General features: G+C 46.0%; 7 protein-coding genes across 8 annotated transcripts in view; 1 reads left to right on the top strand and 6 right to left on the bottom strand.

Annotated features, from left to right (window-relative positions):
* Window positions 1-538: 538 nt before the first annotated feature.
* LOC124697141 (agamous-like MADS-box protein AGL62) lies at window positions 539-2,254 on the bottom strand. The gene is made up of 2 exons (XM_047229773.1): window positions 2,250-2,254; window positions 539-1,193 (listed from the first exon to the last, which is right to left on the bottom strand). The coding sequence occupies exons 1-2, from the start codon at window positions 2,252-2,254 to the stop codon at window positions 539-541; spliced, it is 660 nt and encodes a 219-aa protein (XP_047085729.1).
* A 1,403-nt stretch (window positions 2,255-3,657) lies between these two features.
* LOC124697144 (NAC domain-containing protein 46-like) lies at window positions 3,658-6,000 on the top strand. The gene is made up of 3 exons (XM_047229776.1): window positions 3,658-3,926; window positions 4,007-4,284; window positions 5,215-6,000. Exons 1-3 carry the CDS (start codon window positions 3,740-3,742, stop codon window positions 5,998-6,000), a joined length of 1,251 nt encoding a protein of 416 aa, XP_047085732.1. The 5' UTR covers window positions 3,658-3,739.
* A 7,056-nt stretch (window positions 6,001-13,056) lies between these two features.
* On the bottom strand, window positions 13,057-14,472 carry LOC124697145 (anthocyanin 5-aromatic acyltransferase-like). The gene has a single exon (XM_047229777.1). It carries the CDS (start codon window positions 14,470-14,472, stop codon window positions 13,057-13,059), a length of 1,416 nt encoding a protein of 471 aa, XP_047085733.1.
* A 10,995-nt stretch (window positions 14,473-25,467) lies between these two features.
* On the bottom strand, window positions 25,468-31,974 carry LOC124697146 (probable cytokinin riboside 5'-monophosphate phosphoribohydrolase LOG4). Its single transcript, XM_047229778.1, has 7 exons — window positions 31,965-31,974; window positions 26,774-26,910; window positions 26,541-26,638; window positions 26,373-26,403; window positions 26,105-26,204; window positions 25,893-25,963; window positions 25,468-25,695 (listed from the first exon to the last, which is right to left on the bottom strand). The coding sequence occupies exons 1-7, from the start codon at window positions 31,972-31,974 to the stop codon at window positions 25,468-25,470; spliced, it is 675 nt and encodes a 224-aa protein (XP_047085734.1).
* Window positions 31,975-60,205: 28,231 nt separating this feature from the next.
* Window positions 60,206-65,305, bottom strand: LOC124703953 (O-fucosyltransferase 1-like). 2 transcript variants are annotated; one of them, XM_047236187.1, is made up of 10 exons: window positions 65,053-65,305; window positions 64,209-64,421; window positions 63,981-64,101; window positions 63,619-63,700; window positions 63,434-63,510; window positions 63,231-63,319; window positions 62,476-62,599; window positions 62,066-62,349; window positions 61,558-61,687; window positions 60,206-61,066 (listed from the first exon to the last, which is right to left on the bottom strand). In XM_047236187.1, the coding sequence occupies exons 2-10, from the start codon at window positions 64,214-64,216 to the stop codon at window positions 60,485-60,487; spliced, it is 1,497 nt and encodes a 498-aa protein (XP_047092143.1). In that variant the 5' UTR covers window positions 64,217-64,421; window positions 65,053-65,305; the 3' UTR covers window positions 60,206-60,484. The 2 variants fall into 2 exon arrangements, with proteins under 2 accessions (XP_047092143.1, XP_047092142.1); XM_047236186.1 differs by having other exon boundaries at window positions 64,209-64,446.
* A 2,274-nt stretch (window positions 65,306-67,579) lies between these two features.
* On the bottom strand, window positions 67,580-68,307 carry LOC124700164. The gene is made up of 2 exons (XM_047232331.1): window positions 68,140-68,307; window positions 67,580-67,994 (listed from the first exon to the last, which is right to left on the bottom strand). The coding sequence occupies exons 1-2, from the start codon at window positions 68,305-68,307 to the stop codon at window positions 67,803-67,805; spliced, it is 360 nt and encodes a 119-aa protein (XP_047088287.1). The 3' UTR covers window positions 67,580-67,802.
* A 2,152-nt stretch (window positions 68,308-70,459) lies between these two features.
* LOC124703954 (nuclear transcription factor Y subunit A-7-like) overlaps window positions 70,460-70,722 on the bottom strand; it is a 2,834-nt gene continuing 2,571 nt past the window's right edge. The window contains exons 5-6 of the mRNA XM_047236188.1: window positions 70,699-70,722; window positions 70,460-70,607 (exon numbers count right to left, since the gene is read on the bottom strand). The exon at window positions 70,699-70,722 is cut by the window's right edge and continues 103 nt beyond it. Of these exons, the coding sequence (XP_047092144.1) occupies window positions 70,549-70,607; window positions 70,699-70,722 (83 nt within the window). The 3' untranslated portion in view covers window positions 70,460-70,548. The remainder of the gene's footprint in view (window positions 70,608-70,698) is intronic.

A 70,722-nucleotide genomic window follows, 5' to 3' on the forward strand; every position in this document is an offset into this window, starting at 1 on the left:
ATATATGATATTCATGGAACATGCAGGTGGGCTTCATGCTTTCATAGTTATATTATGTTTCTGGTTTAATAGCAAGACCTGTTGGTATCTACTGACAAAAAGTCAACTTATTTCGATTAATGTCTTAGTCGATTGTTATTGTTGTTGGTAGTCTTGTTCCATTATTGTAACAAGAAAAAAACTGATCATCTGTAGAGAGAAATTTTGGACTATGACTCTCTGTTATATGAACAAGCAATACATATGCCTTTTCTTTAGTTAATAATGTTTGGCTCAAAATATCACAAGAGAGGTATCAAATCCTCTTGTTTAACCTCCGCCATCCTACGTCTAAGCACTACTTTTTTTTTACTATTTTGTTATATAGCACACACATCATACAGAGATGTAATTGTCATACACATGACATAATCTTCATGGAACAAGACCTAAAACATTCAACATGAATTATTGTTTCCTCAAAAATGCTGAATTACATAATGGAAATATAAATAGATTTTCACTCCCTAGAGCACTTAATGGAAACACAAATTAGCATCTAGCGAAGTCCTCCATATAGTGCATGAATATCCACATCTTGCCCGCTAGAAGAATAGTGTTGCGAGAAAATTGTAGTCTGCTGGTGATCATATGAGAGGCCTTCTGGTGGTAGCATGCTACTTTTCATACTGTTGCAGCCAATCTTAGCTTCGTGGCCATGGTGCAATAGAGGTAACCGACTTCGAATGTCCTCCTGGACCCGCGAGAGGTCATTAAAGAGTTTATGGAGATCTTCCAGACTGAGATCTTCTTCCTTTGAGAAGATAAGGTTTCCTGCCATACCTGGGTTTTCATCTTGGATCTTCTTTATATGCTGGATGGATATTTCTTTTCTCTTATCCTCTATTGGGTTTTCCATGTCCAGCCGAGCCACTTCACTTTGCAGCCATGAAATCTTGGCATCTTTCACCTTGTCGACGTATGGAGTTGTTCCTGATAAGAAAGCATCAACAATGGGCTTGGCTGATGGCGTGCCAAATGAGTGGATCTTTCCATTTTTCGCCTCTAGAACGACAGCAACCCTAGCACCGGTGAGTGCAGAGAGGTCAGCAGCACCTTTAAACAAACCAAAACATCTCTTGTAGAACGTGACGTCACGCTCTTTGTCGTTTTCGATGTAAACGATACCCAAGCGCCTCTCCCGCCTCGGCATACTTACCCGGATAACTTGAAAGAAACTTATTACTACAAGTATGTAGCACAAGGATCTAGAAAAAGCTAAAGTTTACAGGTACCGTTGGCTAACGACTTGCTAGTGTGAGATATGAGGAGAGATCTACTTCCCTTATATAGAAGGGAAGTTGTTTTGAATAGAAATATCATAGGTACAAATTGATTAGAAAAATATATAGGACCGTTACCATCCTAGTAGACACATATCCTATAAATCTTTAGTAAGTATTAACACATACCATTTATAAACAACCCGGTTCATAAATACTTTAACTATTAGCTAATTATCCTATGTGAGTATATTCACACACTTTTGTTGGAACTGATAATCTATTTATTTATATGTATATCTATTCACATGCTTATTTAGAACCAATAAAACACTGCTATGTTATCACGTCCACATCCTTATCTAGAAACATCAAGCTTTAACAAGGTATCAAGCTTTAACAAGGTGTTAAATCCAAGAAACTACTATTTAATTCCATAGCACAATCGTGGTTAAACTATTTTGGTATTAATTGGATATCCAAAAATTTGAATCATCACATTGATTGCATTCAAATCCTCTACTAGGAGCCATGCATGGCATCTGCAAGTAGTCATCCTAATCATAATATGGTAGTGAAAGTATGGAATTTGTTTTTGTCCTTTTGAGCTTATATTATAAAAATGGGCTACCAACTCACTAGTAGGAAAAATGCTATATGGACACACTCACTGGTAGCGAAGCTATCTAAATGTACGTGACAACTTTAGTTTGTTGCGGGCCAAAAAACACACATGCGGCTGGTGTGCTCGTACTGGTACCGGAGAGGAGAGTAGGGCACACGAGTACTAGATGGGCCCTGGCTGCACTCGGGTTCAGAAACTTCCCGCAGCACGCGCCAATGAATGCACGCGACGTTCATACCAGTCGGGCGTCCCTTTTCCTGCCCGCTCCCAAAATATTTGGTTGGTGGGTCGCGAGTGAGGCACAAATACTAGCAACATGCCATACCAGCGGACACGGAAAGTACACCTTATTGGTAGCGTACCTCATTTCGGCCCGCGACTACTATTGATAATATGTATTTTATATATTCATAATGAATTAATGTTAAATATATATTCTATTTAATTAAATAAGGATCAGCCCACCTTAATGGGCCCCTCCGAGAGAGGATCCCATTAAGGGCCGGTGCCTCCCCTCTAAGGCTTTGTCTGGTACTAGAGTGTTTGTGGGGATTAGCGGAGATAATACTCTACAATATTGGATGAACCTCTAGTGTCAACCAATCCCCATAAAACCCCATCCCCAATCCACTAGGTAGGGGTAAAGTATTGGAGATTAAAAAAATACACTAAGATTTGGGGAAAAGTGGGGATAAGTGAGGATTAAACCCGCAAATACTCTAGCACCAAACATGTATTTAAAATAAGTGGGGATTTGAAATTTGGTGGGGATTATCCCTGCTAATCCCACTAAAACTCTAGAACCAAACAAGGCCTAATGGATAAGGATGGGAAGTGGTGCGATAAGGGTTTGGGTTTGGGGCCAGGCCCACCTTGGCTGGCGCCCACCCTCCCTTGGCCGACAGGTAGGTGTGTGTGTTTGGGGGGGGGGGGGGGGACAAGGGTCGGAGGCATCCCAAGGCATCTGGAGAGGAGACCACTTCTCCCGTTCCCATGCGCCTCCACCCCTCTCTCTCTCACGTTTTCTCTCCCGTGCGTGGTTCCTAGAAGATCTGCGCACGTGAGAGTTGACTGCACCCTAGCACATCGTCGTGCTGGTAGTGTTCTGATCCAGGAGATCTAATTCCACACTCTTGGTTAGATCAAAGAACCAGGAGTCATCATCGAGCACCGTGCGCGTGCGAGACCACTGAGGTGCTGCCAGTTGTGGCTCCTGTTGTTGTACAAGGATCATCTCGACCATATGGTCGGCGATATTGTTTTCTGCTGCGAACCCCTTTAACATTAACACTGGGTGCAATTGTGATCTTAATCAGATTATAATAAAAAAAAATTAGAGGCATGAAGTAGTTGTATTTGTAAACACAAATAAAATTTAGGGAGATGATTTACTCCTTCTGCTAGAGATGGGTTCAAATTTGCAACTATTTTGATGAAGTTCGGTCATTTTGGTGGCTACCAAAATAGTTTTTACCTCAAAATACTTCGAACAGAAATAAAAATAGATTTGATTTTGGTAAATATTTTCCGAATTTAATTAAATTTAGTTTTTTTTGCGAATTGTTTTTTTGTCCCGATCCATTGCTTTCCCAACTAGGTCGGTTTCCTTGTCAGACCCGTCAGATCGATGTCTCAATGTTTGTCCGCCTTTAGAGAGTCGAACTGATTCCGGTTGCAAATCAAATCAAACACGCACGCAGCTTTCCCCGCCCAAATATCCCACCGGGGTCTGCAAGCACGCCCAGGCACATCCTTGTCAGGCACGTACGTCGACGGTCGACCACGATCCGTCCCGGAGTTCGACTCAATCTGCATCACCCCGTCGAGCTCCAGCCGCCCAGCCGTGTCTGCCATGGAGATCGTCGACGACGACCCTGGGATGAACCGGCACGGGTACCCGCGGGGCTACCACTTCGTTCCCCGGAACAAAGAGCTCATCGGCGTCCTGGAAGACAAGCTCGCCGGCCGCCCACTCCCTTACCCTCCCAATATCTTCCATGACATCCAGATCCTCGACTACCACCCCGCCAACCTCTACGGTACGCACCTCCACCTCCTCTACTTCTTCTTTTCCTCTAACATTGACGCGATGAGGATTTAAACTGAATCGGTGGAGCAGAGGCGTACAAGGAGCACGAGGAGGCCGGGTGCGTCTACTTCTTCAGCCTCAGGAAGTTCCCAGGTGCCAAAAGGACGCGGCCGGTGCGCGCCACCAAGGACGGCAACTGGACGGCCTCCGGGCATGGCAAGCCCGTGACGCGCGGTGGCGTGGACGTCGGCTATAAGCACACCATGGTGTTCTACGAGAAGAAGAAGAACAAGGCCAACAAGTCCGAGGGTAAGACCGACTGGGCCATGCACGAGTACACCAGCATCATTGGACCCGAGGACAAGCAGGTACGTAATCATCCTTCCTGTATTTGTGGTGATTCTTTGCAAGAAAACATTGCCCAAATCAATGATTCTTTGCTACGTTATTTAGTAAGCTTATTCTAGTTTTCATTGCTCTTGATCAAAATTCTGTACGTACTAGTACCTGGGACTATCAACTCGTATCAATGCATATTATACATGGGTTGGGTTGAGTGGTTCTAGTTTCTTATGGTAAGCAACAATTAGTATGCGTCCGTAGCGTCTGGGGATCTCATATTGTGAGAAGTGCAAATGAAAACTAATTGTTACGCAATCTTTTTGATAAGTCCGAATTTGCCGCTGCTAAAACTGCATGCACCAGAGTTGCTCATTCAGTAAGGAGTTTCAGGTGTTTGATTTCCTGTGGGAACAACATATAGGGGCATGGTATGGATGCTTCAATCATCAAATATGTAAGAACCTTGATTGAATTGCGCATGTTCGTTGTTTATACCTAAAGAATACATGTAAAATTATGGGCCAAAAGAGGGATCATGCTGAGCAGGTTAAGCAAAATCTTTTCGAGTTTTGATGCACAACACGAATTACAGGAGTGTCTCTATAACATATATTCTTCCATAATGAAACTAATAGCCTGTGAGTTCTGTCATTACAAGTTTCATTACCGCTGAGCCGCTCCACCTCAGGAAACCAAAGAGGCAAACAATACCAGCCACATTACAGCTTCTTCTTTTTTGCTTTATACATCACCACATCTTCTTGGATCACCTTCCATTAACGAAGGATGTGTTTAGAGATGCAAGCAGGATAACCGCCAAAATCTTACTTATAGTTTATTTGGAGATTTCTAGTTCAAATTTTAGTCTAAAGTTTAAACTAGAAATCTCCAAATGAACTATAAGTGTGAATTTTCTGACATCTTAGTTGTGTTTCCGCCGCCTTTGTATCTTGCAGGTCGCAGATTTGGCTTTGTACCGTCTCTACAATAAGGAGGAGAAGGAGGCAGGCAAGCACTTTCGTATCTTATCCAACGATTCACCGAAGAAGAAGAAGAAGAGGATGAAGAAGAATGAAGCAGGCCAGCACGTTATTACCTTAGCCAACGGTTCACCGAAGTTGGAGGAGCTGCCATCACCGTGTCCGACGGACGGAGGGATGCCCGTGCACTCGACATCACAGGCAAATGACTATTACCATGTATTTGCCGACGCGCCACATATGGTACCCTCGCTGCAGCCAACCGCCGTGAATTACTGCCCGCAGCAGCAGGCAACCGGCACGCCTATGTGGCCGCAGCAGCAGGCTGGCAACGACTTCGAGCTTGCAGATTGGGACAGTAAGCCGCCATCTCTGCCTCCCCTGCTAGCACCGTCGACGGCGTCAGGGTCAGAAGCCATTGGGCACAGCCTGCCAACGTCGCAGCAACAGGATGCCGAGTATCCTGGACCTGCAGTCTCGAATGAGCAGCCGCTGACGACGCTCCCACCTTCAGTCGTAACAGTGCTAGGGACGGCTGCCGAGGGGGACTACCTGGATAATGAGTTCAAGGTGTTATGCGAGATGCAGCAAGAGCAGCCGGCCGCGAGCCCCTGCTGGTTACCCATGCTCGACGATGACGACGACTTGCCGATGCTTATGGACGAAGAGAACTATACATGCACAATAGACGAGCTATTGGGCCACATGGACGACAAGGCGGCGATGTCGACAGAGGAAGCAGATCCTGACGATCAGGTTTAGAGTAGCAAGAGCAGTCAGTAGCGGTTAAATTTTTTTCTAGACTAAAATGAGCATCAGCTAATTAAGTCATCAAATTCATATTCCATGGTGTTTGGTCACACTGGGCCTACAGATTAACTAATTAGTTATTGCTATGGTGTCATTCGTGATATTCAGTTTCTTTAGTGAACATGAATTGGTGTTGATTATGATAAATTGATGACTGGTTTTCTAGATCTTCTGAATACTTTCAAGTGAATGTTGTAAGAGTGTAGTTGGCACTTGGCAGCCCCTCAACTTGGAGGTCAAGGTGTTTGGTTCAGACATAGAACTGGAAGCGGTAATGAAATAACGCTGGTATTGGAAATGGGATGAGAAGAAGTGAATTTTATTTGTTTCGTCAGTGTAACAGTGCCTATACAATACAATGTTTGGTTGAATACACTGTTTTGAAGAAAAAGTATCATGAACAACAGAAACTCTGCATAAGATTGAACTAATGTGGGTCATTAAAACCGATGACAAGTCAGTTTATTAATATGTATGAAATGCTTCCACAAAAAAACAAATCAGAAACATGGACCTTTTTAGGGGAAATTAACCCAACTCAAGTTAGGACTAGGAATAAATTCTTAGTTAAAAAATATAGGTACATACATGATAAAGAGGGCTGATGTTGCTCTTAAACAATGTATTTTTATCAACATCTCTGTAGATTAAGCGAACATGTATTTGCCTCTCAGCATTCTCTAATTTATCACCATAGGCGGTTCTCAATGTTGCCAGAAATTACATCTTTAAGCATTCTCTGCATAGTTTCCAAAATTGCATCAGACATACATTTGCGATATCATTGGATGGTTTCAACACAAAATTGTCTAAGTCCACATTGAGATGCACAGTAATAGCTGACTACGTGTAGTCACAGGAGAATTTAGAGGTGTTGGAAAGCAAAGATCAATTGTAGTGCACATATTATGTAGATCACCAACTCTTACCTGGGAATGATCCTTCAAACCAATAGAAATCACCAACGGTCGAGCTGAGCCGCTACGACTGAAGAAAGTAAAAGAACAACGTAAATACAAAATGGTAACACAAAGTTACTGAATCCCTCTACATAAGTCCTTTTTGTATGCATAAATAGGCAAGTGGCATGTGGTATATCAGCTGAATGAGTGGCTTATAACTTGGATAGAATATACAAAAACTTCAGTGTAAAATTTGGCACAAAAATTGCAGAGAGAATAATCAAATGTTGACTATTGTAAAAAGACCGTTGCTTTTTTTTCGAAAAGAGGATATGACCCCAGCCTCTGCATTGTGATGATGCACACGGCCTTTATTAAAACTTCAACATCCAGTAGTAAGGTTTAATACAGATTCATGGATCACACAAGATTGAAACATAAATCAGCCAACGAAACATTAACTCTTGGAATCTACACCAACTAAGCATCCTGTAGTCGACTAGTGTGACACCAACCAGCCTGGGATAAGATATCCTAAGCGACCGTCTGGAGATGTGTGCATCCAGTATCCATAAACACTCGCTGGTCCTGGGGAAGTAGTAGCGCCCATTGTTGCACCCAGTGCACAATCATATGAATAACCTGCAAAATATTAAAAGAATTTGATTTATTAAACACAATATTATTTCTACACCTCCATATTGACCAACACAAAGCCGACACACCAATGTGTATACATTCTTTTGCTTTTTTGTCAACACCATTCAACCAATTGCCAAACAAATTGGTAATATTAGTCGGGGGTGGAAGATTAAAGGCGAAATACACCATGCGCCAAACTAGTTTTGCAAAAGGGAAAGCTAGAAAAAGGTGTTCAACGGATTCTTGTGCACCACAAAAACAACACTTAGTACACCCCTTCCACTTCCTTTTCGCTAGATTATCTTTAGTTAATAACACTTTATTATTAAGAAACCACATAAAAATCTTTATGTTGAGGGGTATTTTTAATTTCCATAGATACTTCCGCAAGAAAGGCGTATGACCATTCATCAAGTCCTCATACATAGATTTCACCGTAAATGATCCCGAGGTTGTAAGATTCCAAATAAACTTATCAGCCTCATCATGAAGATGAACATTCATAAGTCTTCTACATAAATACAGCCATGCTGTCCACTTATTTCCAGTCAATGATCGCCTAAACTGTATATTTAGAGGCACCTGAGCTAATGTATCCGCAACCAGCACGTTTCTATGTTGCACAATATGATATAAAGATGGATATTGCTGCGCTGAAGTCCTATCCCCCAACCACACGTCCTCCCAAAATCTAGTACTTGAACCATCACCCACCTTAAAATGGCCTCTTGCAAGGAAAGCATCCTTCACTTGCATAAGTCCTTTCCAAAAAGGTGAATCAGATGGTTTCGCTTGAACTTGGGATAATGTTTTTTGTGATAAGTACTTATTTTGTAATAACTCTTGCCATACCCCTTCCTCATTCAACAATTTGAAAAGCCATTTACTAAGAAGGCTTTTATTTTTTAAATCAAGTACTTCAATACCGAAACCCCCTTGATCTTTTGGCCTACATATTATATTCCAACTAGTCAGTCTGTACTTCCTTTTTTCTTCATATCTTTGCCAAAAAAATCTCGATCTATAAAAATAAGTCTCTTCAAGACCCCTTTCGGAATTTGCAGGAATGATAACATAAACATTGGCAAGCTTGTCAAAAAAGACCGTTGCTGGAGAACGGTTGCATGGAAATACGAGAATATGATTTTGAAGGAGGTGCTTATTAGTGTTTTTAGCTTCCAAATTGTTACCAAATACTTATACTCAACCAAATAACTAAGATAGAGGCATAGGCATAGGATAGAGGCATAGGCATTGTCCCATATGCACCTCCTTATCCCAAATTAAATGCAGATCAATTATCAGTGGCTTGACATGTAAACAAAGAATAACCTAACAAAAATTCAAATACGTGGGAAATAGAAAATGTTTACATAGTGAACAAAGAAAACCCTATATGCTCGATAGGTTGGTGTGCACAAGCTAGAAGAAGCGGCTGCAATTACAACATGCTGCGTATACATGTTCTGCATGTAAGTAGCATGCCTCCTTGGGGTATATGTGTATGATGCTGGCCATAAATTGTTTTCAAAGATGTTACCTTCGAACTTCTTCATAAAGTTAACAGAGAGGTGCTTCATGCATTCTCTATGTTCAACCCCAAGAAAGATAGAATCAACAGCTATTTGTAGTCCCTTGCATGCGTCAGTCTGTATCACCAAGCCTGGAGGGTGACCTATTACTCCACGCAATCTCTTCATGAACCATGTCCATCTTTCATTAGAATCACCCTCAATAATAGCATAAGCTACTGGAAATATCCAATTATTGACATATACAACAGTTGTTGTAGCTAGCTGTCTTTAGAACTTCTTTATCAAAGCAGTCGAGCCTATTGCCAAGTTTGGCCAGCACCCCTCTAAAATACCCTTCCAACATGCCATCAGGTAGACAAAACATCTTCTGAAACATCTCTTATCAGCCATCATATACTTCCCGCCTCTTGGAATTTTTGGTCTTCCTTTTACAAACTCTTAATCAATGTCAACAACACTCCCAGATGATGTTTTCTCCACCTCAGCTTTGAATCTGTACAACATGTGGAAATTGTCATTCCACTTGCACTGCATCAGGTCCAAAGCCATCTCCTTCCCATAAAAAACTCTATGGTAAGGAATTACCACATTGAACTTGTCACTAAGTTTCTTTATCAATTCAGCGGTTCCAACTGTTGGATCCTCCCTCACCCAAAGAATCCACTCTGTTGTAGCAGATCTTATTTTCTCACTTAAAGCAGTACTAGAGCAATTGTGTTGCTGGATGTTCACTTTGATCTGAAATGGATATCCATCCCTCATTGGGATGCATGGAGTCGCCATTTACACATTTTGTCCCTACAATGCACCCTTAGTCTTTTTTGGTCACTCTTTTCTGTGATATAGTCAAACCCAAATTTTATTGCAAAAGTAGCAACTATATATCTGCAATCTTCCACACTCTCAAAAACAACCCCCACTACAATTGTAGGGTTGATCTTGTCAAAGTGTATGACAGGCCTATCCTCATCTACATAATCATTTTTGCGACCCATTCCCTCATCTTCAGCATCCTCGTCCTCATCATTACCATTGTCAGACTCAAAGTTTGGATCAAGATAACATTCCATATTTACAAATCTGGATGCACCATATTTCCTGCGGTAAGAAGCAACGTATAATCAACATGATTAGTGAGGGCATTCAGATGGCTGATAAAATAGTTAAGATGACAACTGAATTATTACCCTTCTTTGATGATGAACGCCGCATCCTTCGGTGTCTTGAGCTGCAAACAATTAGTGTATGCGTCCTCTGCCCCTGTGCCACCCCCGCCCATGATCTCCAACCCTGTCGTTTCCATCTCATCCCCTAGAACTGCTTCACATCCAGCCTCCATAGCACGACAAGCACTGGTAGGTGGCGGTAGTTCCTGAAAAGGGGTGGTGGTGGGGTTGAAGCTTCGCCGAGAGCGTGTTGATGAAGCCAAGGCACAGAACGGTGGGCAAAGGGATAGTGGAAGGTGCACGACGGTGGGCGACGACACGATAGCGAGAGGGAGTGAAAAAATAGGGAGTGTGACGACGATGCTATGGTTGTTCGTGGCCGGTGACCAACTAGAACGACATATATAGTAAATTGCCCAGAAAAATACAGACTCTGATCCAATCCCAACTAACCTCGTACGTGTCGTCTACTATTGACGTGCTGGGTCCCGGATGTTAGGATAACGGATCATAACTGTGTTGTACAAGGAAGGAAGACGAAATAAATCGTGGCATTTTACCAGTACAAGAAAATCTCATGTTTAGAAAAACCTGAGACGGGTCAAAGAGATCAGCATCTAGGATATCATCTTCCTACTGTTTTTTTCCAATTCGGCATCTCAAGAGGTGTTCTCGCACCAATGACCAACATCGATTCTCATCTCGTTATAGCTTGAAGAGAGCAACGATCCTGCCGTTTTTTGTAATTCGACATCTCAGGAAGAGTGTTCTCACACCATGGACCAACATCGATTCTCATCTCCTTCTAGCTTGAAGAGATCGATGACCTGCTGTTTTTTGCAATTCGACATCTCAGGAAGTGTTCTCACAACATGGACCAACATCAATTCTCATCTCGTTCTACCTTGACGAGAGATCGACGATTCCAAGTTCTTTTACCCGGCCGACCCACTCAAAAAACAGTTTTCCATGCTCCAAAATCATCGAATTGCTAGGTATGAAGTGCTCCCGTGTGCGCAGGCGCCGCCAGCCCACACAGAGACTGCCCAGATCGAAGACGCCGTAGTAGTCGAGGTCGTCCGTGGGCAGGAGCATGTCACCAATCTTGTTCATTAGGTCGCTGGGGAGGGCGGTCCTGTCCACCACAGCATCGCCGAGCCATCAATGGAGAATCGAGAGATCGATAATTCTAGATTCTAAATTGATCGAGCGGTTGACTATGGACGCACGTTCCTTCCCGAGGATACAACATACTTGTAATCCTCAATCGATCGAATGGCACCTCCCGTGCGAATCGAAGCGGCAAAAGTGATTCTTCCGCTCCAGCATCCAGATCGGTGGCAATGGCCGGCAACCGTCCTACTCACAGTTGCATAGCCTACCACGACGAAGCAATGCCGTGTTGGAAATGAGAATGTCACAACTATAGCAAAAATCTGTACCAAACGGGGTCGACCATGCAGGTCGATATTTGCCGATGAGTACCACTGACGTTTCATATTTGTGGTTGTCACACAAATACACAAAGTCGATGACAAAGAAAAGAACAAGGACATCACCACTTTTCGGATGCAAACGACGATGTACCCAATTTTGTGGTTGTCAATTTTTTCTGGTTGACCCGGGACGCCCGCAAATAGTGCTATGTCACCGATTTTTTCAGGCCCTCGGGACGGACCCTGAACCAAGAACCAACGACATATTTTTTTACTTTTCGTGTCACCGGTACGCGTCGCGGAGACCAGTTCACGAGCTACCGCTGGCGATCTTTTTTTTTTTTTGCCCGTTAGTGGTTCGGCTTAACACCAGTGGACTTTCACTTTCGCACCATGCGAGCTATAAGCCTTTTCACAATAGTGGTTAGCCATGTGGTTTTGCTAAATGTGTGGCTATGAAACTAATCTAGTAGCTTGATTTATCAGGAGGCATTTACTTCTAGTTATTGCAGAGCCATTCACTAGATTGACCAGAAAAAAGCACACCATCGTTTACTTCTAATTATTGTAAACATTTAATGAGGGTGTATTACTAGATATACATGTTTGAGGCCTATATTATCTGCTCATCTTGAAGCTTTATTAACGGTGCAAATTTCATCCTCCCGCGTCCCTAGGTTCCAAAAATCCGCATCACCAATTATACATAATATTTTATTGTTATATCTGGATTATATTATTACGTTGCAGGGTTAAGATAAGACGGACTTATCAACTGTTGCCCGTGGATGTAAGCTAAAAAAAATGCCTAGGCGTTGCCACCAACCAGGAGGATCTCCTGCCGTCATTGCCACCTACGGGAGATGAGGCACCGTCACCCTTTGTGTTGCGGATCGTGCCCTATTTAACATCATCTTGTTCGGCGGTCAAGCTCTATTTTGAATCATCTTGTAAACCAAAAATGCCACATGTTCGGTCAGATTATTTCCTCAAGACGCTGATTGATGTCATAGCATCTTTAGAAATGTCCCTAAAGATTTAGCTCTTGATAGGACCGCATGAAAATCAGGAAATCATAGTTTACTCCTTCTCCCTCCCTTCGTTCTGTTTTGATTCCATATCTAGCCTACCCTAACTTGTTTGGAAAAAAACTTTGATATTTTAGTTTTTTTTGTATTGTATAATCTATAAGTCACTAGTTTTTAGATACCTTATTATACATCATCTATTATTCATTTGGCCCCCCAAAAAAAATGATATGCAAGATACCGCCATTTATTTTTGGAGGTGTGCCCATCCTCCAGTTTATTCATGGATCCACTACTAATTACTCATGCATGCCTTCGAGACGGCTATATTGTTGTACATGCCCTGAGACATGCGAGAGAAAACTGGCCTCGAAGGTATCTACGTGGTCGCGAGGAAGCGGCACGGACACCTGGACCCCGCCACCCGGCGCTCCTAAAAGCGATATCATCAACACATATTCCACCCGGCTCGGCTGCCCCCACCCGAAGTCCACTTCGTACATCATGTGCCGGTTCGACCCACCCAGCACCGTAAGCCTTTCCCGCGTTAGTCCTCGGATGATCTCCACCCACCGCTCAGCGTCGCCCAACGGGTCCTCCTTCTCCACGTGCTCGCGTATCGCCCGCTGAAACCCTGCCGCAGCACGCGCGAGCCCTTTGTCGTTGTCGCCGTCGCGGCAGAGGAGGTCGCCGGTCGTGGCACGCACGTAGTGGACCTTGACGCAGTTGCCGAAGAAGCTGGGTTCCAGAGGTGGGCGCAGGCGACGGCGGCAATCCGCGGGGAACGACACGTACTCGTCGTCGTCGTCCGCGGCAGCGCTGTTCACGGACCTGGCGCGGACGATGGATGTCCACAACAGCGATGCGATGGCGACGTAGGTTGTTGGCGGCTCCGGCGGGTGGTTCTGTTCGCCGTCGCCGTTCTTGGCCTGAAGGAGTTGGATGCGCCGCTTCAGCGACTGGATCTGGCCAGCGGTGAGAAGGTAGGTTCGTTGGCTCAGCCTCCTCCAGTCAGGATCTGGGAACTTGTTCACCTTGGGCAACTCCGGCCCGCAGAATCGAGCCAAATTTCGCGCCCCAGCCTGTGCTTTTGGGTGCCGCAGGATCCCCGCCCGGTCAAACGGCGCAGCAGCGACAGCCAGCGATCCCTCTTGCGACGTGGTCGACCAAGCCCGCATGAACTGCCACAGGGACCGCCCGTCGGCCACCGAGTGGTGCATGACCACCCCAACCGCTACGGCGCCGCCTCCGTCTGCTGGGCGCGTGACCTGCACCGCGAACGCGGGGGCAGGCAGCCTGCCCACCTCGAGCTTCGGCACGAGCTGCAAGAACGCCTCGATGTCGTGCTCCTTGTCGCGGGCGAGCCGCTGCATGTCGGCGGCGTCGCCGGAGTACTCTGCCTCAACGAACCTCACGCCCGGGTTCGAGGAGCAGTCGATGACGAGGTCGTGGTCATCGGAGCAGGCCGTGATCTTGCCGGCGAAGGGTGCGAAGACAGCGAGCGTGGCGCCAAGGGAGACCCGCAGCGAGCTAACGAGTGACCGGAACGGCGGGAGGCTCGTGCCGTCGTAGAAGAAGAGCATCTGGGGCGGCCATAGCGCGAGGAAAGAAGTGTCGAAGGGCGAGAGCTTGATCATGGCACCATGTCGCGGCTGATCGGTGGTTTGCGCCGGCTGGACATGGGTGACATTCAGAACTCGCACACGGATGTTCATGGCGACACCACACAAACCACTACGTAGCTGCAGCTGGATCAGTGGTTTGTTTTATCAAAATACGAGAGTAGATTTGTTTGATGTGGGGTTGCCTTCTGTTTCCTTTATATAGCCTCTCCTCAAAGCTACGACAACTTTACGGATTAATTTTTTTAACCCTAACTACAATGGGCTTATTCCAGCCTGAACAATTTATATAACAAACCTCTCAAGAGAATACAAGGAGAGGATGTAGATAAGTGGCATGATATAAGAAGATATAGTGGCCGAGTCACCACATTTGGCTTTTGTGTGGCGTTGCTGCATGTTAGACACTCCAGGATTCAAGGATATCGGCAGAAATTATCCGTGCAGCTTAAGTGAAGCGGTGAGCGGCAAGGTGCAGAGTTTTCTCCTGGTAGTCTAGTCGGCCAAGTCTTGCGTGGGCGTGTGCATGCCAAGGGAAAAGAGAGTCATCTCGGTCGTGTCCTTCTGGTAGAGAACATGAAACCGGGCTAGCCTAAGTGCATGTAGAAAACAAGAAGAACATGTGCTCCATATTATTGGGTTTGATTTCCGTGCGAAGAGAGAGAAGCAATTAAAGTGCATTGGAAACATAGGTATACACTCTTTTGTGGATAAAGTTTAGAGCTAGATGTCCACTTATTTATGGACGGAGGGAGTAGGTGAACAATGAGGTGTTCACAAACTATCATCAAGATTTGGTCGAACAAATGCAGAAAACAATTGACATGATGATGAACTAAATTTTATATGATCTATAGACATGAGAGGGGCTAAATAATGGAATACCGAGGTGCGGCGAGATGCGTTTCGGCGCCGTAGCTTCAGGCCTTCAGCTAAGTGCGTGAGCGCTGTTGTGGTTCACCTTCGTCGGCAGGTGTCGAGCGGCACAGAGGAGGCTAGAAGGCAGAAGCCAAGCCGCGGCAGGTGCAGGAACTGATCGATCGATCTGATCTGGATGCTAGCGAACTAGCGAAGGCTGCAAATCAACTAATTCCATTGTCCTAGCTCATAGGCCCAATTAATAACTGGGCAGCCTAGGCTGATTTCTCTATCTTTTTTCTAAGAGCAAGTTTAATAGTATAGCCAGCTGCTGGCTATAAGCCATGTGCCATGTCATTTGTAGCTAACATAGAGCCAACATGTATAATAGTGAGCTATAATCATGTACTACTTTATCAATGGATAGCCCACATTTCACTCTCACAAAGTGCCTAAGAGCACGTGCTAGAGCTGGCTCTTGCATGAGAGCCCACTCATCTTCTCTCTCCTCCTCTCTCTCCTCTAACTAAGCATGAATATATTATTTTAACCCTTATAGCCAGCTGACTAGGACTTATTGTACTTGCTCTAATGGGCTTTGCCGTTTATGCCTTAGTGAATGAGCCTTTGTCTGGCCATAGGGGGGCGAAAAATAGCGAGCAACCTTAAATACAGCTAAATATTTGCGATCCAGTAATCGCTCCTTTTTTTTTAGATCAAACGGCTGCGACTTTATTCAAAACATGGCATCATCGTGTTCACAAGATACCCCGGGTACCCCAACCCACGAATTACATCGCTTATTCCCACAGCCATCTTTTGCTAAACTATGTGCAGCCCCATTACAAGCCCGACGCACATGCAATACCGAGTGATCAGCAAAACCTCGCAAGAGAAGCTTGATCTCCTCGACCAAAGGCCCATGAATTGACATGTCCACCTCTCTTGATTGCAGCTTTATGACCGCCCCCATGCTATCCGTTTCCAGCTCCAGTTTGGCGACTCCCATCTCGCGAACAAGGAGCATTCCTCGACGACACGCTAGGAGCTCAGTCCTCTCAGCATCGCACACAGAGGAGAAAAAATGGCAGGCTCCATCAACAAAGCCTCCATGGTGATCCCGAAGGACCACACGGCCACCTCCATAAGCTCCACTCAGTGGCATAGCACCATCTGTGTTCGCCTTGTGCCAACCTAACGCAGGGACAGACCATTTGCACGGTAACGTCGGTTTAGCTGCTACCTTGGACTGCGCCGTCGCCGCCCATTCTTCAGCCAGAAACATAGTCCTTCTCATCCCCCCTTGAATCCGTCCCTGCTTTCACGGCAATAGGTCATGATGATTACATAGAGAAGATAAACCATCTACCTATTTAACACCCTGCATGAGCATCGCAAAAGTGTTCACTTCCCATAAAGCTGAAATTATAGAGCTCAATTAAGCGCCAATATTGGAATAATCTTGAAATCAGCACTCCAAACCACAAACCAGGTTCCTCATTTTTTTTAACATCATTTTTTTGCCACAGAAACGAAATCCGCATGTCGTGGTTGGTTGGCTTTTACTAGATTCGTGGTATAGTATCTGAACTACTCGGCGGTCATTTATGCTATACCATTGTTGGAAGGTGTTTTGAGCATAGTGTGAAGCGGAAGTTGAGGATCAAGAAACTCCACCAAAGAAATGAACATTTAGATAGTGATGATGCAAAGGGTGAAAAAAAAGAGAGAAAACCCGATGTAAGAGGATGTAGAAGGACAATAAAAAAAAAGTCGAGCGCGTATATATGAACCCTCGACGCCCATGAAGGCATGAAGCTTCGCAGAGCAATGCTATGAATACTCGAAGGACTTTAGAGAAATCCTGATTACGTGCCGACATATGATCTGCCGGCCGTGTGTTCTCCCAATGATCCGTCGGCAGAATATTATCTGCATCCGACGGGTCATGCAAGCTCAGTCCGGCGGCTCCAACATAGCGCCGGCGACGCGAACGTTTCACTGGTAGTACGTACAGCACGTACGTACTTGGCCCAGTACACGCCGTACCAGCAGCACGAACCACTTGTCCTCTTGCCGATCGACTTCTCGGCCGCGCAAATAATCGGACGCCGATACGGGGGAAGAAGACAAGCTAGGTAGGCGCCTGCGTGCCTGCGTGCAGGCTGCGGCCGGCCGGCCTCACCGGTCGCGTCGCGTGGATTGCCTGTTGTCGCCGCAAGCGCATCTCCTCCTAGTGGAGGCATGGTACGTACGGGGAGTCCGGCCGGCGCGTGGTGCAGCGCAAGCATATGCGGCGTGCGTCCGGTCGCCAGCAGAAAAGGGAGCCGCCTCGCCCAGTGGAGGTACGGCGGCCGGCGCGTGCGCACCACGGCCGGCAGACGTAGCAACGCGAGCGCGCGCACCAGGATCGGGCGTCCAATGCGCCGGCGTGTAGCCCAGCCCCAATAATTGATCCGGCCCTCTTTTCTTCCACGCTTGTCTCGGTGCGCGCTGCAGGCGGGCAGGCAGGTAGGCAGCGCCATTGTATGCGTGTGGCAGTGTACGCGCGCGGCTGGCCCCGGCGAGCGGGGCGCAGGCAAGCGGCCAACCGAGGAGACACACACGCAGGCACCGGGCCGGGGGCTGGGGGACGGCAGGCAGCACGTAGCAGCAGAGCCAGGGGCGTGGTCAATTTGTGGCAACAGAAAGGAACCCCACTCACTTGCTGCCTGCCCGGCGCGGCAGCCGGCGGAGCAGCCAGCGTCCAGCCGTCGAAAGATCCAAGGGGCGCTGACGCCGGCCTATGGCTTCTCGTCGGCTGTACCCCCCGTTTTGCTCACCTCCGTTTTACGGGAAACGTTTCAAGCTGCCGGGCGCAACACTTCGGTAGCGCGGCCAACACTTGGCACTTGGGAGGATATTATCAAGCGGGCTGATCTGAATTCGTACAAACGTGTCACTTATTTCGGATATTTAGAAGGGCATATATACTATCGAGATCCACCCAAAAAGAAGTGGTTTGTCTGAATCAATCAAGCCGACAGCCAACAGCCCGATATGTAATTGCCACCGGTTCTTCTGGGAGAAAACAATTGCAAAGTATAATAATTAAAGCTAAACTTAACCTTGTATATAAACCCAAAAAATGGGTCTTAGTTAGCTAAGGCTTCATTTGAAAATGTAGGAGCTTTTCAAAAGACTTATATATTTTTACATATAGATTTTGAAGCTCTTTTTTACCATAAACAATCTTACGAAATTTTGTAATTATATATTAGTTTCATCAAAAATATGAAGATGATTCTAGTCGAAAACACAATAAACTCAGCGCAAAAGTGTGGAGTAGAATGCACCCAAAAATTAGTGAATCCAGTAAACTATTGCAGTTTAGTACAAATAATAAAAACTATATTTAGTTTAAAGTTGCTATAGGCACCAATATAAGCTGGCGGTCGACCGCCAGGGGCTTAGGGAGCGATCTGCTTCCGACAACCCGATTTGGGAGAAAACGCGTTTTCCCTTTCCTGGTAAGTTACGTGCGGGAATTCATTAACACATTGTGGACCACGCGTAGGTTACGTGTCGTACGGTATTTGAGTTGTATCGCACGTGCATTGATACGTCTCCGACGTATCGATAATTTATTATGTTCTATGCCATATTATTGATGATACCTACATGTTTTATGCACACTTTATGTCATATTCGTGCATTTTTTGGAATAAACCTATTAATAAGATGCCGAAGTGCCAGTTGCTGTTTTCTACTGTTTTTGGTTTCAGAAATCCTAGTAACGAAATATTCTCGGAATTGGACGAAATCAAAGCCCAGGGGCCTATTTTCTCACGAAGCTTCCGTAAGTCCGAAGGAGAGACGAAGAGGGGTCACGGAGGGGCCACACTATAGGGCGGCGCGGCCCCCCCTTGGCCGCGCGGCCCCGTGGTGTGGGGCCCCCGTGCCGCCTCTTGACCTCGCCCTTCCGCCTATAAAAAGTCTCCGTGACGAAACCCCCGGCACCGAGAGCCACGATACGGAAAACCTTACCGAGACGCCGCCGCCGCCGATCCCATCTCGGGGGATCCAGGAGATCGCCTCCGGCACCCTCGCCGGAGAGGGGAATCATCTCCCGGAGGACTCTACACCGCCATGGTCGCCTCCGGAGTGATGAGTGAGTAGTTCACCCCTGGACTATGGGTCCATAGCAGTAGCTAGATGGTTGTCTTCTCCTCATTGTGCTTCATTGTTGGATCTTGTGAGCTGCCTAACATGATCAAGATCATCTATCCGTAATTCTATATGTTGTGTTTGTCGGGATCCGATGGATAGAGAATACTATGTCATGTTAATTATCAAGTTATTATACATGTGTTGTTTATGATCTTGCATGCTCTCCGTTTCTAGTAGAGGCTCGGCCAAGTTTTTACTTTTAACTCCAAGAGGGAGTATTTATGCTCGATAGTGGGTTCATGCCCGCATTGACACCTGGGGAGTGACGAAACCCCTAAGGTTGTGTTGTGCTCGTTGCCACTAGGGATAAAACATTGGCGCTATGTCCGAGGATGTAGTTGTTGATTACATTACGCACCATACTTAATGCAATTGTCTCGTTGTTAGCAACTTAATACCGGAGGGGTTCGGACGATAACTCGAAGGTGGACTTTTTAGGCATAGATGCAAGTTGGATGGCGGTCTATGTACTTTGTCGTAATGCCCAATTAAATCTCACTATACTTATCATGTCATGTATGTGCATTGTTATGCCCTCTCTATTTGTCAATTGCCCGACCGTAATTTGTTCACCCAACATGCTTTTATCTTATGGGAGAGACACCTCTAGTGAACTGTGGACCCCGATCTATTCTTTAATACTGAAATACAAATCTGCTCGCAATACTTGTTTTACTCGTTTTCTCTCGCAAACAATCATCTTCCACACAATACGGTTAATCCTTTGTTACAGCAAGCCGGTGAGATTGACAACCTCACCTGTTTTGTTGGGGCAAAGTACTTTGGTTGTGTTGTGCGAGTTCCACGTTGGCGCCGGAATCTCCGGTGTTGCGCCGCACTACATCCCGCCGCCATCAACCTTCAGCGTGCTTCTTGGCTCCTACTGGTTCGATTAAACCTTGGTTTCTTACTGAGGGAAACTTGCCGCTGTGCGCATCACACCTTCCTCTTGGGGTTCCCAACGGACGTGTCAACTACACGCATCATGCATAAACAATTCCCTTTGTTGCACGCGAGGATTTGAGAGATGTACGTTATTTTGCTTCCCGTATGGTCGTGCAATTCCCTTTACTCGTTGTCCAAGCAATTTCTATGTATTGGTTTTTTTTAATTCTCTTTTTGGGCTAGTGAAATTTTAGGGTTAAAAAAAGGGAGGGGGGCAAGAGAATGCACTTGCAATGAAATGAACTACGACTTGCAACATGTAGGAACAAACAATTCCCTTGTTCCACAATTCCCTTATACGAGAAAGGAGGTAGGTAAATTCTGTACGTAGGTGTTGATAAGAAAATACTAACACTATTGTTAAATTTAGGAGGATAAGGTTGCTAAAACATTGAGTTACCTGTTGATGAAAAGTGAATGGGTGGGTTGATAAATATGTTACCTTGTTCCCTTAAAAAAACAAAGGACCAAATTTTCTATAAATAAAAGAAGGAGGTAACAATGAAAAGGGTTGGTAAAACATTGAGTTAGATATTGATGAAAAGTGAATGGGTGGGTTCACAAATAGGTTTCCTTGTTCCCTTAAAAAAATAAAGGACCAAATTTTCTATAATAAAATAAGGAGGCAACAAGAAAAAGGGTTGGTAAAAGATTGAGTTACTTGTTGATGAAAAGTGAATGGGTGGGTTGATAAATATGTTCCCTTGTTCCCTTAAAAAAACAAAGGATCAAATTTTCTATAATAAAAAGAAGGAGGTAACAAGGAAAATGGTTGGTAAAACATTGATTTACCTGTTGATGAAAAGTGAATGAGTGGGTTGATAAATAGGTTCCCTTGTTCCATTAAGAAAACAAAGGACCAAATTTTCTATAATAAAAAGAAGGAGGTAACAAGGAAAAAGGGTTGGTAAAATATTGAGTTACCTGTTGATGAAAAGTGAATGGGTGGGTTGATAAAATAGGTTCCCTTGTTCCCTTAAAAAACAAAGGACCAAATTTTCTATAATAAAAAGAAGGAGGTAACAAGGAAAAGGGTTGGTAAAACATTGAGTTACCTGTTGATGAAAAGTGAATGGGTGGGTTGATAAATAGGTTTCCTTGTTCCCTTAAGAAAACAAAGGACCAAATTTTCTATAATAAAAAGAAGGAGGTAACAAGGAAAAGGGTTGGTAAAACATTGAGTTACCTGTCGATGAAAAGTGGGTGGGTTGATAAATAGGTTCCCTTGTTCCCTTAAAACAATAAAGGACCGGTTTTTTTATAATAAAAAGAAGGAGGTAAAAAGAAAAAGAGTTGGTAAAATATTGAGTTACCTGTTGATGAAAATTGAATGGGTGGGTTGATAAAGAGGTTCCCTTGTTCCCTTATTCCTAGCACGCTCACTAGCATTCGGCAGCGAACAACTAACTGATCACCACCATGTTTCTTGCTGCCCGCCACGGAAACAACAACGCTGCAATGCAACAAAAAACAAATGGTAAAGCATCAAATGCAAGCAAAAAAAAATTGTAGGAAAACTCCATTACACATTCAGCAAAACACAAATGGAGGGATACAGTGTGTTCATCATTACCAGATAACAAAAACACATGATAATGAGAAAAATTCTTAGTGACATCAATGATAACAAGTCGAAAATCAAATAACAACCCAAAAAAGGGGTTGGTTAATATATCAAGCCCACCCAAAATATCCACTGTAAAGAGAAATCAAATCAGCACCAGCAACAACATATGGAGGGGTACAATGTGTTCATCATTACCAGATAACAAAAACACACAATAAATAAGAAAATTCTTAGTGACATAAATGATAACAAGTCGATAATCAAGAACGGCCCAAAAAAGGGGTTGGTTATATATAAATCCCACCCAAATCCCCACTGTCGATAGAAATCAGCACCACCTCTGACTAGTTGCTGCTACAAACCCTAAAAATTATTCACGAACTGTAGTGCAATGGGCTAAGCATATCTACAATGAACATCCCCCAAACAGAGGTTTGAACCGAGCGACGGAGCAGGAACCTAGGCGGAGAAGAAATCCGCCCAACAAAGTGAACAAATAACCATGGATATCTACACAAAAATCCCATCAATTTTCGATATACGGTGGAACAAACCTCGCCGGACAACCAAATCGGCCGGCGACTACTACATCGAACCAAATCTAGCAACTAGATCCCATTCAAATACTAACCTTACAACGGCGGAAACGATTGACCCTTGCTTCTGAACTGAGAGCGGAAGAAATCGAGGTCGCGCGCACTAGCCACAGGGAATCGGCCCCTCGCCGTCACCGTCGCCCTCTCCGTCGGAGTTGAATGGAAGGAGAACAGGGTAGAGAACAGAACGGGCGGAAGGAGGGGAACGCAATTTCCGATTTGAAATATTTTGAAAAAGGCGGGCCGAAAAAGGAAAGTCGAACGGTTACCAGAAAAGGAAAGAGACGCGGCGCGTTGAAAGGGAATTGGAGTCGCGCTATCGCGCGAGCGCTCCGCGCCGACATGAACCAACCGCTCGAGCGGTTGAGTGCCAAGGAGGGGATACCAAAGATATTAGTGTAAATGAAGTCGAGAAAAAGAAACTCAACACAACATAGATCTAGAACTCAATATGCATGGAAATGTAAGTCATAAAAGACAATAACATGTTTTTAATTTAATACGTCATTTTGAGAGCAGGCGACTCTTTAAAGTTTCTAAGTTGGACTTTGAAACTTCAAAAGGTATCGTGATACAAGTAGCAAGCTCACATTGACCGGCTAAAGTTCTGTTATAATAAATGGGTTTGGCCCATGAGTATGCTTATGAAATTCCTAAGTAAGTCTCAAAGGCCCACATGTGTGGCAAGAGGTGGAGCTGAATTTTTTTAGTCCTACATTGATAGTGGAGGAGGAATTAGAATACTTTATCTAGTCGAGTCATCCCACTCCACTTAGCGTTTGACAGGGGAGAAACAGAACACCACATACACGCCGCTCTCCTAGCAAGGATTGGGCACTGGCTGGGAGTGAGCAGGTGTGCAACATGTGCGTGAATGTTCAACCGACATATGGGTTGTTTCCTTGTAGGGGCGCAACCTTATTTTGGTTTTCTAGCCTATAAGTTTTTGAGTTGGAATCCTAATTGGTTTAATTTAGATCCTGATTACGACACAAGATCGTCGACACTTACTCCTATATAAATCTACCATCCACTACTAGAAAGACACACACTAAACCGGGTTAATTAGGGTTTTGCCTCCTCTTGCTCTCGTGCCACCATCATAGTCTACTTCCGCCCGACCACTCGCGTGAACCAGTGAATGGTAGAGGAGGTCTACGGAACCTCTTGCCATTGTGATCATGTATGAATAAAGTTTTTAGGAAGCGCTTTGTGCGACTGCTCACATCATCGTCATGGGTCATGTCCCGACAAGTCTAGTGGTACCGCAAACCACCGTCTCCCTCGCCATCTTCTTGAACCAGTCTTCACCAGCGCTATCATAAAAAAATGTCACCAATGGCTTTTTTCATTTACAACCGAACTGTACGTCTAACATATTCCGATATACTCGTTTGTTATGGTTGTTGTTGTGTATGCATTGTTACTATTCATGTTGATGTTTGCATGTGGTATGTTCGAGTTTCACATAGTACTAGTTGCTATCCTCTTGTTTAATATTCTAAAATTAATCATTAAATTATTGCATAATTTTCCAACAAGCTCGAGGTGTAGGATTGGCTCTTACTCACCTTGTAGTTATCTCGAACCTCCTTCAACCCAGGTAAAAGCATACAAAAATTAACGGGTGATGATAACCCAATTGACTACATTAAGAAATGATGTATACTTTTTCTGTACAACTGTAAGAAATCTCACACATGTTAAAAGCTAACATGGATTTTCATATGGAATTCGGGAAACATAGACGATAACATAGGGTTTTAACTTTCATTGTATGTATCAAAGATAATACTACCTACTACTGTATGTTACTTCGATCAAGATAGGGCGAGCTAACTCTTTGACTCAAGCTCGATTTATTTTCTAACTAGTTACTCTCTTCGCGCGCCCACAAAAGAGTGTATCTCCAAGTTTCTTGGAAAGTTAAGATTTTTTAAGTTTGACCGTGGTTATACAAAAGACACCAATATTTATGCCATAAAATCAAAAACATTAGGTTTATGATAAAATATTTTCATTATCTACTTGATATAATCACTATTGGTATATTTTTGTGTAAAATTGTCAAAGTTGAAATAGTTTTACTCTCAAGATCGAAAGCTGGAAGTACGCTCTTTAGTGTATGGGGGGAGTACAGAAGAAGGCTCTCTCGGCTCATTTCTTTTCGAGTCAATCTCAAGCCTCGAGATCTTCTTGCAGCCCTTGGTGTAGCAGAGGAGAAAATCAAAACAAATATGGAGTTTCAAGACTCAATAAAATGATAACAGCTGAAAGTTTGTATTGTTACTCATATTTTAGAAGTTAACACTCAGTCGTTAGCAAGAAAGTAAGCTTGCCCTTTCCGTTCAGACTCCAAATCGACATGAACACAAATTAGCGGTTGTGGGGGTCAAAGTCTGAGTGTGTGGATCGCTCCTGTGGCGGTGTTGCCAAACAACTCACTGTGGTAGCTAGTAGAAATATCTTAGCACAAGCAGACCATTTATTTCTTCTTGCAAGTTGCAGCATGCACGTACGGCATGTACTGCTTGAAAGAAACAACGCTTTGTGTGCTGCTGCTCACATGACGTGCATATTCAGACGGTAGCTAGAAATCATATACTCCTGCTAATGTAGCGTGGTAGTACGTTGCTACTGCTTGGTACACTGCAAGCTACAAGTACACGGCACCCATGCAATTTAATTGTTCGCCTGTTCTTACGGCGGAGCACAGAGGCATTATTCTTCGTGCTGGCCACGGCATTTTGCTCGATACAGGGGTTAGGGAACGCTTGACATTACATGCATATAACAAGATAAATAACTGAACACGTTACTAGACTACGTACTTAGGCAAGTGAACAATAAGCTAGGTAGTGGATAGAAAATATACAAGCGACCAGGCTAGCTAGACAACGACATGCGGACAAGCTAGCTTCTTTTCCTCTTGACGCCGGCGGCCGCCGCGCCCTTCTGACCGTCGTCGTCGTCAACAGGGGCCGCCGCTGCTGCTTCCGTGAGCTTGGTGAGCAGCTCCCCGGCAGTGTCGGCGACGACAAAGATGTTGCGCGCCGCCTCATCGATGAAGCCCTCCTCGACGCCCTTGTCGAACAGCGAAAGCAGGCTGTTGTAGTAGCCATCCACGTTGAGCAATCCCACCTAATGCAATGGATCACACACCAACCGTACGTTACACATAGCTTTCGTTGGGAAATCCGAGCTATCAAGCTAGCTAGCTAGCGCCCTACAAATCACTGGCTAATGCCGATGCCAACCAATGTCTACACACATAAGACCACTGGCCTCGGCAATACATGAGAATAATGCAAGACGTCAGTTAAATACGACAAGCTTACAGGTTTGTTGTGGATCCCGAGCTGCGCCCACGTTATGATCTCCAACAGCTCTTCGATCGTCCCATAACCGCCTGTTATTTCATTAAGCAAGCTGCGCTTAGTTATCATCTCGATCTTCCTTAAACTTATGTTTAACTCCATACACAGGGGAGTACACTATGCATGACTTGAGTCGTATAGTGGCTAATTAAGAGCAGCAGTGTGTGACGTACCAGGAAGGGCGATGAAGGCGTCGGAGTGTTTCGCCATTTCTGACTTGCGCTCATGCATGTCCCTGACCACTTTCACCTCTCCCAACGTCTCCCCTGATACCTAGGAAGCGGTCCGTACGTACGTACACATAGTACAAATATGCACATTCAAAAACACGTTTCATGTGTGTGGTCGCAGCAACAAAAAAACAAAAAAGTTCGTAACTTTTATCAAGCACGCACATGCATTTCGTTCAGAGATAGCAGGAGAGATTCGCGCACTACATACCTCTTCGGGGAGGAGAGCGCTAGGGATGACCCTGCATAGATATGAGGCTAGATCGGGTTAACCACAAGCTACATTCATGGAGCTATAGGCAGGTTCGATGTGCTCAGAATCAGAGAGAGAGAGGGACAGACAATGTAGGTAGGAGCAGCTGTGTAGTGTTGGATTTACCCGAGGACATGGCGGCCGCCGTCGTGGACGGCCTTGGACACGAGACCCATCAGGCCGCCGCTGCCGCCGCCATAGACAAGGTCGAGCTTCCTCTCCACCTGCAAAGGAGAGGACATGGGGATCGAGTCAGAAACGTTGGCGCCCGAGTGGGAACCTGCAGCGCTAGAGAGACATGTACTATTCTGGGTTCAAGGTGGCTGCGCGCGCGGCTACTGGTCTGCCTACTAACTCACCAGCTGCCTTCCAAGGTCGAGAGCGGCGGCGCTGAAGGACGGCCGGTTTCCCGGCCTGCTGCCGCAGAAGACGCAGACCGCTCGCACTGGGCCCCGGCCACTGCCCCCGCCGCTCTCTGCAGCAGCCTTCTCCTGGTCTTGGTTTTCCTCCATGTGTTGGCCAGGCAACAGAGGGAGGCGGGGAGAGGGATACCCCGGCCAGGAGGATAGATGAGGGTGGGCGGTATCAACTATGGTGGCCGGCTCTCTCTTGAGGTCCCCTCGGTGCCTATTTATGCACAAGCCGTTGTGCATGCTATAATTGAGCTGCTATCGTACTACTTGCCTAATGATTAAAAGAAATTATCCCGACCTTTCCTGACTCCCAACCATGATTCTCTTAGGAAGCGTGACATATATATATACATGAGATTATATGTCGTCTAAATTTCAGGAGTTTGAAAACTGATTTCGCTCCGTTTATAATAAATAAAAGAATCACGTCCAAACAAGATTTAGATTTCTAGAAAATAATTTGTTTTAACACGTATCAGAGACACGGTGTAAGAAGACCTGCTCCATAACCATTTTCTTTCGAATGGTTCATAGGGTTCACGTTAGCCCCGAGCACCATCCCGAAGAAGTGCCTCCTCCTATTGGTAGGTCTCAGGCCTGCCACTCAGCTCCATAGGAAGCGAGGTAGCATGACACGAGAAAGGGATGTGGATCACGTGCTCGGGAACCACACAGAGGGGGCAAATGCCATCACCCAACCTGTACTGCTTCGCCACCTCGACTCTTTAGGGAAGGCAATCTCTAAGAAGCTGCAGACGGATATTTTAACCTTCAAAGGCGGTGGCACTTTCCATAAAGGAAAGTTCAATGCCAGAGTCTGCCAACAGAATAGGGCACGATAGACGACATGGCCAAGAATATATCCTAGGAGGATAAATGCCAAGATATAACATCTAGGTATCCCGATGGTGATTTGGCAGAGACTCTCGCAGCTCTGTCCAAGCTAAGGCTTCCTCCGATCCAAATGTGCTTCGAAACAGGATGCTCCAAGTCAAAATTTAGGTCGCCAACGAAATAATTAGCATCAAATACGACACTACAAGGAAAAAAAGCTAGCCACAATATCGCTAACAATGGCGCACGGTGATAGTGGTGCCCCACTTCTATATAGCAGTGGCGCACCACTATCAAGTTCTCCATTGCTAGCTCAAATACTAATGGCGCACTAGGTCAGGGGTGCGTCATTGGTATGTCTAAGAGGGGGCCCAAAAATGGGACCACATAGCAGTGGCGCACCATGCATTGGTGCGCCATTAGTACCTCACATACTAGTGCGCACTAGGTCAGGGGTGCGCCATTGGTATGTCTGGGAGGGGGGCTGAAAAATGGGACCACATAGCATGGCGCACCATGCCTTGGTGCATCACTGCTATGTGGTACCAAAATCCCCACCCCACCCCATCGCCTTTTCAATTTTGAAAAAAATGATAGAAATTTGAAAAAATAAAATCTTTCGAGATGGTCATGTGTTATGTGGTCTAGTTGTTAGGAAAATTAACAAACATTAATTTCAATATATTATGCAAAATGGTGTTATGCTTCGGTAAAATGGCTTTTCTGGTGCATACGACCTCCGATGAAAAAAAATCTATAAAAATGTATCTACGAAAAAGTTACCAACCGCCGACGGCCATTTACCAACTTTTAGATTCCTCAAAATTAAAAAGTAAATAGGAGTTTTTTCAATGTCAAGAAAAAAAATTAACCTTCCCTCCTCCAGAATTCAAAATGGTCGGCCACCATCTACCCCTACTACCCTCTTGTTCACCTCCCTCCTCCACACATTTCTCTTGTTCTCCTCTCCTCCATCCTCTTATCCACCTTCCCCATACCTCCTCCACGCATTCCTCTCGTTCTCCTCTTCCTCCATCCTCTTCTCCTCTTCATGTCCTACATTCTCTCATTCTCCTTATCTCCTCCATCCTATCCTTCTTCTTCTCCAACCTCCTCTCCTCCTTCCATTCCGGTGTCCCTCCTCTCTGGAGGTCCTCTCTTCCATCCTCTCTTCTCCTCCGTTGTCCATCCTCTCTTCCTCTCCATCATCTCCTCTCCGGCCTAGTCTCCTCCAACCTCTCCCACGGACCATCTAATTCGGAGAACAAAAATGAGCAAAAATGGTGCTAGATGAACAGGACAAATAGTTCTGAAAACAAAAACAAGCAAAAAAAGATCGCAAAAATAGATCCAGATCTAGATCTAGAATTCAAAAATAGCAGTGGCGCATCCTAAGAGCTAGTAGTGACGCCAAGGAGGGCTAGCAGTGGCGCACCATGTGGTGCATCACTGGTATATGGATTACGAGTGGTGCACCGCGCCACTGCTAGCACTTAGCATTGGTGTGGTAGTAGTGGCACACCATGGTGCGCCGGTGCGAGCAACCCGTGTAGAGATCCTGGAACTCTAGCGAGCTTCCATGGAACCATGAGTCTAACAAAAAAGGGTATCCCTCTCCATCTTCTATGGAGAAGTTCGTACCCAAGCGAATCTCATGCTCGATGGCCTTGAGAGATCTCCCGGAACCGAGTCCCCTCCCGCCGATCAAAGCTAGTGAAGGACGAACATGTAGGTACCCTAGCTCGTGCATCGCCTGTTAGTACTCGTCGGAAGATTGTTAATGAACCACGTGTTGGACCTTCATCCGATTGAACTTCATTTTTTAAAAAGGTATTACATAATTTGGGGATGCACACATGGTAATACTAAAGATGATACAAGCCATCGAGGCTAAAACATCAATAAACTACGTAGAATAAACAACAATGGGACAAAACCATCCAAACATATATGAAATAAACACCTATAACTAGTAGGAATTCTTCTGCAAAAACAACTTCAAGATGGAGAAAAAACACTCGCTGACGTCACCATATCCTGCCTGGGAAGACCAGGAGTCCAGGAAGGAGAGATAAACAAGCAACCAGACACGATCTATATGTTACAAAAACAGGAAACACCTCGATATAGTAGGAAAACACTATAGTTAAAAGGCGAGAACTCTCTAGCAAGTTATGGCGCCGGCAGAAAGCAACGACCAGGGGCCACTGGTTTGCTTCAGCTTTGATTTTCTAAACGATGATCTGAATTGGTTCAAAGATTTTTTCAACACTCGTCCGGCTAAACATACCTACGCCTCTGTCCGTAGAGTATGGAGGTACGTAGAAAACAAGACCAGGATTTAGGAAGATAGTGTGGTCTAGGACTAATGGCAATCACAGGACACACAACACACGGTTATTATTGTAACTCGTCTAGTGCGTAGGCCTTAGGCATTGTTTACCTCTATTTTCACACCTAGAGTTTTGAGATGTGAGTGGATTTTATGAATCCTTGCATTATACCTAATCCCCTCAAGTACACTTCCACCTCAATACACAAGTATGATGTTAGGCCATCCTTTTTTTTGATACTATCAAAATGAGAGGGTTTTTAGGAAGGATCGCAGATTAGGCCATCCAAAGTCTTCTTTGTATCGAGGATTTTTCAGGATCACGGATAATCCCCTCCAGTATGCTTAAGACCTTGTTCGGTTAGATGAGATTTGAAGTGGATTCAGGGAGGTTAAGGGATATTCAATACCTTGCAAGTTAAAATTTCCCCAAATCAACTCCAATACTCTTCAGTTCACTTGGTTTGGGGATTAACCAAACAAGCCGCAAATACACTTTCAATGCCCTAGAAGTAAACAAGACCTTGAACTTAATCTAATGTACACTTGTACACTGACAGCACATGGACCACATCAAGCGGATTAGGCCATCCAGAACCTTCTTAATATTTCTAAAAAAAAAACCTTCTTAATAATCCCCTCTAATCTGTTTGAATACTCTTAGAATACACTAGAAGTAAACAATGCCTTAAGCTATAACTAATGTATATGTACACTGACAGCACATGGACCACATCAATCAGACGTTTTATCACACCACATATACGTACAGAAGATCCTCGTGTAATGATATTAAAATACAGCAAAAGCCACCGCTTAGTCAAAATAAATATATAAATAAATGGTTCGTTTTGTTATCATGGGCTAGACGTTTTATCACACCACATATACGTACAGAAGATCCTCGTGTAATGATATTAAAATACAGCAAAAGCCACCGCTTAGTCAAAATAAATATATAAATAAATGGTTCGTTTTGTTATCATGGGCTAGAGGGTTCCTCCGCCGCCTGCCCGCCGTCAAAAAATGGTTCGTTTTGTTATCATGGGCTAGAGGGTTCCACCATTTAAACCAGTACTATGGAATTAAATAGTAGTTTCTTATCATGTAGTAGATAAGATGTGACGTGATAACAATAACATAGTACTGCTTTAAATGGTTCCAAAAAAAGGATGTTAATTTACTTATGGGATAATTAGCTAATAATTAAATATCTATGAACCGGAATGTTTATAAATGGTGTATGTTAAATACTTACCAAAGATTTACAGGATATGCGTCTACTCGATCATATAGTAACGGTCGTATATAATTTTCTAATCAATTTGTACCTATGATATTTCTATTCAAAACAATTTTCCTTCTATATAAGGGTAGTATATCTCTCCTCATATCTCACACAAAAGTATGTCGTTAGCCAATAATACCCGTAAATCTTTAGCCTTTTCTAGATCCTTGTGCTACCTACTTGTAGTAATAAGTTTCTTTCAAATTATCCAGGTTAGTATGCCAAGAAGAGAGAGGCGGTCGGGTGTCGTTCACATCGCAAATGACAAAGAGCGTGACGTCACTTTCTACAAGAGACGTTTTGGCTTATTTAAAAGTGCCGCTGACCTCTCTGCCCTCACTGGCGCTAGGGCTTCTGTCGTACTAGAGACGGACAATGGAAAGATTCACTCATTTGGTACACCATCAGCGAAGCCCCTTGTTGATGCTTACTTATCAGGAACAGCTCCATACATCGACAAGGTGAAAGAAGCGAAGATTGCACAAGTGCAAAGTGAAGTGGCTCGGTTGGACATGGAGAACACAACCAAGGATAAAACAATGCAAATCTACATCGACCGTATGAAGAAGATGCAAGATGAGAACCCGTGTATTGCAGCAAACCTTATCCTCTTGAAGGATGAAGATCTTGATCTGGAAGATCTCAGTACACTCTTCAATGACCTCTCGCGGGTCCAGGAGGACTTGCCTCCATTGCATCATGGCCATCAGCCCCAAATTAGCCGCCAAAGCATGACAAGGAACATGCTACCGCCAGCTGGCCTATCATATGATCACATGCAGGCTACTTGTTTGTCGAAACAGTCGCCATGGTCTCACCATCCTTCGCAACAACAGTTGCTTTCGGTTCCACTATCATCACCACCACCACCAGAACAAACATTGGCTCCACTTCACACCGTGGAGGTACCAAAAATTCTCCATACTGCACCATCGGCTTCGCCACAACAATTGACTTCCCTGCTACAACCGGTTCCTCATCTAATACACAAGCTACCTCCACGGCAAGATCGACACCTTCCGTGCTACCCAAGTCCTTGCAACACGGTGCAACCACAACAGAACTACGTGAGTCATAACATAACCTTCAAGCATAATCTGGAGGACTCTGCATTATCAGTCAACTCCGGTGTCAATAATTTTGCAATTGATGGCCTTGTTGGTTGTGACTCATGGGGCTATCCTCTCTCAAATAATGTATACCGCAATGGATTCCTAGGGGTGGAGGCTTGCATGGGCTATAATGGTACCAATGTAGGCCAATCTTCCATGGAAACTAATGGACCGCCAGAGTATTCTTGTAGTAGGCAAGATGAGGATATCCATGCATTGTACGGAGGGCATCACTAGATGCTAGTCACATCCATTAAGTATTCATGCTATTTATATTTCCATTAGGTAATTCAGCCTTTTTGAGGCACCAATAATTCATGTTCATTGTTTTAGGTCTTTGCCATGAAGATTGTTTCATATGTGTGACCATTACAGCTCTATATCAATGTATTTCCTATATACAAAATAGTAAAAAGAAGAGTAGTGTTTAGATGTTGCATGACGAAAGTGAAGCAAGAGGATTTAATACCCCTCTTATGATATTGTGGGCCAAACATTATTAACTAAATTATAGACATGTGTTGTGCTTGCTAAAATAACCAAAACAATAGTCCAAACCTCCTCCCAAGAGATGATCATTAGTTACTTGTTCCAATGGCCCAATACTACCAACAGCAATAACAATCCACTAAGGCATTCATCGAAATAAATCAATTTTTTTCAGTAGATGCCAACATGTCTTTCGATTAAACCAGAGACCTAATAGAACTCTGAAATCAAGAAGCCCACCAAAATTTTCCATCAATATCATACATCCACCGTTACCAACATAAAAAAGCACCCACAAATCTAGCACTCCATGAACATATCGCTAAGTGACCTCTTATTTAGCGCATGGCATTATCTCCGATCGTCAAAAACAATTACTATAAACTTAAAACGGAGTGTCAAGTGTTAATTGGTGTTTAGAATGTATGTTAAATATAGGTGACATGCCTTTTATTATATAGCAGTTCACAAAAATTTAATGTCCTGAAGTTAGGGTCCTAAAGGTACATTTTGTGATCATTTTGTATAAGTATGCTATTTCTGCACTTCACTTGAATGGTGCCATGTGTTTAGGAGAATCCAGGTACTTGAAGTGACTATTGAGAATTCAGCATGTAAGCACCTGTTATTCTTTCTCTGGCCTGTATATATGCATGTCTGCGACACTGTAGTAATAGACTAATAGTTAGTGGAACTGAAAATTTTAGCAAAAGAGCGTTCTGTTATTTTGCCCTTTGATTATCTGAACACTTTTTTATTCTTGCATTTAATTTAGCCGCATACCTATATTATCTCTATTTTGCGGTATTAGAAGCCGATGGAGATTGGTGGATGATAACTTAATGATTAGTTAGGTGTTTGTACTGCATTGAAAATTTCATCCGTTTGTAGTTACCTGAATTATAAACTTCATCTAAGAAAATAATTTAAAACTTCAGAGGTTTCTACTACTTTCACACTATCTCCTGATGTACACCCCTATAGTGATTATAACTGGAGAGTTACATGTAAATATAAATTGTCTATGACTTGATACAAAAGTGATGATTAAATGGAACCTGGAGATGTGCTGGTTCTGGAAAGAGAGAACTTGAGCACCATTTGGTTTTCAGAATCCTTTTGGGCATATGCATATGGTAGTAACTACTACAAAAACTATTGTACCACTGGGAACCACTTGGTGCTTTCAAAGTTCAACTGACAGCTGAAGTTGAATTTGATTTACATATGAGATTTAAATGATGCTATTGCAATGCTACTAACTGAAACATCATATAGAGCTAAGCAGCCGGTCTATATGTATAAGGTAGCCAGAATGTAAGACCGTAACACATCCAACGCCGCCCGGGTGGCGGTCGGGAGGCGCCACCGCCAGAGTGCAAGGTGGAGGGCCTTCCGCCGCGGACCTCGAGGTGGAGGACCTTCCGTTCAAGACGAGATTGTTGCGGCTCTTCCATATGGACGAGATAGATGGCGGTTGCGAACTCTGCGACGTGTGTAATGGCATACCCTCAGGGTTTTGCTTTTTGGATGATGTGTGTTGGTGTACCGTCAGGGAGTATGGCCTTGTTCATGGTCCCCCCTTCATCGTAGGTATAGCGAGTTGTCGCTAGGAAGGAGGCTTCGAGTTGATCTTTGTATTCCCCTTGTAAGGCATTGCATGGAGGCTGGGGCTATGCTCCTTGATCGAAAAAAAAATGGACCAGAGGATCGTCGCGACCCCCATGTGCCAAGTAGCGTCGGGCACAGGGAGAGGTGGCCGGAGGTCCCAAATGAGAAGCGCCAGACTGGGATTGGGACATCCAGACAAGACCAAACATCCGCCGCCAGGTGAGAGTCGAAGAACAGGTGTCTACGGTCTACCCGACTCCACAACGGAGCACGCGGCGCAAATATCGGAGGGGGCACAGCTTTTGTAGAAGAGGTTGGCGCGGGTACTCAAGCGGTCGATGTCGACGAGGTAGGCGAAGATCATCAACTTCGATGGGAGGCGCAAGGATCAGGAAACGGAAGCGGATGCGTCCCGGGGGCGGACCGGAGAGAGCATACGGTAAGCCTCACGCGAGCAGAAGCGAGGCGTCGAAGGGGAGTCAATGAAGCGTTTGTCGGGGTCAAACCCGAGGTGTGTGCCGTCGATGATCCAGCGCACCAAGAGAAGCTCGGCCCCCGCAGCTGAGGTAAGGCGGGGCTGCAGATCAAGCCCCAAGGTGACCACAGTAGCCACCGAGGCATGCCGACCATATACAGCTTATTGATTTTAGTATCACACCTCTTGTACCAGCTTGCTTCTCCACCGTTATTCTAAATGTATTGGATTCAGGCTTACTGTTGCTGCATCCTCTTGCCTGTATTTCCTGGAATGCCTCATTGAGGTATTCTTCCTTCAAACGACTTCTCATCCAGTAATATCCTTTTGTAGAACATGTAACTCATATGCTCTTGGGTATTGTGCTGGACACCTGCCTCTTTAAGTTTAGCGGTGGCACCAACTTTGATGCAAAGGATTCACATAGAATTTTATGGTAAACCCAAATACCATAAGTAGGATAGCGGGATAGTAGACCTCTGCATTTTATCAGAAACAGAAACATTTGTGGAAATACCAAATTCTTGGCTATGCCAGGCTCTTATCATGTGGAGAACGCAGAACCCCAGATTCAGCAACATATGGTTATAATAATGTCCTTCTACTTCAGAGTCTTATCATGTGAAAATCCCAGGCGCATAATTGTAACTAGCATGTGTATATTAATATCCATGCTCTTCTCCTAAAGTCTCAAGCTAATTGGCGTTTAGAATGTAAGGAGTAGTTTATTCAATGCAGGTGCAATGTATTTTGTTCATGGGACAGTTCATCGGAAAATAATTTCCTGAAGTTAGGATGCTAAAGGGACACCTTGTGATCATTTTATAGAAGATTAATATGCTATTTCTGAACTTCACTTGATTGGTGCCATGTGGTTTGGAGAATTCAAGTCGTTGAAATAACTGTAGAGAATTCAGCATGTTAACGGCTGCTATTCTTTCTCTGACCCATATATACGTATGTGTGCAACACTGAATTTAGCAAAAGAGCATTCCGCTATTTCTGCGCTTCATTTATCTCAGAAGTTGTTTTGGTATCCATCATTTGGGCCTTCAAATCCTGAAATTGATTTTGGAATTTTATAGGTGGGCTGTTTGGTTGCCACAGAATTGGACCGTCATTTTATTTAGAAAATCCAGCAAAATGACGCCATGGGTAAACACAATTCTGAGCTGAGACTTCTCATTCACGTTTCTCTATGGAAGCTATTTACAAATTCAATATTGAATTCTGCTGTCATTTGCAATTTCTATGGCAACCAAACAAGTGTCTATTTTTGGAATTACAATGTAAATGGTTTCAAAATGCTACAAATAAAATAAAAATCTAGCTTCCAAACGACTTCTTAATGTTTTTTGCTACAGCATTCAATTTTGGGCATTACAGGTCACAATACAGTCGTAATGCTTCCTTGCAGGCTATGGCGTAGTTCCCTGAACCTCTACCTCGGAGCTAACATGCAAGGAAAAGTTTCGAGAGAAGGTGGAAGCATGCCAGAGAAAATTTTGGACATTATATCAAGGTAGCTGATAGGAACTAGGGTCCTACCATGTCTCGGTCTCAGGTTGTAGGGGTGGAAGGGAGAGTAGCGTGGACGACGGCGGCTGGGCGCCGTGACCGCGCGAGGAGGAGGGAGGCAGTGGAACAGGGAGACGGCTAGGGTTTAGGGACTTTGACTCCTGAGGGAGCCGGCAACAAATATGTTTATTGCTTGTCTTCATACGTAGGGATTACATGTGTTTATATAATAGGCTAGCTAGTCCAAAACCCTAGATAGCTTGAACTAAGAGCATCACTAGTAGAGCCCTTAAACCCTCAAATCTTCAAAGCATTTTAAGGGTTGAGAATTAACATTTTTTTGGTACTTTTGAGGGGTGAAAATAGGGACAAAGACTAGAACCCTCAAACCCTCAATCTTTTAAGGATTTGAGGGTTCTAGTCTTTGCTGCAACCCTCAAACCCTCAAACTGTGACATCAATTATCGAATATCCCCTAGTAATGCATATCACAATTATCCCTGATCAGTCGTCGGACTTGTCCAACCAATTCTGTGTATTAATAACTGCACCCAACACCCAAATTCGAACACATGAGCTTGCCTGCGCGAGCACGGCAACATGGAACTGGTTGGAGCAACAGCGACACGAGCAAGCCCCCGTGGTGGAGAAGTTGCTAGGAAATCGCCATGAATCCTAAGCTACCCCGCAATCCGTTGGGCCACCGCAGGAACAAAATCGCGGCACCGAATCGGCCGACTGCCCCAGCACACGCTCGAGAGGAATTCCCCTTGAGTAGAAGACCAGAAGCAGCAGGAGAACGCAGACACGCCGGCCGCACGGAGCGAGCAGCAATCCGAGAGCGAGAGGGGACGAAGGAGGAGGAGGCGATGGTTACCTGGTGAGGGCTCGGGGCCGGCGTATGCGTACGCGCCACCCCGCCCGAGTATGCGGGCGGAGGAAGCGGAGGTGGACGGCGAGGGCGGGGCCGAGCGGGATGCGGCCCTCCGGCCGCGGCGGAGCCTGGCGTCGCGGAGGCGGGCGAGGGAGGAGACGGGGCCGGGCGGGATTGAGTTGGAGCGGGGGGGAGGGAGGCGACGGAGGAGGCGGGTGGGAGGGCGGAGGTGGCCGGCTCCATGGCGTGGGGCGGCCGGCAGTAGCGGGGGCGACGGGCGGGGCGCGGGGCTGAAACTTCTCTCCCGCGCGCGCGTGTGGGGAAATAGAGGTTGTAGGGGTTGGTCCTCTCCAACCCCTACAACTACAGGTTGGGAGGAGGAATAGGGGTCCGTCCCTTAAAAAAAATTGAGGGTTCGAGGGTTAAGGGGTTCTAGTCTACGTCGTTTTTCGATCGAAAACTGTAAAATAGCGGTTATTTTTTAGGATTTGAGGGTTTATGGGTACTACTAGTGATGCCCTAAGCCCTTAAACCGACCCACTATTGGGCCTCTTTCGGGTATACTAGAGCCCGGTCATAACATCTCTCCCCGCCTGCGCAAACAACTCGTCCTCGAGCTAGATATCTGAAACTGCTGGTGAAACTCCTCGAGCTTCTCCCAGGTAGCGTCCTCCAGTGATAGGCCTTCCCACTGGACCAGCAGATGACACACGCCTCGACGTTGCTGCGCCTACAACACCTTAGCAGGTCATGGAAGCAGGCGTCCATCAGAAGTGGGAGGAAGTGCCGGCAGCGCTGCTGGTGGTTCACCACAGTAGGCCTTCAACAAGCCCACATGAAAGATGTCGTGGATGGGAGTGCCCGCTAGCAGCTGAAGACGGTATGCGAGCATGCCGACACGCTCCAGCACACGAAAGGGGTCTGCGTAGAGAGGGCCCACCTTGTGGCGCGCGGGTCCAGGGACTGCGTCGTCCTGTGAAGGAGGCGCAACCACACCCAATCGCCCTCCGCGAACTTCGCCTCGTGGTGATGAGCGTTGTAGTATTTCTTGGCCAGATGCTATGCTTAGAGAAGACGCTGGCCTGCCTCGGCCAAGATCTCGTCGCGGGTGCGGAGTAGGTCGCCGGCGGCCTCGGTCCGACACGTCCCGGGCTCGAAAGGCAGCATAGACGGAGGAGGGCGCCCGTAGACCACCTCGAAAGGCGTGGTGCGCAGGGCGGAGTGATAGGAGGTGTTGTAGCGAGTACTCCGCTCGGGCAAAGCTTCACTCCCGCCGGCCGAAAGAGATCACGCCGGACGTGACCGGTGAACACCGGACCAAGGCCGCTGACGATCGAAGAGGGAAACACGTGCAAGCGGACAATGCCGCCGAAGAAGGCCCGCGCCACAAATGCGGCTGTATACGGTCGAGAGCGATGAACTGCAGATACTTGGAGAAGAGATCAACCACCGTGAGGATGATAGACTTGCCGCCCACCTTGGAGAGACCCTCGATGAAGTCCATGGAAATATCAGCCCACACCTGCGAGGGCACATCAAGCGGCTGTAGTTGTCCGGCTGGCCGCAGTGTCTCCGTCTTGTTACGCTGGCACGTCACGCAAGACCGCACCCAGTCGCGGACCAGCGTACGATTGCCCGAGATGTAGAAATCAGCACGGAGACGGTGGAGTGTCTTCTGTACGCCCTCGTGGCCAGCAGAGTGTGCAAGAGCAGGGCCTAATGGCGAAGGTCGTCGTGGTCCGGCACGAAGAGGCGGCACCCGTGGAGAAGCATCCCATCGTCCAGGCGCCAGAGCGCCACCAGCTCGATGGCTTCAAGGCGCTGGTGGACCCTAGGCGTCTGCGGTAGTCGAGGTAGCCCGCCGGATGTCGTCGATGAAGGCGAAGGACGGTCCGGAGCGGATGCACAGGACAATGCCCGAGGCGGCGACGTCCTCAGTGTCGCGGCGTGACAGGGCATCGACGACTGTGTTGGGACGGCCCGGACGGTACTCGACGGTGCAGTCGAAGCCAAAGAGCTTGCTGATCCACTGGTGCTACAAGAACTTGAGGCTGTAGTGATCCGTGCGAATACGGAAGGTCCGCCCCCAGAGATAGGGCCGCCAATGACGCACGGCGTGGACCAACCCAATGAGCTCGCACTCATACGCCGCGAGCTTGTTATGTCGAGCAGCGAACGGGCGGCTGAAGAAGGCTAGCGGCCCGTCGCCCTGGTGGAGGACGGCGTCGAGGCCGACGCTGGAGGCATCGCAGTCCACCACGAACAACCTCTCGAAGTCCGGCATCTGGAGCACTGGCCCTGTCGTAAGGGCCTGCTAGAGGTCCTGGAACGCCTCCGTCGCCTCCGCGTCCCATGAGAAGGCATCGCAGCGCAGGAGGCGTGTGAGGGGCGCGGCGATGAGGCCGAATTCCCGGATGAATTTCCGGTAGTAGCCGGCAAGGCCCAAGAATCCGCGTAGAGCCCGAGGCGACTACGGGGTCGGCCAGGCCGCAACGGCTGCGACCTTGGCAGCATCCATCGCAACACCCTCCGCCGAGATGATATGTCCCAGGTATGCGATAGAATCGTGGCGAACGAGCACTTCGAGCGCTTGAGGTGAAGATGATGTGCCCGAAGCTCGTTGAAGATGATGGCCACGTGCTGCAGGTGCTCTGCCCATGACGAACTGTAGATAAAATCATCAAATAAAACAAGCACAAAGCAGCGCAAGTAAGGGTGGAGCATGTCGTTCATCAAGGCCTAGAACATGGCCGGGGCGTTGGAGAGGTCGAATGGCATCACCAAGAACTCGAAGTGGCCGTGATGAGTCCGGAACGCCGTCTTCGCGATATCGTCCGGATGCATCCGCACCTGATGATAGCCGGAGTGAAGGTTGAGCTTGGTGAAGAAGTGCCCCCCGTGTAACTCATCCAAGAGCTCGTCCACGACAGGTATAGAAAATTTGTCCTTGGACATCCGGGCGTTGAGGGTGCCGTAGTCAATGCAGAACCACCACGTGCCGTCGGCCTTGCGGACCAGGTGCACCGGCGCGGAGAAAGGCGATGTCGAAATCCGGATGATGCCCTGCGCCAGCATGACTGCCACTTGGCGCTCGAGCTCGTCCTTCGCAGCTCGGGGGTATCGGTATGGATGCACGGGGAATAGGGTAGTGTCCGGCGGGAGGTGGATGTGTGGTCACAAGGGCGTGCCGGCGGGATCCCCTACGGCTCGTCGAAAATGCCAGCCGTGCTGCTGCGGAGAGATCGGCCAGGAGGGGGTGCGCCTCGTCGAGCGCGGCCGCCATCAGCTGGAGCTGAGGGGTCGCTGAGAAGGAACCGTCGATGCCCTCCCACTGAATGCGGCGACCAAAGCGCCAGAAGATCAGTGGCAGGGCCTCGAAGTCCCAGAGGATGGGACCTAGTGTGCGCAGGAAGTCGACGCCGAGGATGAAGTCGAAGCAGCCCAAGTCGATGCCGACGCAGTTCATGGAGAAGTGTTCATCGCCGATGATGATGGGGACCTGTCGAGCCACGCCCTGGCTAGCCGGGCGGTCCCCGTTGGCGACGGTGATGCTGAACTTCTCGGCGCCCGACGGCTGCAGCGACAACCGACGCATGGCGTCCCCGGACAGGAAGTTGTGTGTAGACCCCGTATCCAAGAGTGCGATGAGGCGCTCGCCGTTGATCGTCACCGGAAGTAGCATAGTTTTCTCCGTCTTGATTCCCGCCATCGCATGAAGGGAGAAGACGAAAGAGGTCGCGTTGACCGGTCCTTGGGTCGTGGCGTCGGACTCGACGAGTGTAGCGGCGTCGAACTCCTCGGTGAGGGCCGCAACATCCCCATCATCGACGGTCTCCAAGTAGAACAGGCGGGAGAACACGTGGCCCGGCGCGTAGGGCTCGTCGCAGTTGAAGCACATCCCCTGCGGCGACGCTCGAGCTGCTCGGCCGTGGTGAGCCGACGGAAGGGACGTGTCGGGGCCGCGACCGCAGGGGCGGCCGGTAGGGTGGGCCGCGCCTGGTTGGGGACCGTCGGTGCAGGGTGGGGGGAATCCGTACGCCTCAGGCCGGGAAGGCCTACTGTAGGGCCAACGCGCGCTGCTCGAATGCACGGGCGTAGTATATGGCCGACTGCAGGTCCTGTAGTGATAAGGGTGGCCCGATCTTCTCAGTAAGCAACGGTGGTGATGATGATCACGGGGTGAACACAGCGGAGATAACTTGATGATGAAGTGGATGATAACTTGTATGACGCAACGAGATCTATCGATTGGTCCTCGTCGCCAATGCAACAGCTCTCAACCCTGCAAGATATTCGTAACTCCACACACTTGCGCACGTAGCCGCCGACCACGAAGCGGTAAGTTGCAACCTTCTAATTCCCAATGGAACAGCAGATCACACAAGACTTTCAGAATTACACCAAATCAAGGCAATATGGTGTAGGGATTCAATAGAGTTGCAAAGCAATCAACTATGAACTAGAGTTTATCTTAAACGTGGTCTAAAGCTATTATGGGGGTGATGTCTACGGGTGCTTCTATTCTTGTAGACAGTGTTGGGCCTCCAAGAGCGAGAGGTTTGTAGAACAGCAGGCAAGTTTCCCTTAAGTGGATCACCCAAGGTTTATCGATCTCGGGGAGGAAGAGGTCAAAGATATCCCTCTCATGCAACCCTGCAACCACAAAGCAAGAAGTCTCTTGTGTCCCCAACACACCTAATAGGTGCACTAGTTCGGCGAAGACATAGTGAAATACAGGTAGTATAAATAAGTATGAGCAGTAGCAATGGTGCCAGAAAAGTGCTTGCTGGCGTGTAGTTGATGGTGGTAATATTGCGAGCGATAGAAACATAGTAAAACAAGTAAACAAGCAGCGATAGCGATATTTAGGAACAAGGCCTAGGGATCATACTTTCACTAGTGGACACTCTCAACATTGATCACATAATAGAATAGATAAATGCATACTCTACACTCTCTTGTTGGATGATGAACACCATTGCGTACGATTACACGAACCCTCAATGCCGGAGTTAACAAGCTCCACAATATTCAATGTTCATATTTAAATAACCTTAGAGTGCAAGATAGATCAACATAACCAAATAGATCACATCAATACCATCACAGTAATAGTTAACTTCACAATCTACGAGAGATCACGATCATAAACTACGCCAAGTATTACATGATGCACACCCTGTCCACTTTACACCATGCAGGAGGAATAGAATACTTTAATAACATCACTAGAGTAGCACATAGATGAATTGTGATACAAAACTCATATGAATCTCAATCATGTAAAGCAGCTCATGAGATCATTGTATTGAAGTACATAGGAGAGAGATTAACCACATAGCTACCGGTACGCCCCGAGCCTCGATGGAGAACTACTCCCTCCTCATGGGAGACAAGCAGCGTTGATGGAGATGGCGGTGGTGTCGATGGAGGAGCCTTCCGGGGGCACTTCCCCGTCCCGGCGGCGTGCCGGAACAGAGACTCCTGTCCCCCAGATCTTGGCTTCGCGATGGCGGCGGCTCTGGAAGGTTTCTCGTACCGTGGCTTTTTCGTATCGTGTTTTAGGTCTGGGACCTTTATATAGGCGAAGAGGCGGCGTCAGAAGGTCGAAGGGGCGACGACACCATAAGGCGGCGCGGCCAGGGCCTGGGCCGCGCCGGCCTATCATCTGGGGCCTGTGTGGCCCCCTCTGGCGACTCTCGGGTGTTCCGGATGCTTCCGGGCAAAATAGGAACCCGGGCGTTGATTTCGTCCAATTCCGAGAATATTTCGTTACTACGATTTCGAAACCAAAAACGACAGAAAACAGGAACCGGCACTTCGGCATCTTGTTAATAGGTTAGTTCCGTAAAATGCACGAATATGACATAAAATGTGCATAAAACATGTAGATATCATCAATAATGTGGCATGGAACATAAGAAATTATCGATACGTCGGAGATGTATCAGCATCCCCAAGCTTAGTTCCTGCTTGTCCCGAGCAGGTAAACGATAACAAAGATAATTTCTGGAGTGACATGCCATCATAACCTTGATCATACTATTGTAAGCACATGTAATGAATGCAGCGATCAAAACAATGGTAATGACATGAGTAAACAATCTGAATCATAAAGCAAAGACTTTTCATGAATAGTACTTTCAAGACAAGCATCAATAAGTCTTGCATAAGAGTTAACTCATAAAGCAATAAATCAAAGTAAAGGTATTGAAGCAACACAAAGGAAGATTAATTTTCAGCGGTTGCTTTCAACTTGTAACATGTATATCTCATGGATAATTGTCAATGCAAAGCAATATAACAAGTGCAATAAGCAAGTATGTAAGAATCAATGCACAGTTCACACAAGTGTTTGCTTCTTGAGGTGGAGAGAAATAGGTGAACTGACTCAACATAAAAGTAAAAGAAAAGTCCTTCAAAGAGGAAAGCATCGATTGCTATATTTGTGCTAGAGCTTTGGTTTTGAAAACATAAAGAGAGCATAAAAGTAAAATTTTGAGAGGTGTTTGTTGTTGTCAACGAATGGTAGTGGGCACTCTAACCCCCTTGCCAGACAAACCTTCAAAGAGCAGCTCCCATGAATTATTTTTATTTTTGGGTGGCACTCCTTCCAACCTTTCTTTCACAAACCATGGCTAACCGAATCCTCGGGTGCCTTCCAACAATCTCATACCATGAAGGAGTGCCTTTTTATTTTAGTTTTATTATGATGACACTCCTCCCCACCTTTGCTTTCTCAAGCCATGGCTAACCGAATCCTTCGGGTGCCGTCCAACAATCACATACCATGGAGGAGTGTCTATTTAGGTTAATTAATTTGGGACTGGGAATCCCATTGCCAGCTCTTTTTGCAAAATTATTGGATAAGCGGATGAAGCCACTAGTCCATTAATATTGGTGAAAGTTGCCCAAGAAGAATGAAAGATAAACACCACATACTTCCTCATGAGCTATGAAACATTGACACAAATCAGAGGTGATAAATTTTGAATTATTTAAAGGTAGCACTCAAGCAATTTACTTTGGAATGGCAGGAAATACCATGTAGTAGGTAGGCATGGAGGACACAAATGGCATAGTGTTGTTTAAGTATTTTGGATGCATGAGAAGTATTCCCTCTCGATACAAGGTTTAGGCTAGCAAGGCTATTTGAAACAAACACAAGGATGAAGCGGTGCAGCAAAACTCACATAAAAGACATATTGTAAACATTATAAGACTCCACACCGTCTTCCTTGTTGTTCAAACTCAATACTAAAAATTATCTAGACCTTAGAGAGACCAATTATGCAAACCAAATTTTAGCATGCTCTATGTATTTCTTCATTAACCGGTACAAAGTATATGATGCAAGAGCTTAAACATGAGTACAAAAATTTCCAAGTATCACATTATCCAAGACATCATACCAATTACTACATGTAGCATTTTCCGTATCCAACCATATAACAATTAACGAAACAGTTTCAACCTTCGCCATGAAAATTAAAAGCTAAGAACACATGTGTTCATACGAACCAGCGGAGCGTGTCTCTCTCCCACACAAGTATTTATTCAAACAAAAACAAAAACAAGAAACATACAGACGCTCCAAGTAAAGTACATAAGATGTGACCGAATAAAATATAGTTTCAAGAGAAGGAACCTGATAATGTTGTTGATGAAGAAGGGGATGCCTTGGGCATCCCCAAGCTTAGACGCTTGAGTCTTCTTGAAATATGCAGAGATGAACCACGGGGGCATCCCCAAGCTTAGACTCTTCACTCTTCTTGATCATAGTATATCATCCTCCTCTCTTGACCCTTGAAAACTTCCTCCACACCAAACTCGAAACAAACTCATTAGAGGGTTAGTGCATAATCAAAAATTCACATGTTCAGAGGTGACACAATCATTCTTAACACTTCTGGACATTGCACAAAGCTACTGGAAGGTAATGGAACAAAGAAATCCATCCAACACAGCGAAAGAGGCAATGCGAAATAAAAGGCAGAATCTGTCAAAACAGAACAGTCCGTAAAGACGAATTTTATTGAGGCACCAGACTTGCTCAAATGAAAATGCTCAAATTGAATGAAAGTTGCGTACATATCTGAGGATCACTCACGTAAATTGGCATAATTTTCTGAGTTACCTAAAGAGAATTAGGCCCAGATTCGTGACAGCAAGAATTCTGTTTCTGCGCAGTAATCCAAATCTAGTATGAACCTTACTATCAAAGACTTTACTTGGCACAACAATACAACAAAACTAAGATAAGGAGAGGTTGATACAGTAGTAAAAACTTCCAAGACACAAATATAAAATAGAGGTACTGTAGCAAAATAAACACATGGGTTATCTCCCAAGAAGTTCTTTCTTTATAGCCATTAAGATGGGCTCAGTAGTTTTAATGATGCACTCGCAAGAAATAGTATTTGAAGCAAAAAGAGAGCATCAAGAAGCAAATTCAAAACAAATTTAAGTCTAACATGCTTCCTATGCATAGGAATCTTGTAAATAAACAAGTTCATGAAGAGCAAAGTGACAAGCATAGGAAGATAAAACAAGTGTAGCTTCAAAATTTTCAGCACATAGAGAGGTGTTTTAGTAACATGAAAATTTCCACAACCATATTTTCCTCTCTCATAATAACTTTCAGTAGCATCATGAGCAAACTCAACAATATAACTATCACATAAAGCATTCTTATCATGAGTCTCATGCATAGAATTATTACTCTCCACATAGGCATAATCAATTTTATTAGTAATAGTGGGAGCAAATTCAACAAAATAGCTATCATTATTATTCTCATCAAGTGTAGGAGGCATAGTATAATCACAACAAAATTTACTCTCCATAGTAGGTGGCACCAAAAGACCACTATCATTATAATCATCATAAATAGGAGGCAAAGTATCATCAAAGAAAATTTTCTCCTCAATGCTTGGGGGACTAAAAAGATCATGAAAACCAGCTTCCCCAAGCTTAGAACTTTCTATATTATTATCAACAATGGTGTTCAAAGCGTTCATACTAATATTACTACCGAGCATGCAAATAAGGTTCCATAGGTTTTTTAATTTTCGCATCAAACCATCCATGTCTTAAATCAGGAAATAGAATAAGAAGCTCATTTTTGTCCATTATGCCTAACCAGTGTAAACAAGAAACAAAAAGATGCAATTGCAGGATCTAAAGGAAATAGCTTCGAGTACTTACAACGGCGAAAATAGCTTAGTAGCCGAGATCCGGAGTGTGAGTACCTTTTACCTTTCCTCCCCGGCAATGGCGCCAAAAAATAGCTTGACGTCTACGGGTGCTTCTATTCTTGTAGACAGTGTTGGGCCTCCAAGAGCAGAGGTTTGTAGAACAGCAGCAAGTTTCCCTTAAGTGGATCACCCAAGGTTTATCGATCTCAGGGAGGAAGAGGTCAAAGATATCCCTCTCATGCAACCCTGCAACCACAAAGCAAGAAGTCTCTTGTGTCCCCAACACACCTAATAGGTGCACTAGTTCGGCGAAGAGATAGTGAAATACAGGTAGTATAAATAAGTATGAGCAGTAGCAATGGTGCCAGAAAAGTGCTTGCTGGCGTGTAGTTGATGGTGGTAATATTGCAGGCAGTAGAAACATAGTAAAACAGTAAACAAGCAGCGATAGCAGTATTTAGGAACAAGGCCTAGGGATCATACTGTCACTAGTGGACACTCTCAACATTGATCACATAACAGAATAGATAAATGCATACTCTACACTCTCTTGTTGGATGATGAACACCATTGCGTAGGATTACACGAACCCTCAATGCCGGAGTTAACAAGCTCCACAATATTCAATGTTCATATTTAAATAACCTTAGAGTGCAAGATAGATCAACATAACCAAATAGATCACATCAATACCATCATAGTAATAGTTAACTTCACAATCAACGAGAGATCACGATCATAAACTACGCCAAGTACTACATGATGCACACCCTGTCCACTTTACACCATGCAGGAGGAATAGAATACTTTAATAACATCACTAGAGTAGCACATAGATGAATTGTGATACAAAACTCATATGAATCTCAATCATGTAAAGCAGCTCATGAGATCATTGTATTGAAGTACATAGGAGAGAGATTAACCACATAGCTACCGGTACAGCCCCGAGCCTCGATGGAGAACTACTCCCTCCTCATGGGATACAGCAGCGTTGATGGAGATGGCGGTGGTGTCGATGGAGGAGCCTTCCGGGGGACTTCCCCGTCCCGGCGGCGTGCCGGAACAGAGACTCATGTCCCCCAGATCTTGGCTTCGCGATGGCGGCGGCTCTGGAAGGTTTCTCGTACCGTGGCTTTTTCGTATCGTGTTTTAGGTCTGGGACCTTTATATAGGCGAAGAGGCGGCGTCAGAAGGTCGAAGGGGCGACGACACCATAAGGCGGCACGGCCAGGGCCTGGGCCGCGCCGGCCTATCATCTGGGGCCTGTGTGGCCCCCCTCTGGCGACTCTCGGGTGTTCTGGATGCTTCCGGGCAAAATAGGAACCTGGGCGTTGATTTCGTCCAATTCCGAGAATATTTCATTACTAGGATTTCTGAAACCAAAAACAGCAGAAAACAGAAACTGGCACTTCGGCATCTTGTTAATAGGTTAGTTCCAGAAAATGCACGAATATGACATAAAATGTGCATAAAACATGTAGATATCATCAATAATGTGGCATGGAACATAAGAAATTATCGATACGTCGGAGACGTATCAGGGGGCGTCATGGGCACTTATATAGGGGTTCAGGACGACCTCGGGTCGAAAAACTACAAGAATAACCGACCCAGATCGGGATCTGGTCGAGACAGACTCGGACACGGCCGGTCTGGGGGGCGGTCGACCGGGCCTGGGACCGGGTTAGGCCGGTTGAAACCAGACCTAGCGCCGGGTGGAAACCGGCTGAGCTTCCAGGCTTACTGGATGTGGCCCGGCTGGCACAAGCGTGGCGCCCAATTTGGACCGGGCTGATCTGGCGTGGAAGCCGGTCCGACCGGGGCTGGGACCGGGTGGCCCGGCGGCACGGCCGGTCTGACCGGGCCTGGCGCCGGCCTGAACTGCATCTCCTCCTCTCGTGCATGCCTCCCGCTCCTCCCTCGCACGTCCATGGGATGTCTTCATGTCCAGCTCCATGTCCAGCTTAACGTCCAGCTTTTTGTCCAGCTGCTCCTCTCCTCCTCGTGCGATGCTTGCGCCTTCTTCATACATGATCATACATAAGTAATAGGACTTAGGCAGTATAAATTTCTCATCGATCAAACTATCAAAGTATCACTTAGGAACAAATTCACCTGTTGTTTAAGTAGCTTCGCACGAGCTCGTGTCATTGGTCCAATCCTGACTTCATTGGACTTGAGCTTCACAGCAGCATCGTCTTCATCTTGCAATGATGGAGGTAGTAGTTTAGTAATAGGGATGTCCTCATCATCTCTCCCCCCCCCCCTTCAAAAGGCATCGACCTCGACGCTCCAAGGTCTTCTCCGTCATATGGTGTCAAATCAGCCACATTGAAAAAATTGCTGACACCAAACTCATCAATTGGAAGATCTATCGAGTATGCATTATCATTGATCTTGGCAAGCACTTTGTAAGGACCAGCACCACGAGGAAGCAACTTGGACTTTCGTAGCTTCGGGAACCTATCCTTGCGAAAATGTACCCAGACCATATCACCAGGCTTGAACAACATCTCCTTGCGCTTCTTATTCATCCTTGCAGCATTGCTCTTGCCTTTCTTCTCTATCAACTCTTTAGTCTTCACATGAATCTTTCGCACAAAATCTGCCCTCTTTGATGCCTCCATATTGACTCTCTCATGTATGGGTAGAGGCAATAAATCAAGCGGAGTAATGGGTTTGAAACCATACACCACCTCAAAGGGACACAGCTCTGTGGTAGAATGTACTACCCTATTATACGCAAACTCCACATGCGGCAAACAATCTTCCCACTCCTTCAGGTTCTTCTTGATCATGGATCTCAACAGTTGTGACAATGTTCTATTCACCACTTTAGTTTGACCATCAGTTTGGGGATGACAAGTAGTACTGAAAAGTAGCTTCGTCCCCAGCTTTCTCCAAAGCGTCTTCCAGAAGTAGCTCATAAACTTCACGTCACGATCAGAAATAATAGTCTTCGGGACTCCATGTAGACGTACAATCTCCCTGAAAAACAGGTTAGCAATATTCGACGCATCGTCGCTCTTGTGGCAGGCAATAAAATGTGACATCTTCGAAAATCTATCCACTACCACAAATATCGAATCATGGCCTCTCTTAGTACGTGGCAAACCCAACACAAAATCCATACTAATATCTTCCCAAGGTGTAGTAGGTGTCGGTAACGGAGTATACAGACCGTGAGGCTTCAGCTTGGACTTGGACTTGTTGCAAGTAATGCACCTCTTCACATACCTGTCCACATCCCGCCTCATGTTTGGCCAATAAAAGTGGTCAGCTAGCATGAGTAGCGTCTTCTCACGCCCAAAGTGACCCATCAAACCTCCAGCATGAGATTCCTGCAATAAGAGCAAACGCACAGACGATTCTGGAACACATAGTTTGTTAGCTCTAAACAAGAACCCATCATGTATGTGATATTTTTCCCATGCTTTACCAATAGCACACAAGCGATATGGTTCAGCAAAATCATGATCAGTAGCATACAAATCACATAGTATCTCTAATCCAGGAATTTTAACATCAAGTTGAGTTAATAGCATATTCTTCCTAGATAGAGCATCAGCAACAATATTATCTTTTCCCTTCTTATGCTTAATAATATATGGAAAAGACGACTCAATGAACTCAACCCACTTAGCAAGACGCTTATGCAAAGTAGATTGGGCTTTCAGATACTTTAAAGCTTCATGATCAGAATGTATGATAAATTCTTTTGGCTACAAGTAATGTTGCCAAACCTCAAGAACTCTAATTAAAGCATACAATTCTTTTTCATATATAGGATAGTTCAACTTAGCACCAGAAAGTTTCTCAGAAAAATATGCAATTGGGCGACCCTCTTGCATCAACACACCACCAATTCCAATACCACTAGCATCACATTCAATCTCGAACTGCTTATTGAAATCAGGAAGTGCAAGCAACGGTGCAGAAGTTAACAATCGTTTCAGTTCATCAAAGGCATGATCTTGGGCTGCGCCCCACTCAAATACAATACCTGTTTTAGTCAATTCATTCAAAGGTGCAGCAATAGTACTAAAATTGGGCACAAATCTTCTATAAAACCCAGCAAGACCATGAAAACTTCTTACTTGACTCATATTCATGGGAGTAGGCCAATTTTGAATAGCTTCAATTTTAGACACATCTACTTCTACTCCATGCTTAGAGACAACATAACCCAGAAATATGACCTTATCTTTGCTAAATGTGCACTTCTCAAGATTACCATAGAGTTTATTATCACGCAACACTTGCAAAACATGTCGTATATGTATAGTATGATCAGATTCATTGCGACTATAGATTAATATGTCATCAAAGTACACAACCACAAACTTGCCAATAAAATCACGCAAAACATGGTTCATCAGTCTCATGAAAGTGCTAGGTGCATTAGTCAAACCAAAAGGCATTACTAACCACTCATATAAACCAAATTTTGTTTTAAAGGTTGTTTTCCATTCATCCCCCTCTTTCATCCTAATTTGATGATAACCACTACGCAAATCAATTTTAGAGAAAACAGCGAGCACCACTCAATTCATCTACCATATCCTCTAAACGGGGAATAGGATGACGATATCGAATAGTAATGTTGTTTATCGCTCTACAATCTACACACATGCGCCATGTACCATCTTTCTTAGGAACTAGAATAACAGGAACAACACAAGGACTAAGGCTTATGCGGATATAAACTTTGTCGAGTAGCGCTTGTACTTGCTTCTTTATCTCCTTCGTCTCTTCGGGGTTCGTCCTATATGGCGCCCTATTGGGCAGCGAAGCTCCGGGGATCAAGTCAATTTGATGCTCAATACCACGCAATGGTGGTAGTCCTACAGGCACCTCCTCCGGAAACACGTCGTTGAATTCCTGCAACACATTAGAAACACCAAGAGGAATAGGGGTCATATCGTTAGAAACCAAAACCGTTCTCATGTACATGAGCACAAGAGGCATGGTTGTAGGATCCTCACTAAATTCTCTCATATCTTATTTGGTGGCTAATAAGACTAAAGAATTCACTCTCTCACTTTTCGTTATATCACTCACGGTATTACAATTTTCTCTCCTATCTATAGGTACATCCTCCAAGTTTACTTCAACTTTCTGACGAGATTCACTGATAATTTGCTGTGGTGACATAGGCTGTAAGTTGATTTTCTTGCCCTTGAACTCCAAGTGATATGTATTGGCACGGCCATTGTGTTGCACAGAACGGTCATAGAGCCATGGCCGACCCAATAGTAGGTGACACACCGTCATAGGAACCACATCAAAATCAATGGACTCCTTATACGGTCCAATCTCAAACTCAACACGCACCATGTGGTTTACCTTCATCTCACCATTGTCGCTCAACCACTGAATATAGTATGGATGCGGGTGTGGTCTATACTTTAACTTCAGATTGGTACACAACTCCTTGCTTGCTAAATTGCGGCAACTCCCGCCATCAATAATGACCTTGCAAGCCTTGTCAGGACCAACTAAAGCCTTTGTTTGGAACAAATTGCAGCGCTGAGTAGATGCACTTGGCAACATATTAAGAGCATGCTGAGACACAACAATAGTGCGAGCTTCAGACGGATAAGCATCTACACTATCACTGTCATAGTCATCATCTTCTGGAGCATATGGATCAACATCATCTCCAGTCTCATACTCATTGTCCTCATTGATAATCATGACCTTGCGGTTAGGACAATCTCTCTTAAAGTGACCCTTGCCACCACATGTATGGCAATTCATATCGTGATTGCGCACAGTAGACATGCTAGAACCACTCGTACTTGCAGCAGGTTCGGGCTTCTTTGTGTTGGACACATTGGAGACCGGCTTGCTAGACTGAGTAGAATAAGGTGCGGGATGCGAGGATGGCGCCGGCGCTGTAGATGGAGGCGCCCTAGGCGTGTAGCGCCCAGCTCCCGTAGCACGACCTTTAACTTGTGCTTCTTCAGCCAAATGTGATTCAGCTTCTCCTGCATGATGTAGCAACTCATTCATAGTGGTGTAACTGTGATGACGAACAATGCCTTTGATATCAAACTTCAAACCATGTAGAAAGCGATTCATTGTCATCTCAAGTGACTCACGGACACAGCCACGCTGCATAAGCATCTCCATCTCCATGAAATAAGTATCAACAGTCTTCACACCTTGTCTCAATAAGGTTAACTTATCATATATAGATCGCAAATAATTAGTGGGCACGAAACGAGCTTGCATAAGTTCCTTCATCTCGTGCCATGTACGAACTGGCAGCTCATGATCTTCTTGATGTTTGCGTGTCACTCCATCCCACCAACGCAATGCATAACCATCAAATTCTGAGGAAACAAGCTTGATCTTCCTATCTTCCGTATAAGTATGTAAGCACCATAACTTCTCAATCTTCATCTCCCAAGTGAGGTATTCTTCAACATTAGCACCTCCTTCAAATTTGGGCATCGAGAACTTTGGCTTACCCAATCCGTCTTGTTCCTCAAACCCACGACCTTGGCGTCCGAGTTCAACGAACCCACGACCGCGGTTACCACGCCCAGCACCACGACCAACACCAGGTGCTTCATCTTGAAGCTCAGCATCTTCATCTTCATGGTGTTGTTGTTGTTGGGTCAAATTATCAACAGTGAGTGTCAACGCTTGAACATTGCGCTGAATATCCGTCATTTGATCTTGCATAGCATTGACGGTCGCATTAGTAGTATCAAGCTTTTTGGAAACCCCGTCAATGGTCTCCTTTAGTTCTTCGTCCTGAACGCGGAATTCACGTCGCATCTCATTACGAAAAGCTTCATACTCCCTGCATGTCATCACATCAGCAGCATCCTTGTTTTTCTGGTTAACAATTTTCCCATCACTAGAAGACATGGTTAGTAGATTAGTGCACTAAAACAAATATATATGGTGGTACTCTCACAACTCACTCAAAACCGATAAGAAAAGGAAATCTTACCGCTCCAAAGTGAATTAGTATTGCTTACCACTTGTAGTGATGACTAGTGCACGGATGTAGCGAAGCGAATATCAAGGGTATAAGAACAATCACACGACAAAGCAGGGTATATGTGGGGCTGTAGGTGGGCTACCTATTTGCACCAATAACAAGATCTAGCGCTGACCGTAGACAACCAATGATACTCACACAAGGCGATAAATGTGGCAATGCAACTATATAGATGAAAGGTTGCAATGCACTCGAGAGACGCTAGCCAAGCTCAACTGGACAGGCACAAGATTGCTCAACTACGGGTGTAGTTAAAGAAAAAACTTAGGCCTTCACTTGATCCTACTAGCACTTCACTTTTCTTTTTGGATTTTTCTTTTTGTATAACACGCAGCTATGTAGCTCTTTTTGCTTCTTTTCCATTTTCTCTCTTTTTTGATTTTATGACTCAACTCCTTGATAACACGACCAACAGATAATGCAAAGCACCAAAACCCTAATGAGCAGCCTGTCGAGCGGTAAAACTAGTCTCTTATGGGGAAGTTCCTAGTCACTTATATCGAAAGGTTGTGGCTATGGTTTGGACAAACACATTGTATGCTATGTGGACTCGGAGCAACAAAAACTGGCTCTAGATGAAAGCGCAAACACAAACCCTAACAATACTAGATGGAAGAAAAAGATACGCAAAAACAACTACGAAAAGCAACTAAAACTCGAAATTAGTGCAATCTAAGGCTATGGCAAACCCTAACCCGCAAAACACTCACAACTCAACTATGGGGTGGATTGTGGATGGCTTACCGAGGAAACACTGAAATCTGATACCAAGATGATAAGGGGTGGCCCGATCTTCTTAGTAAGCAACGGTGGTAATGATGATCACGGGATGAACACAGTGGAGATAAGTTGATGATGAAGTGGATGATAACTTGTATGACACAACGAGATCTCTCGATTGGTCCCTGTCGCCAATGCAAGAACTCTCAACCCTGCAAGATATTCGCAACTCCACAGACTTGCGCACATAGCCGCCGACCACAAAGCGGTAAGTTGCAACCTTCTAATTCCCAATGGAACAACAGATCACACAAGACTTTCAGAATTACATCAAATCAAGGCAATATGGTGTAGGGATTCAATAGAGTTGCAAAGAAATCAACTATGAACTAGGGTTTATCTTAAACGAGGTCTAAAGCTATTATGGGGGTGTCATGGGCACTTATATAGGGGTTCAGGACGACCTCAGGTCGAAAAACTACAAGAATAACCGACCCAGATCGGGATCTGGTCGAGACAGACTCGGACACGGCCAGTCTGGGGGCCGGTCGACCGGGCCTGGGACCGGGTCAGGCCGGTTGAAATCGGACCTGGCGCCGGGTGGAAACCGGATGAGCTTCCAGGCTTACTGGATGTGGCTCGGCTGGCACAAGCGTGGCGCCCGGTTTGGACCGGGCTGATCCGGCGTGGAAGCCGGTCCGACCGGGGCTGGGACCGGGTGGCCGGGCGGCACGGCCGGTCTGATCGGGCCTGGCATCGTCCTGAACTGCATCTCCTCCTCTCGCGCATGCCTCCCGCTCCTCCCTCGCGCGTCCATAGGATGTCTTCATGTCCAACTCCATGTCCAGCTTCACGTCCAGCTTCTTGTCCAGCTGCTCCTCTCCTCCTCGTGCGATGCTTGCGCCTTCTTCATACCTGATCATACATAAGTAATAAGACTTAGGCAGTATAAAGTTCTCATCGATCAAAGTATCACTTAGGAAAAAATTCACCTGTTGTTTAAGTAGCGTCGCACGAGCTCGTGTCATTGGTCCAATCCTGACTTCATTGGACTTGACCTTCACAGCAACATCTTCTTCATCTTGCAATGACGGAGGTAGTAGTGTAGTAATAGGAATGTCCTCATCATGTAGTGCACGCATCTCCACGTCCACACGAATGTGGTCTGGCAGGCCGCCGACAAACAGCTCGGCACGCTGGCGAGCCGTGACGTCAGGCGCATGGCACGCCAAAGTCTGGAAGCGGTCGGCGAAGTCCTCACTAGTAGGAAAAGCCTCATCAGTGGCGCACAAAAATAGGCTTCTGTGGCGCACGGGAGGTGCGCCACAGAAACTTCGCCACAAAAATAAGGTTTATGTGGCGCACCGGCCCATGCGCTATAGGCTTCTGTGGCGCACGGGAGGTGCGCCACAGAAACTTCGCCACAAAAATAAGGTTTATGTGGCGCACCGGCCCATGCGCCACAGAATTAAGGTTTCTGTAGCGCACTTGTTCCTAGGTGCGTCACAGAAAAGCGTGCGCCACAGAATTGGTTTTCAGTGCGCCACAGAATTTGCTTGTATTATACACGATTTTGTGCTGCTCGCTATACACATGCAGTTTATAGACAAGCAATATACAGGTTATATACAGCAACATTCAGATATAATATAAATATCATGTACATTGCACAGATATAACATAGACATCATCATCACATTACTTAGATCCCGATCGAGATACATATATAGTGGCAAGTGTCAAATGTTTTGCATACAACTCTTAATTCATACAAAATTCACAATTTCGAGATACAAAGTAGTCTTCATCCGGTTCCTCCTTTGCTCCCTCATCTCTACCCACCAGGCTCGCTTGCATCGGGGTCTTCATCCAGTTCCTACTATGATGAAAATGGAAGAAAGTGAGACCAACAAGTCCGATGCACAGGAGAAATGGAATAAATGCCTCATACATTGTTGGTCAACACAAATATTAACATTCAGAGACGGCGTAAGTGAGACCAAGTCCGATGTACAAGAGATTTATATTTGTGCTATCTTACCAGGCTCACTTACGCCGCCCCCGAGTGTACGGTGACCAAACATTTTAATCATCGGCATTTTGAAAATCTCAAAGCAAATGGAATGACAAAATGGAATAAGTGCCTCATACATTGTTGGTCAACACAAATACTATGGTCAGAAACCATAGTTGCAGTATACACCGCAAGTATACTTTGCAGAAGGGCCCCCTTTCCCCGGCCGCCGTTCCGTGAACGGGTGCTTGACGACACAACGACGCCGATCTGCCTCTCCGGCGCAGAACCACGGCAGTCCCTCGCCGTCCAGTGAACGAGTCCTTGATGCAAAGACCGTGCCGGCCTGCCCAGCATTATGCCGGGCGCTTCAGGCCGTGTGTCCCGCGCCTGCATCGTTCGCCTTCTTGCTCGGTGAACCAATAGATCGATCGTTGCAATAAGGAAACCGATGACGGCCGGTCGCAAGATTAAATTGCGATCGGCCGTCATCGGCTTCCTTATTCCAACGATTAGTCTATTCGTTCATCGGGCAAAAAGGCGAAGAGTGCAGGGCGCGTGAGACATGGCCTGAAGCACGGCAATAGGGGTCGGCATGATGCTAGGGAGGCTGGCACCATCTTTGCATTAAGGACTCGTTCACGTACTGGACGGCGAGAGAAGAAAAGTGGTGATGCGCCGGAGAGGCAGGTCGGCGTTGTTGTCTCGTCAAAGACTCGTTCACGGAAATCAAGAACTAGTCTTGATCTCCAAATGGTGATTAGAGGGAATTTATTCATCTTAAGCAACATTAGGAACAAATAGGATCATGCAAGGGACTTGGGTCATTTGGATCATAAGGCATCAATTAAGGAGGCAACCAGGGGACAAAGGGAAACATTTTATGATCCATTATCATAGGCAACAAAGCAGCAACTTTTTCCCCTCTAATCTAGCTAGAGTCCTTAAAAGAAATCCATCATAAGCATGGTCAAATACACATATATAGCATGGGGCAGATGCTCCAAAGGGATTATATATTCATCACTTGGTAATTTGGAGAGCAAACAAGCAGTAGCCATATCACTCAATCCGACAAAGTAATTTCGTCGAGCACTTTGTGCCCGCACGGGAGAGGAAGAGGGAGGGGAGGGGAGAGGTGGAGCTCACCGACGATGCTGTTGGAGGAGGGGCCGGGTAGAGGAAGAGGGAGGGGCCGGGTAGGGGTGGAGGATGAGGTCGACGATGATGGCAGGGGCGGCGGCTCCTCCTCCTTGACGCGGAGCCGGCCCCTCCTCCTCCATGCGGTGGCCGCCCCTCCTCCTCCACGCCGCAGCGGCTTGTGCTGCTGGTGGCGGGGATGGGTGGAGCGTGGCGGCATGCGGCCCTCGCGGAGGAAGGAGGCGGCGACGGCGACGCTCACCATGGAAGGCGGCGGCGCGCGGCGGTAGGGAGAGGAAGAGGGGTGAGGAGGAAGTACGGGCGGGGGGGAGGGGGTACGGGTGGTTATAGAAGGCGCTATTTCTGTGGCGCACCAGCACAAGTGCGCCACGGAATCAACTACTTCGTGGCGCAGCCAGTGCGCCACAGAAACACTTATTTCTGTGGCGCAGCAAGCCATGTGCGCCACAGAAATACCTACACTAATAATTGGTGGTGGCAGGATGTGGGCCCCACATAATTTCTGTGGCGCACGGCGCAGTAGTGCGCCATAAAAAATAGCTTATTTTTGTGACGCATTATTCCTCGTGCGCCACAAAAAATCTTTTTGTGGCGCATTTATGCTGGTGCGCCACAGAACTAAGCTCCGCCTATAAGCATTTCCCTACTAGTGCCTGCACCGAGGAAGTGAGTGGCAGGCATCCCAACTCGGCCAACCGGATGCCGCGTATCGGGGGGCCGAACGGAGGAGGCAGAGGTCGCGGAATCGCTCCCACGGAAGCATCCCGCCCTCGTCCTGCTCGAGGGCATAGTACCATGTCTGGGTTGCTCCGCGGAGGTGATAGGAGGCGATCCACGTGCGGTCGGACGCCAAGGTGCGCTGCCCCCGGAAGAACTGGTCGCACTGGTTGAGCTAGTTCGGGGGCAATGGTACCGTCGTAGGTTGCGAACTCCAGCTTGGTGAAGCGGGGCGGCTCCTGGCCGTGCGGGCCGACGGCGGAGGTCCCCTTGGGCTGACCCATCACGGTGGGGGAAGAGTAGTTGGGCACCAGGGCCGCCCTGGAACTGATGGCCGCCGCCAGCGGTGTAGGGGTCGACAAACCCGGCAAAGCACCCGAAAGCCATGGCCGAGGGCGCGGCCGTCTGGAGAACGGTCGGCTGGATGGGCGCGGTCATGTAGATGGGCACGTCAAGCCAAGCCGAAAGTTGGGGCGGCGAGGTCGGGAACCTGATCTGAGTGATCGGTACCCCTTGGTGGGAGACAGCGGCCGACGGAGGCGGTGCAGGGCCCCGGGCGGTGGCAGTGAGGGCGGCCCGGCAGCCCCCTGGCTCGGCGGGGGTGGCACGTAGGGGCCCTGGAGGAACGTCCGGAGGTTCGAGATCGCCAGGGTGAGATCGCGGACCCCCGACGTGAGCTCTGCCGGGGTGAGGACGACGGCGGGGTCGACAGCGGGCGCCCAGGTGGCGGAGGCGATCGGCCTGGAGCCTAGCGGCGCAGCGCCCGCGGAGGCCAATGGCGCGCCGGCAGCGGTCGCAGGGGGGGGGGGGGCTTAAGACATGGTCGATCCCGAGCTAACTGATACCAGATTAATAGGAACTAGGGTCCTACCAGGTCTCGGTCTCAGGTTGTAGGGGTGGAAGGGAGGGTGGCGTGGCTATTGGCACAGACGACGGCGGCTGGGCGCCGTGGCCGCGCGGGGAGGAGGGAGGCGGTGGAGCAGGGAGACGGCTAGGGTTTAGGGACTCCGACTCCTAAGGGAGCCGGCAACAAATATGTTTATTGCTTATCTTCTTACGTAGGGATTATGTGTTTATATAAATAGGCTAGCTACTCCAAAACCCTAGATAACTTGAGCTAAGCCCTTAAACCGACTCACTATTGTATACTCGAGCCCGGTCATAACAGTAGCGCGCTGTAGAAATGGCATGCTGCTGGATTATGTTGGGATCGATCACACTTACGCTGCGAAAATTATGCTGCAAAATTACGACCAAACGAAGAGTACAAGGAAGACGCCACTACCCCCACTCTAAAACCTCTCAATCGCCGGGCTGCTGCTGCATCATTTGTCCATAGCGGCGAGGCGGCAAGCACACGACGGTGGTACACAAACGTGAAGGCGTCTGTCCACCGGTGGGCTCTCCGGGAGCAGCTGTACTCCGCCACTGCCTCAGACGTCTCTAGTGTGTCTGGTATTGTCCCTTACTCCCAGTTTCACCATAAGTCATGCTGGTGAGTGCAGATACAGAAAAGAAAAGAAAAGCAGCCTTAATCTGATCATCTTTAAATCCAGCAAGTATTCATGGAAGAACAAAAAACTAACAGATGTGGGCAATAATACTCAGTTTAAAAAGTCAGTTATAAGAAGATGAAATTGCTAACAGTTCTTCTAAGGACACATCTGAGAATATAACAAACATCTGGACTCAGAAACAGAAGATGATTTATAAGAAGAAATCATGCTCCATCAGAATTTAGAAGATACTTTATCACCAACCAACTCACACTCTGAACTCACTAGTTAACACGACCTCCAGTATTCTGATTCTAGTTAACACGACCTCCCACAAAGATGCCAATTTAACAAAATTGTCAAAAGACAACATATATAGGTGCAATTTTTTTTTTTTTTTTGCGCAGGGGAACAAACGTTTTATTAATAAAACTAAAATCTCACAACTAGCTACATGTACTCAAAACTGCAGCTATCCCTCTGCCATCCACCTAATCATTGCAGATGGCGTTGGCAATCATACACAACAAAAGAACTAAGATCAAAGCTAATCTGAGCAAAACGAACCAAGTTGCCAAGTATTCAAGTCAGATTCGCATTCAACACCCCTCACAACTCAACTGTACAGATTCGTTGAGTCCCTTTCAACACGCCCAAAACACACATCACTCTTCAGCCTTTCGCCTTGCTCGAGTCTCCAGTTTGACAGGGGCAAAACGAGAATCCTTTGTGCGACTTATGGTTGCCGAGTAAGGGAAAAAATGCACGTTACAGCGAAGACACCTTTTAACTAACACATCACCTCTTTGCGCTTGCCGCCACCGACACCTCACCAGTTGAGTGGAACTGACTTTCAAGGACATCATGTACATTGTTGGGTGGGCACTGGTCAGCTTGATTCCTAGCATTCATCTGGCAGAAGCACTCTGGCCATGAGTTTGTGTAGAAAGACTCTGGATGGATGCGCCTGTGGGGGGCGCCAAAATGGGTGCTGAACATGACCTGCCTGATCCTCTCCTCATATCCAGATGCATGCCCTTCATCCATGTCCATGAATATTGGAGCAAGGGCCTTCCTGTTTGGTGTGATTGTGGCTCGGAAACCAGAGTATAGGCGATGACCCATGAGATTGTTTGCAAAGTTGCTCGGGCCATCATATGTGGGCATAAAAATGTCCGACAGGAGACAGACCATGTAATCAACTGCCGACCCCGCTAGCCCTTTGTCCAGCTTTCCACTTCCAACCATACTATGGTTTTCTAGACGTGGAAACATAGCCTTGAATGGCTTCATGAAACGTTCCCCACCAAAGAGTTCTCCAGAAGCAAGGTAAATCCATGTTGTGTTATCAAATCCCATAGCACGTATAATAAGACCTACCTGCAAAACAATATAAATTTATTTATTTTGTGCTTTAAATAAATAATATTTCAAGGAACAAGGTCTATTGTGGACCTCAAACTAACCATTGCCATGTGTGTACGGCTTAATCTGAGGGCCAAAGTACTCTGGTGCCCTGGTTTTGTGGCTCAAGAGGATCAAAAAAGGTAGGCATTCACCGACTCCCATATTTAATATTTTTATTTAAGTTTCGTATTTTGGAAGTTCGGAAGCTCCATTAGAAGAGCATACTTGGAAGCTTAAAAAATGAATTTTGGCACATCCATACTCACACTGTGATGATATATATCCAAGTCAAGTTCAAATACAATATGGATAAACGTATACAAAAATGACAAATTACCTAACTACGTACTGAGCCTAAATTTGTACCTCAATCCAGTGTAATTTACTTCTACTTTTGGCACACAATTAGATTATATATTAGCACTCAACAAACATCAGGAACAATGTCTAAGAAGAATCAGTACCTCTTCTGGAGTTAAAGGGCACTTTCCAATGAGCCTTCTTTCCCTGTGGATAAGTTTCTTTTTTGCAAAATGTTCCTCCCGATACTTCAACAGGATTTCCTGTTCTTTAGGTGTGAATATGTCGATGCACCTGCAGTTTTCATTTTGGATGTAAGGTTTCATGTCCAGCAACACAAATACGAAATTACATGACAAGACATGCAAGTAATAACCACTGCATATAACAGATTTTAGTGTATAGGTTATCAACAATAGTCAAAATTAATGAGTTAAATAAGATAATGTTTTTCTAAAATTTCAGTATCAAAGCCTGAAAATAATTTGATATAAATGAATGAACAAATGGTACGAGTTCCACGTAAGGGCCATGTTTGGCCCGTCCCAAACGAGTTCGAGGATGCACTTTCCTAAACCTACTACAGAAAAAATATCCAGGGATAGGCTTCTCCATCAACGGATACACTATATAATTAAACAATCACACACTGTGGTTTGATCAAAGTCTTACCCAGCATATGCAAGCATATCAAGCTCAAACCGAAGATGAATTGACATGAAATGGCCTTCTGAACGGAGCTTATTCACTATATCACTGCTTGTTTTCCTGATATTTGGCTTAAATTGTAGTGCGTGATAATTCACCCTGCATCTCAATCTCTGGAGCTCTGGTTCATCAATTTCTTCAGCCAATCGGTGTGAAAATGGAGTTAAATATATCGCACCATGCTCCCTTATCTTCTCTAGAGCAGTTGTTCTGTACCAAGTAACTGGTGCATCTCTAGGTGGTTCCATCTGTGAGGACCAAAGTGTTCCATAAGTATAAAATCTCTACAAAAAACAATGACTTTGCAAAGATAGAAAAGGCGACTTTAGTACAGCTAAATTTAGAGTGCTACTGAGCTCTAGATATATATTCACCTTATGTGCTCTGAGCTTCTTGGTCTTTCCCTGTGCAGTGATTTTTGGAAGGCTCATAACAATTCGAACATCATATTTCAATGTCTTGATGAAGTGGGGAACATCATATATACCTACAAAACCACTGGTCCCATACATAGAACAACTTAGCTCACAATTCATTATCCAGTATACTATGAACAAACTTTCAGGCCAGATGCTGAAAAGGTGACAAACTGTAGTGTCCAACATAAGGATTCATAGACTATAATTTAACTGTAAAGGTTCCTGCTAGAATCCTATTACGATGAACTCATCTTAAGATTCTTATAACTGTAAAAGTTCCTCCTAGAGTCCTACTGCAACAAACTAATTTTTCCAAATAAATTCCAACACTGCAAATTTTCATAAAGTAATTTTCAGCATTCTAGAAGTATAGTATTTTCCAATGACCTGGTTAATGGTTACGAAGTGCTAATTATCTACTATCACCTGGACTCAAATACTTCTACAAAGTTAATCAACATGACTACATAAAACACTTATGCCAATATCTTATGGTAATACCATGTACATTAGGCATAAAAAGCACTACAAAGCTATATAAATTCATCATTGCAAACTACAGAATATTTGACAACAAAAGTTCTGCAGTGAACTTTGGGAGGACCCCTGCTTTTACTTTGTAGGAAGAAAAAATACTGCTCAAACAGAAGGAACCATAAAGAACACAGGGTTTGTGGTAACTTTGCATGCAATGATCCAGACTTATGTACCTCTCATCATGCCAATATGAATTTGTGTCTAACTCTGGCAGCACTAGTGTAGCATTCATGATTCGTGCTACAACAACAGCATTACATATCTACAAAATCAAAGCAGCAATAATCTTACATCTGTCAGCTATGTTGCCATGAATACGTAAAACAACTTGCATGATACGCTACTTTAGAGACAAAGTTTCTTATATTAATCATACCGCACTGCGTTGTTGGGTCAAGCCACCATTGCACCGGACACGCACGTACCCATTGCTCTCAGATTCAGTTGGTGGGGCTGCAGGTAGAGAGATCACATTTCAGGATTTTATTTTGCCATCACATAGAATGGCATAAGACTGGAGCAGTAACTTGTGGTTCTGGGAGGATACAGAGAGAAACTTACGAAGCCAATAGGTGCGTGGTGCAGAAGATGCTCTCCACCCATTTGAATCTGCGGTTCTCCACAAATCATTTACAACAAAATCCTTGAGTAATAGCACTGATGTCAGTATAAGATATAATTTGGTGAAAATTCAAATAAGATTGTATATCCAATTCAGTTCCATACATTTAGCATTACTCAATCTATTGGTGAAATGGATTTAAACTGAAAATATAAGTGATGCACCAAAAATTTATCCAAGAAAATTAGGGCATTTCTCTTTAACTCTGATGACATTCCTATCAGCCTTCCCTACAACGACAAGCAGAACAAATAGCAAAACGAAATCACTATAGAAACAGGCGTGGGAGAGGCGAGCACACCTGGACCCTGTAGGTACCGAGGAGGACAATGGAGGAGGAGGACCAGAGCCAGATGGTGCCAGTGACCAGCACGGCTACGGCGACCCACAGCCGGCACAGTGACGTCTTGCTTCTGAGGCCCCTGAGACCATGGTTCGCCCAACCAATCAAATCAGCAGCATAAAGTAGACCACAATGGGGAAAAAAAACAAGGGAAAGGAATTGGGAGCGGATCGCCAGGCAGCTCACCTGCGCATTGGATCAGGCGGTTAGGATTTGGTCGTGCCGCGCGTGAGGGGTTCGGATCTGGACGGGGGTGAGAGCAGGAGTAGATCCGAATGTAGAAAATTTAGGAATCTTAGGACCTGTTTGGCAGAGCTCCACTCCTGGATTTTCTGTTTCCAGCTCCTGATTCTCTGGTGGAAGTGATTCTGGATGATAAAATCGTTTGGCAAGCTGGCCCTGAAGTGAGTCCTGAATGAGAAGACTGCGCTGGAATTTCAGGGAACCATTTGTTTGATACGTTTATGAAATTTTGTGTGTATAGGTATTTTTCTACTATATAAATTCACCAGAAAATACATGAAGTACATAAATTAATTAGTAAGTAGTTAGCATCATATTGTACGGTAGAACTACAAATTTTAGGCCCAATCCAATTGGTCCAATATATTACAAAATATAACAAAATAACCCGCTGTTTCTTTAGCATATCCCTTTGTTCTTATCCGCACTATCATCTTTCATGGTGCTGTCAAGTATGAGCAATTAAATAATTGCATGATATGAGGCTGAAATTTTAAATTACACAAATCAAGCAAGATTTGTTTTCTGCATAGCATCAGTAGCACTGGATGCTGTCTTCAGCAGCAAGATATGGACCAATTCATGGAGTATACAGCTATATTTTCTAAACAAGATAAACATGCTCAAATAAATCAAAATGAGTACACAGTTGCCCTACATGTAACAAGGCAGCAAATAAATTGACTGCTTCATGCCTAATATGGCATGGATTGGCCACCGAATCAAACATTAAACAAAGAAATTATTCTGCAATGGTCGAGTGAGACAGGGCGAAGCAGGGCATCACCTTTCGCCAGGAGGGGAATTCTCGGCTACAGCCTGGTCGCCCAAAGGAGATCCCGGCAGTGCGGGCCCCTAGCAGACGGCGGTGGCCTGGGACGACAGGGAGGCGGTGGCTTTGATGGGAGCAGGGGCCCGCGGCCTGCAGGGGAGCGGTCGAGGGCGGCCTTCACCCGAATGGACGACGGCAGTGTTCAGTCGCGGGGGAGGTCGACAACGCCGGCGGAGGTCAGGGCCGGAACGGGCGGCGCATGCCTCAACCCTAGTCGCCACTCCGCCTGTAGGATGCAGCGTGGTCGGAGGCGTGAGGCGGCGCAGGAGGTGAATGATGAATCTGTGCGGAACAGATACGAGGATTGGAGAATTTTTTGGAAATCGCTTCACTAATTAATTACTCCAGTATTAAACAATTTTAAATTTTGAAAAAGTGCATAGGAGAAAACATCAACATCTTCTAACAATAATACTGGCACATGTGCTATGTATGCATACAGTATGTCAAAATATTTTATAATAATTTTAGTAATACTTATATTATGGATATTGATATTGTTTCTATTTGGTCAACTTTTTTTGTAAAGTTTAACTTTGACTAAACCTAGAATGAACAGTAATTTTAATAAAGAGGTACTATTTTGCTACACAGACACAATTTAAAACCTATTGTCCAACTGATCCGAATGATCAGCATCTTAGTTGTGGTGCCTTGCATCATTTCCAGGAGTAGTTACCACATTGAGGCAAGTACAACAAGTCATAATTAGCATGTTATAAAGATTTAAATATTATACTAGTACCTAGATGGAGGAAGATGGGGAGAAGTTAATTGGTATCTCAGGCAAAAGCCAGCATGTGAAATAGTTAGCTATATAAAATGTACTATTTATCAATCCATGTCTCAGCTTTTACCCTTAGAAAGTGGTTGAGCACGTGCTAGAGAATGTCATAACCCTTCTCTGACACGGTCCGAGATTTAATTGCTCTCCTACTTCTACATGGTTTTCAATGAGAGCTCCACGAATAGTGACTTCGAGCCTCCTGAGCCTCCTTTGTCCCCGCCTCCTTGCACTGACTACGAAGGCATGTTCTTCATTTCATCCACCTCTACCTCCCTTTGTGACTTAGGTTGCGGTCATGGAGCCCTCAGCTTTGATAGCTATATTAGTCAATGACCTCCACGCAACATGCTCAGGCAGAGCAGTCTCATCTACTGATGACAAAGTAGCAGGAGTAGATGGCGCGAGACTCGATCGAGATGAGGTTGCCCGTCAAACTTCTCGTCGGACTAGTAGGATAACAGTCTTACTCACTTGTTACCACTTACCACTAAAATTGGCACTAGCACGTGGGCCCTTCTTGTTAGAGTTTGACTAGGAGGATGAACCAGAATAAGAGTCAAGATCGCAAGATCGGCTAAGTCACGGTACCATTACGGATCGGCTTAAGAGCGGTGAGCTAACGAGAATCGGGCTGGGAGAAGCCGAGGAGGCAAGATACAAACACAATCGTCAATACGCGATGCGCGTCAAGGTCTACAATCGTGGCTAAGTAAGTCCTGGCTCAAACATGTACAATGGTTGATAAGATAAATTTATCTTAGACATTGCATATTGGAGAAAGACAATTGAACATGTTATGCAATAACAATATATACTTCTTAGTGTTATATCCCATCATTGATGTTTCCATACTCCTAAAAATTATGGTATGATTACAAATATACTAGAAAACATGTACTCCCTCTTCTATAATTCTTGTCACATATTGGGATGTACCTATTTATATTATGAAACATATGGAGTAACTAAGATAAGATATCACAGACAATGAAAAAAATTATTTTTCTTAGTAAGAGGTCATCTTTTAGCTAAAAGAAGGTAACCTTTTTTATTTCTCTCTCCTCTAACTTCTCAATTGACGTAGCATTTGTATGATAAGAACATTATACATGCCATGATGTTTAGATTATGTATTTAAGATAGTGTTGTAATCATAGTCGACTAGAAGTTCTTTAGTTTTTGTTTTATCTACAAGTCTCCTTGACTATAAATATGTAACAGTGGTGTCAAACAAAATCGTCCACCACCACAACTTCTCTTTCAAATACAAAAGTGCATGTAGTTTAACTTGTTTCTAGTCACACCAAACACCACAATGGCTTCACAATAGCCAATTCCACCATATCCAGTATGTTTTGGCTTGTTTCTAGTCACACCATCACCCCAATCGTCTTCACGATATGAGAAGAACTTAATTAATTATCCGCCATGATTTCAGCATCATTTCTACTAAACCACTAGTGGAAATCAATAATTGGCATATTATGAATTTTATTTTATATCGCTGCAAGATTGCCAAATGTTCTAATGATAGCACTTCTTCTTTATGCATCTTGGATTTGGACAAACATATGCCATATCTTATATTGCCCTTGGTTGAACTATATATACTCGGTACTACTGTAATTTACACGAATGGTTTAGCCCATCTATTCTCAATATACAAATAAAGTTTTGATCCAGATCAATCATTGGTGCCGGTGAAAAAGCCTAGAGGTAGATATTTGCTGAGCAAGGTTAAACAGGCAATGCATAAAGAGCGCATCTACCTATTGTTTCCCGGACTTGATGGGGACCTGAAGAAGCCAAGCTACTCAAAGATTGATAAAACGACAACAAGCTTAATTCCCTAGCATTCATTCCTAAACTTGCAGAGTATCGTGGCGGCACCGGAACCGGAGAATGGTGAATGCGCTCATCATGGCTTGGGCAGCTCCCTCTTGGGCCTCTGCGGCGGCGCGTTCTTGGGGTTGGTGAACCACGTCGTGTAGAGGAATTGCTTGTGAGGCCCTTCATGGTCGCAGATGAGCCTGAGCTTCTGCTTCTCCCTCATCCACCGCAGCATGATCTTCATCTGCCTCTTGCTCTCCAAGCCCCTCAGCCCTACGTCCTGGAAAAACATTACCACGCGATTGGGGATTGTTAGAACAGCCAGATTGTACACTGGCTTGCAGGTAATTCCCACATAGACGTTCAGTCGAACAGGTAGTGTGCGGGGCATGAAACATGAAGTTTTGGCAGCGAGGAGCGCGAACCTTGACGTGCTCCCAGACGTCGGAGATGGTGAGCGGGCCGTGCTCCCTGACGACGTCGAAGATGGTGCGAGTGATGGACTGCGCCTGCTCCGGCGGCGTCGTGAGCTCGATCGGCGCCATCTTGGGCTTCCCCTTCTTCGCCGCCCACCGCGCCGCCGTCGCAAACATCTCGGGCCGGGTACCCCCTCCCGTACCCACGCTACAAATATGACTTTGTTGCAGTGCAGTTCGCAGCTTACACCTGCGTCAGCCGATCCGCCGGCGCGTGCCACTGCTCATCCGCGCGACACACTTTCGTCCCTTCGCTCTTCTCGCCTGGCTGCCGGCGCCGGACTCCTCCTCTTCGTCCACTCCGCGGTGGCGCGACCGGGCGCGGGGAAGATTGCGGCGCGATATCGGGAGGGAGAATAGAGGAATCCGCGCCGTGCAATTTCGTCGAAGGGAGGCGGGCGGGCAGAGAGCTCCGGCGGCTCCGGCAGGGGATCTCGCGGAGGAATGGAGGATGCGAACAGAACGGGGGAGTGAGAATGAGACAGTGAGACCGAGGCTGCGTACATCGGCAAAGATGGGCCTGGCCCAGGTCCTTTCAACGCCGGCCCTAAGCGCTTCGAGAAAGGGGTAGGCAATTCCTATTTGACGCTCACTGTGCGTTAGCGTGCCAATGCTCGGGTGAGGGGCGACTTGGGCCTTGGCCTTTTCGAAAGTTGGAGACAGAGACGGGAGGAAGATGCATAAGTAGCTAGCTCAACATCCATCGCCCATATCAAGGGGAGTATAGTATGATAATTGCAGAGGTCAAGGAGACCGCGTCAACTTTCGTGACGACGGTTTTCAGACACGAAAGAAGAAACTCCAATGGGGAGCCTCACCGCCTTGCTCGTAGTAGTGTTAGTTTGGGGGCTGGTCGCCGCTTTGTGGCTCCTGCACCCGCCCGATGGCCTTTGTATTCCTCAAGAAAATTATCTAATCAATAAAGAGGGGGTGAGACGAGGAAGGTGGAAGGGTACTTAGGGTTTCGGGTGCTGGGTCTTAGGGTTCGGGTGCGACGCTCGCCGACGTTCTTAGGGTTTAGGGTGCAAGGGTGTTGCCGGAGTTGCGGGAGGTGGGCGGGTTTAGAGAGAGGTCCGGGTCAGGGGCGGACCTAGAGAAAAACCAACCCGGCACTGGCGGAGGGTCTTGGAGACCATCCTGGGCACTGGCCCAGGCTGCCAACATTAAAACCAAGCTATCTAGCCTACTAAAACCAGTAAACATTAGCTAATCAATGACATCTTGTCTATTTGGCCCATGCTTGCCCTTTGGGCTAAGAAATCGGCCCCTCCTGGTTTCGGCGTCACGCTCCGCCACTGCAACCCGGTATCCTCTTATGAGTCACACATAATTATCAGTTAGAGCTGGGGGTGTCATACGCTACAAATGGATAGAATATAGCAAGGAAATGAGATTTTACCCGGTGTCTTGTGACACCTGGTAGCACAACGTGGGTACGCCCCTAGTCCGGGTGGCGGCGGATGGAGGAGGGCAGTGCGGCGAGGCACCGCGAAAGCCGCCGCAGGTGGTCCGACCCGCAGTGGAGGCAAGACTTGAGAGCTGAAAGGGAGAGGTCGGACATGAGCAAGAAGAGGTGTTGGGGAAGGAGTTGTTGGACCGGGGCCCATCTCGTCTTCCTGCGGGCGTCGGTGGTGTGACACGCGCTAAACATTGAATAGGAGCACCCAAGGGGTTATTACCTCCGAGTCCGACAGATCTATGGCCCGGATAGAAGACTAGTTTCCAAAACAAGAATAGAACTCTGAGCGCATTGCAATTTGGAACAGAGAAGCAACACTTCACATTAATTCTCGAACACTGTAATAAGCAAGAGAAGACCGAAAGAGGCGACAGACGCACCAAACGATCAAACGATACCAAACATCCCTCTGCTTCTGCACGAGACCTGAAAACGCTGAAACATCACTTCTCTCCGCATATCGAGTTCAGCTCTGCACTGACCTTTATCACACTTCCAAATCAAAATCAAGCCAAACTTATGTCATTCTACTGCGGTACAAACAAAGACTATTTCAAGTTAATCTTACATGCGGCCCGCAAAAAAAAATCTTACATGCGCCCCGCGGCACCCCGAGGACGCGGCACGGGCCAGTTTCACTTGCGGCCATTACACACAAACAGGGGAACACAAACGTGAAAGCCAAGAATGAATTGCCTGAAACAGCAGACCCTTAACCCAGGGCATCAGACAAACACCAGGACTGGATGGACTCGTGCACCAGAATAAACCGGTGCGGGCTCATTCCGAAGAATGGAACTCTGCGCAGAGAAGATGCGTCGGGAGAAAACCAATCCACCGCCGGGTGTCGTATATGCCGGTGGACAAAAGCCACAGTTCTAGGTCGCCAAACTGCTGCTTCATGCCTGACGAAGATGCAGGTCGGGAGGTACACGGAGATACTCGGAGTTCGGCTCCCCTGATGAATCCAAAAGCGGTTTTGTCAGAACCAGGAATGCATCTGCTGATTGAGTTAAGCTATCGATAGGTAGGGAACCGATGACACTTACCTTTGTTTGGTTCTGTTCTCTCGC

This window comes from Lolium rigidum, chromosome 3 (assembly GCF_022539505.1).
Source record: "Lolium rigidum isolate FL_2022 chromosome 3, APGP_CSIRO_Lrig_0.1, whole genome shotgun sequence".
NCBI lineage: Eukaryota > Viridiplantae > Streptophyta > Magnoliopsida > Poales > Poaceae > Lolium > Lolium rigidum.

Excerpts from the sequence above, each read along its gene's own strand:
- LOC124697144 (XM_047229776.1), top strand. The coding sequence starts at position 3,740 with ATGGAGATCGTCGACGACGACCCTGGGATGAACCGGCACGGGTACCCG. Across the intron at positions 3,927-4,006 it reads CCACCCCGCCAACCTCTACG|AGGCGTACAAGGAGCACGAG; the intron begins GTACGCACCTCC and ends TCGGTGGAGCAG. Across the intron at positions 4,285-5,214 it reads TTGGACCCGAGGACAAGCAG|GTCGCAGATTTGGCTTTGTA; the intron begins GTACGTAATCAT and ends TGTATCTTGCAG.
- LOC124703953 (XM_047236187.1), bottom strand. Across the intron at positions 63,511-63,618 it reads ACCACGCACCTATTGGCTTC|CCCCACCAACTGAATCTGAG; the intron begins GTAAGTTTCTCT and ends CTCTACCTGCAG. Across the intron at positions 61,067-61,557 it reads GCCCTTTAACTCCAGAAGAG|GTAGGTCTTATTATACGTGC; the intron begins GTACTGATTCTT and ends ATTGTTTTGCAG.
- LOC124697145 (XM_047229777.1), bottom strand. The coding sequence starts at position 14,472 with ATGAACATCCGTGTGCGAGTTCTGAATGTCACCCATGTCCAGCCGGCG.
- LOC124700164 (XM_047232331.1), bottom strand. The coding sequence starts at position 68,307 with ATGTTTGCGACGGCGGCGCGGTGGGCGGCGAAGAAGGGGAAGCCCAAG. Across the intron at positions 67,995-68,139 it reads ACGTCTGGGAGCACGTCAAG|GACGTAGGGCTGAGGGGCTT; the intron begins GTTCGCGCTCCT and ends ATGTTTTTCCAG.
- LOC124697146 (XM_047229778.1), bottom strand. Across the intron at positions 25,964-26,104 it reads CGCCTTCATCGCCCTTCCTG|GCGGTTATGGGACGATCGAA; the intron begins GTACGTCACACA and ends ATGAAATAACAG. Across the intron at positions 25,696-25,892 it reads TCGGGATCCACAACAAACCT|GTGGGATTGCTCAACGTGGA; the intron begins GTAAGCTTGTCG and ends CCATTGCATTAG.